General features: G+C 42.7%; 1 protein-coding gene across 1 annotated transcript; it reads right to left on the bottom strand.

The window, feature by feature from the left end:
• Positions 1-4048: 4048 nt before the first annotated feature.
• On the bottom strand, positions 4049-39135 carry LOC141051026 (uncharacterized). Its single transcript, XM_073547821.1, is given in 8 exon segments — positions 4049-5986; positions 37359-37449; positions 37644-37741; positions 37825-37948; positions 38032-38211; positions 38341-38490; positions 38583-38680; positions 38764-39135. Coding segments are annotated over 8 exon segments (2568 nt in total). The 5' UTR covers positions 38897-39135; the 3' UTR covers positions 4049-4292.
• Positions 39136-72089: the final 32954 nt, after the last annotated feature.

Genomic DNA, 72089 nt, shown 5'->3' on the forward strand with positions numbered 1-72089 from the left:
CCCTGGTCCAGACGGCTTTACCAATGACTACTATAAAATTTTGGTCCACTTTTAGCACCCCACCTCACAAAAATCTTTAATTCTGCCTCTGAATCAGGTAATTTCCCAAATGAAATGCTTGAAGTCACAATAATCCTCATACCCAAATCTAACTCAGACCATACCCAAATGAAAAATTTCCGTCCCATCTCCCTGATAAATACTGATGTTAAAATATTTTCTAAAATATTAGCAAACAGATTAAGTCAGTTTCTTCCAAAGCTCATAGCAAACGATCAAATAGGTTTTATTCTTAATAGGCAGTCAGTTGATGGCACGAGAAGATTAATAAATCTAATTAAATTAATAAATTCCAACAGGACTGGGGCCACTATAATATCTCTCGATGCTGAAAAGGCCTTTGACCGCCTCAATTGGAACTACTTGATCGCTACACTACAGAAATTCGGTTTTACTTCAAAAATTCTCTCAAGCATCTCGGCTCTATACTCTAATCCTACAGCAAAAGTCTACATTAATAATCATTTATCCTCTTCTTTCAAAATAACCAATGGCACGAGGCAGGGTTGCCCCCTTTCGCTTCTCCTCTTTGCTCTGGCAATGGAGCCTTTGGCCCAAATGATAAGAGTAGACCCGGACATCCAAGGTATTAAAGCCGGGCTTAGAAACTTCCGAATCAGCCTATTTGCTGATGATATTGTAATGAGTCTAGAATCCACTCACTTCAATTACTAAACTTCAACTTTTACTTATTTTCAAAGATCTCATACTTCAAGGTAAACAAATCTAAATCTAAAATATTGCCTTTAAACCTAACTAACGCTCAAATAGAGGAAATCCAGCATATTTCCCCATGGAGTTGGACATATAATCATATTACTTACCTAGGTTTAAAATTTTCTAACAATGTCAACTCAATAATACCCCTAAATATGTCCTCTCTCATTCAATCCATTTCCAAAGACATGGCATCATACAGCGATAGGGAACTCTCGTGGTGGGGTAGGATCTCCACCTTTAAATCATACATTTTACCCAAAATCCAATATGTTTTTCCCTCCCTTCCCCTACCAATATCCACATTATATCTTACAAGCTTACAAACCCGAGCCCATAACTTTATATGGGGAGATAAAAAAGCGAGGACATCATCAAATATTTTATCCAAACCTAAGCGTTTTGGCAGAGTCGGGCTACCTAACATTTCAGCTTACTATTACACTTTTCTGATCAAACAAAGTCTTGCTTGGTGGCCACAATCCAATCCTCCAGCCTGGTATGATCTGGAATACTTTTTTAATAAGAACATCCCACCCTTTCATTTAATCGTAAACTGTCTTCTTCTCAAGAAAGATCCCCCCCACTCGCATCCCATTTTTCATGCCACAATAGAGGCCTGGAAGATTTCATCTAGACCCAAAAGAGGACAGAAAGGATTTGACTTTAATAAAAATTTGTCTCTTCATACTATCTGCTCACTTTTTCACCAGGATATTGATCCTTTGTGGGCAGATTTAGGTATCACCAAACTGAAGGATCTTTATTCTGATTCAACTTGTATCCCCTTTAGACAAATTAGAGAAAAGTTCAAAATTCCCTTTTCATCATTCTGCCACTATACAATTTTAAAAGACCTAATTGATTGCATTTTACAGGCAAAACCCAGAATCTCTGAACCGGTGGCTAATCTTTTTAATAATCTTAATCATAGTATATTTTGCTCCTCTTATTATCTATATAATTGGCTGAATAAAAGTTTTGAATTTGTAAAAATGCACATTCTGAAATGGGAATCAGATTTTCGCATAAATCCAGACCCTGCTGAGTGGGAACATGCCTGTGAAATTTCTTACGCCTCCTCCATCTCAATGTCCTTGCAGGAGACTCATCACAAAATTTTGTCGAGATGGTACTATACTCCTGCTAGGCTCTCCAAGATCAATCCCGAATTCTCCCCGGATTGCTGGAGGGGTTGTGGTCACTATGGTACCATATCTCATATCTTTTGGTATTGCCCCCTTCTTCAGCCCCTATGGAAAGATATATCAAACCTTATTAATTCATTGCTCATCAAACCCATCTCCAGCACTCCCCCAACTAGCTCTCCTTTCTCTCAATTCAGACAATATAGATCATCCAACAATCCCCCTAATTATTTACATACTGCTAGTTACAAAAAACTCAATCGCTTTTCACTGGAAACGACCCGATCCACCCAAACTTCAGGATATCAAGGATATATTAACCCTCCATAGATCCTTTGAACATAAGATTGCTACGATCAAAAACAACCTCACTAAATTCACCAAAAAGTGGTCACGATGGACGGAGTTGTTTCCCTAGGGAGCACTCCATTCACTTTGCCTTTTATTGTAATTCTGGTGAAATGGGTATTCATTGTAGTTACTGTTCACATTGTTATATGTTACAAGTGTTTTATATGACTTGTTATCTTTTGTCTATTTTGACATTTGGGGCCACCTGGTCCTTTTCCCTGTTTCCTCCCTCCCCCCTCTCTCCTTTCCCTTCCTTTATATTGTTAAAACCCCAATAAAATGTTTGGAAAAGGAAGTTATAAGGGTTAAAAGTTGACCAGCGATCTCCTTTTTCATACTAAATTTACGAAACCATTTTTTTAGTGACTGTATCACATTTGAAGTGAGTTTGAGGGGCCTATATGACAGAAAATACCCAGAGTTACACTTTCTAAAAACTGCATCCCTCAAGGTGCTCAAAACCACATTCAAGAAATTTATTAACCCTTCAGGTCCTTCACAAGAATTGTGTTAGGAGAAAATCAACATTTAACTTTTTTCACAAAAGTTTTACTTTAAACTCAATTTTTTTATTTTCACAAAAAAATAAAAAAACAGGTAACAGGACAAAATGGACCCCAACATATGTTGTGCAATTTTCTCTTAAGTACCGTGATACCCCATATGTTGTGGAAAACTACTAGGCACAAAAGGGAAGGAGCTCAAAGGGGAAGGAGCACTATCTGACTTTTTAAATGAAAAATTTGCTAGAATTAGCTGACACCATGTCACATTTACAGAGTCCCTGATGTGCCTAAACAGTGGAAACCGTTCATAAGTGACCTCATTTTGGAAACTAGACCCCTCAGGGAACATATTTAGATGTCTGGTATGCACCATAAACCCCCAGGTGCTTCACAGAAGTTTATAACATTGAGCCGCGAAAATAAAAAAGTCAAATTTTTCACACAAAAAATGGCAACAGGAGAAATTGCACCATGCAATCTTTTGTACAATTTCTTCTGAGTACGCCGATGCTCCATATGTGGAGGGAAAATTTTGTTTTGGAGCATGACAGAGCTCAAAAAGGAAGGCATTCCATTTGACTTTTTGAATGTAAAATTTGCTGGAATCATTAGCGGTTGCTATGCCGCATTTGGAGAGTCTCTGATGTGCGCAAATAGTGGGAAACCCCCACAAGTGACACAATTTTAGAAACTAAACCCCTCCGGGAACTTATCTAGATGTGTGGTGAGCACCATGAACCCCCAGGTGCATCACAGAAGTCTATTATGTTGAGCCGTAAAAATTTTAAAATATCACATTCTTCCAAAAAAATGTTCTTTTAGCCCCAATTTTTTTATTTTCACAAAGCTAACAGGAGAAAATGCTCCAATTTGTTGTGCAATCTCTCCTGAGTACGCAGATACCCAATATGTGAAAACTACTGATTGGCAAGGCTCGGAAGGGAAGGAGTGCCATTTGACATTTTGGATGGAAAATTTGCTGGAATCATTAGCGGATGCCATGTCTAGTTTGGAAAGTCCCTCATGTGCCAAGAGTGGAACCTCCCCACAAGTTACCTATATTTTTGCATACAAGATCACTGACTTCTGAATTAGAATTAAAAGTAAACGGATTTATTTTCTGCCAATATTTGTGAGAAGACATCCAGCCTGCATGGGCCAATATTCCTGCATTTCAATTTTTTGTGACAAGAATTTGCAGCACTTAGAAAGGCCAGAGGATGTCCAATGTACTAATAGATGGGTGCCTCTAATAAGGTGCAGCAATCAGTTTATAGATGCTTTATTTCCATTGTTTGCTTGTTGATAACAGATGTTTATTGGTAATTGATTACATTTATTAGTCATCATTTAGTGCTTTAAATTGTTTTACATTTCTCTTGTATGATGACAAGTGAATTAACATTCACTGTCACTCATACAATTTGCAAAGTAAATTACGGTATTTAAAAAAAGTGTCTACCTGTCCGAGTGATTTCTGAGTAAAAAAAAAATAAACATGTAAAAATGGCTACTCCCTTGTGTGCTTTCTCAGTTGTCTAGTAGTTTTTTTCTGTTGAAAACATTTTCCACATGCTGAACATGAGAATAGTTTCTCCCCTGTGTGAATTATCTTATGTTTAGCAAGATCAGATTTTGAAGACCAGCATTTCCCACATTCTAAACATTAAAATGGCTTCTCCCCTGTGTGAATTTTCAGATGTCTAGCAAGATTTGTTTGTCTATTAAAACATTTTCCACATTCTGAACATAAAAATGGTTTCTCCCCTGTGTGACATCTGTGATGTCTAACAAGATGTGATTTATCTCTAAAGCATTTCTCACATTCTAAACATGAAAATGGCTTCTCCCCTGTGTGACATCTGTGATGTTTAAGAAGTTGTGATTTCTCTGTAAAACATTTCTCACATTCTAAACATGAAAATGGCTTCTCCCCTGTGTGATATCGTTGATGTATTACAAGATCTGATTTCCCTGTAAAACATTTCCCACATTCTGAACATGAAAATGGCTTCTCCCCTTTGTGAACTCTGTGGTGTCGAAGAAATTGTGATTTTTGTGCAAAACATTTACCGCACTCTGTACAAGAAAATGGCTTCTCCCCTGTGTGAATTCTCTGATGTTTAGATAGATCAGATTTTGTTATACAACATTTCCCACATTCTGAACAAGAAAATGGTTTCTCCCCTGTGTGAATTTTCTGATGTTGAGCAAGAGATGACTGGTCTGAAAAACTTTTTACACATTCTGAGCATGAAAATGGCTTCTCCCCTGTGTGAATTCTCTGATGTTTAGATAGATCAGATTTCGTTATACAACATTTCCCACATTCTGAACATGAAAATATCTTTTCCCCTGTGTGAATTTTCTGATGCTGAGCAAGAGATGATTTGTTTGAAAATCTTTTTTCACATTCTGAGCATGAAAATGGCTTTTTCCCTGTGTGAATTTTCAAATGTGCAGCAAGATATGACTTCTGATTAAAACATTTACCACAGTCTGAACATGAAAATGGCTTCTCCCTTGTGTGAATTTTCTGATGCCGAACAAAAGTTGATTTGTCTGAAAAACTTTTTTCACATTCTGAGCATGAAAATGGCTTCTCACCTGTGTGAATTCTCTGATGTTTAGTAAGATCACATTTCGTTATACAACATTTCCCACATTCGGAACATGAAAATATCTTTTCCCCTGTGTGAATTTTCTGATGCTGAGCAAGAGATGATTTGTTTGAAAAACTTTTTTCACATTCTGAACATGAAAATGGCTCCTCTCCTATGTGAATATTAAGATGTGTATCAAGATTTTTCTTTCGATTAAAACATTTACCACATTCTGAACATGAAAATGGCTTCTCCCCTGTGTGAATTTTCTGATGCTGAGCAAGAGATGATTTGTCAGAAAAACTTTTTTGACATTCCGAGCAAGAAAATGGCTTCTCTCCTGTGTGAATTCTCTGATGTTTAGCAAGTTCAGATTTTGATATACAACATTTTCCACATTCCGAACATGAAAATGGCTTCTTTCTTGTATGTGCTCTTGGATGTTCACCATCCCTTTTGTTATATTTATTTTTCTTAAGAAGGAGTAGAGGTACGTCTGGTGTAATGGGATGCTTTTCAAAAGTATCAGGTATGATATTAGGATCACTTGCATTAAAATCTGAAAATATCAGGTATTTCTCTGAGATCACGGTCCGGTTAGCTGACAAAAAAAGATAATAGTATATTTATTTTTTAATAGACATTGAATCATTGCTAAAAATTGATCTTGGGTTGCTCCTGAACTGCTTCCTGCCTCATCCAATGCTTATACATCCATCTATATCCCTTCTCTGCATGACCTAATTATTTTTTAACTTCTTAAACTGTATAATGCCAGTCAGCAACTAATTCCTGTTTCCTAGGGAGTCCTTGCATGTCTAACTACCAAGCATTCCGTGGATCCACTGTCTGTTTTGGACATCATCAGCTTTCCACAATTTACACAACCTTGCTGGTAAGCATGATCATGACAGAACAACTGACCAATACCATTGAAGGGGTTGTTGGCTTTCAAATAAAATATGTCCATCACTGCATTTGGCTTTAAAAAATACTATCTGAGGTGGACTTCCTTGGGTCCACTGGTGAGTCTCTGACTCTACTCCGCATGTCTGGCATTGGCTGCAGCGCTGACATTAGATTGACAGTGTGGCAACTAGTCAGCTTACTGATTGATTGCTGTACTGTTGACATGATGTCAGCCTGGCAGGCAATGCTAATCCTTGGGAGCAGTTGTGAAGACGTACCACAAAATGTCACACTTGCCACACTCATCAATATTAAAATTGTAACACTCAGAAGGAAAAGTTGTGGAATTATGGAAATCACAGGATGGAAAAACATGTTAGTAATTTGGAAACGATGAAAAATAGAAGCAAAATTTTCTAAATATCTTTATATTTTCAGTTGAAAAAATAACTTACATGCTTTGGTTGCTATCAGTGAGGTTATTAATGGTCGTATGAGGAATGTTCTGCTGCATTGAATGTACTTGGGCAAGAAAATCCTCAAGATCTGCTGCTGGCAGCTTAATTTGCAGTTGCCAACCAATGATGTCTCAGAAATGCTCAATGGCAGAGAAGTCAGGAGACGCTGCAGAACATGAGAGCACGTTTAGACCACGCAGGCAGCTCACAGTACCACAAACAATATGCAGCCTGGGGTTGTTGTGTGTGTAGAAAAACATCTCCTGAGATACTTTGGAGAATGGGCCAGATCACTGCAACGCCGAGCTATTAGTGTACCTGGAATAAATATTTGAGGGGTCCCCAACCACCGGTCCTCAGACCAGATTTGTGGCGGCTCAGAGCACACTGCAGATACCTGCCCTGGTTGTTCATTATCACCAGGGCGGGGTGCGCATAAGCACGCAACGTTCATCATCTGAACGCTGCTACGCACGTGTGACTGCAGCCGGAAAAGCTGTGGCACGGATATGTGTCAGCGCTGTCTGTGAACAGAGAGCATGCACTCTGCTCTGCCACCCGTGACTCTACTAACGCTGCAGCCACGACTCGATGAAACAGCAGGGAATGAAGAGTAAGGGAGGTGAGTATTTTTTTTGTTATATACATATATATCAATCAGTACTTTGTGAGCCCAGTATACTATATATGGGGAATTATATGTGTGGTGCCGTCATATTATATACAGGGAATTATACGTATGGTGACATCATACTGTAAATGGGGGATTATATGTGTGGGGCCATCATACTGTATATGGGGGATTATATGTGTGTGGCCACCATACTATATATGGGGAATTATTTGTGTGGGGTCATCATACTATATATGGGGAATTATATGTGTGGTGCCGTCATATTATATACAGGGAATTATACGTGTGGTGACATCATACTGTATATGGGGGATTATATGTGTGGGGCCATCATACTGTATATGGGGGATTATATGTGTGGGGCCATCATACTATATATGGGGAATTATTTGTGTGGGGTCATCATACTATATATGGAGAATTATATGTGTGGTGCCATCATACTGGATATGGGGGATTATATGTGTGGGGCCATCATACTGTATATGGGGAATTATATGTGTGGGGCCGTCATATTATATACAGGGAATTATACGTGTGGTGACATCATACTGTATATGGGGGATTATATGTGTGGGGCCATCATACTGTATATGGGGGATTATATGTGTGGGGCCATCATACTATATATGGGGAATTATTTGTGTGGGGTCATCATACTATATATGGAGAATTATATGTGTGGTGCCATCATACTCTATATGGGGAATTATATGTGTGGGGCCATCATACTGTATATGGGGAATTATATGTGTGAGGCCATCATACTATATATATGGGGAATTATATGTGTGAGGCCATCATACTGTATATGGGGAATTATATGTGTGGGGCCAGCAAACTGTATATGGGGAATTATATGTGTGGTGCCGTCATATTATATACAGGGAATTATACGTGTGGTGACATCATACTGTATATGGGGGATTATATGTGTGGGGCCATCATACTGTATATGGGGGATTATATGTGTGGGGCCATCATACTATATATGGGGAATTATTTGTGTGGGGTCATCATACTATATATGGAGAATTATATGTGTGGTGCCATCATACTGGATATGGGGGATTATATGTGTGGGGCCATCATACTGTATATGGGGAATTATATGTGTGGGGCCGTCATATTATATACAGGGAATTATACGTGTGGTGACATCATACTGTATATGGGGGATTATATGTGTGGGGCCATCATACTGTATATGGGGGATTATATGTGTGGGGCCATCATACTATATATGGGGAATTATTTGTGTGGGGTCATCATACTATATATGGAGAATTATATGTGTGGTGCCATCATACTCTATATGGGGAATTATATGTGTGGGGCCATCATACTGTATATGGGGAATTATATGTGTGAGGCCATCATACTATATATATGGGGAATTATATGTGTGAGGCCATCATACTGTATATGGGGAATTATATGTGTGGGGCCAGCATACTGTATATGGGGGATTATATGTGTGGGGCCATCATACTATATATAGAGAATTATACGTGTGGGGCCATCATACTATATATGAGGAATTATATGTGTGGGGCCATCATACTATATATGGGGAAATATATGTGTGGGGCCATCATACTATACATGGGGAATTATATGTGTGTGGCCAGCATACTGTATATGGGGAATTATATGTGTGTGGCCAGCATACTGTATATGGGGGATTATATGTGTGGGGCCATCATACTATACAGTATATGGAGAATTATACGTGTGGGGCCATCATACTATATATGAGGAATTATATGTGTAGGGCCAGCATACTGTATATGGGGAATTATATGTGTGGGGCTAGCATACTGTATATGGGGGATTATATGTGTGGGGCCATCATACTATATATGGGGGATTATATGTGTGGGGCCATCATACTATATATGAGGAATTATATGTGTGGGGCCAGCATACTGTATATGGGGAATTATATGTGTGGGGCCATCATACTATATATGGGGAATTATATGTGTGGGGACATCATACTGTATATGGGGAATTATATGTGTGGGGCCATCATACTATATATGAGGAATTATATGTGTGGGGCCAGCATACTGTATATGGGGAATTATATGTGTGGGGCCATCATACTATATATGGGGAATTATATGTGTGGGGCCATCATAATATATATGGGGAAATATCTTTGTGAGGCCATCATACTATATATGGGGGATTATATGTGTTGGGACATCATGCTGTATATGGGGGATTATATGTGTGGGGCCATCATACTGTATATGGGGAATTATATGTGTGGGGCCGTCATATTATATACAGGGAATTATATGTGTGGTGACATCATACTGTATATGGGGGATTATATGTGTGGGGCCATCGTACTGTATATGGGGGATTATATGTGTGGGGCCATCATACTATATATGGGGAATTATTTGTGTGGGGTCATCATACTATATATGGAGAATTATATGTGTGGTGCCATCATACTGTATATGGGGAATTATATGTGTGGGGCCATCATACTGTATATGGGGAATTATATGTGTGAGGCCATCATACTGTATATGGGGAATTATATGTGTGAGGCCATCATACTGTATATGGGGAATTATATGTGTGGGGCCAGCATACTGTATATGGGGGATTATATGTGTGGGGCCATCATACTATATATGGAGAATTATACGTGTGGGGCCATCATACTATATATGAGGAATTATATGTGTGGGGCCATCATACTATATATGGGGAAATATATGTGTGGGGCCATCATACTATACATGGGGAATTATATGTGTGTGGCCAGCATACTGTATATGGGGAATTATATGTGTGTGGCCAGCATACTGTATATGGGGAATTATATGTGTGGGGCTAGCATACTGTATATGGGGGATTATATGTGTGGGGCCATCATACTATATATTGGGGATTATATGTGTGGGGCCATCATACTATATATGAGGAATTATATGTGTGGGGCCAGCATACTGTATATGGGGAATTATATGTGTGGGGCCATCATACTATATATGGGGAATTATATGTGTGGGGACATCATACTGTATATGGGGAATTTTATGTGCGTGGCCATCATACTGTATATGGGAAATTATATGTGTGGTGCCATCATACTATATATGGGGAATTATATGTGTGGGGCCATCATAATATATATGGGGAAATATCTTTGTGAGGCCATCATACTATATATGGGAGGTTATATGTGTGGGGCCATCATACTATATATGGGGAATTATATGTGTGGGGCCATCATACTATATATGGGGAATTATATGTGTGGTGCCAGCATACTATATATGGGGAATTTTATGTGCGTGGCCATCATACTGTATATGGGAAATTATATGTGTGTGGCCGGCATACTGTATATGGGGAATTATATGTGTGGGGCCATCATACTATATATGGAGAATTATACGTGTGGGGCCATCATACTATAAATGGGGAATTATATGTGTGGGGCCATCATACTATATATGGAGAATTATACGTGTGGGGCCATCATACTATATATGGGGAATTATATGTGTGGGGCCAGCATACTATATATGGGGAATTATGTGTGGTGCCATCATACTATATATGGGGAATTATATGTGTGTGGCCGGCATACTGTATATGGGGGATTATATGTGTGGGGCCATCATACTGTATATGGAGAATTATACGTGTGGAGCCATCATACTATAAATGGGGAATTATATGTGTGTGGCCGGCATACTGTATATGGGGAATTATATGTGTGTGGCCAGCATACTGTAGATGGGGGATTATATGTGTGGGGCCAGCATACTATATAAGGGGGATTATATGTGTGGGGCCAGCATACTATATATGGGGGATTATATGTGTGGGGCCAGCATACTATATATGGGGGATTATATGTGTGGGGCCAGCATACTGTATATGGGGGATTATATGTGTGGGGACAGCATACTATATATGGGGGATTATATGTGTGGGAACAGCATACTGTATATGGGGGATTATATGTGTGGTGCCATCATATTATATACAGGGAATTATACGTGTGGGGCCATCATACTGTATATGGGGGATTATATGAGTGGGGACATCATACTGCATATGGGTGATTATATGTGTGGGGCCATCATACTATATATGAGGAATTATATGTGTGGGGCCAGCATACTGTATATGGGGAATTACATGTGTGGGGCCATCATACTATATATGGGGAATTATATGTGTGGGGACATCATAATATATATGGGGAAATATCTTTGTGAGGCCATCATACTATATATGGGGGATTATATGTGTTGGTACATCATGCTGTATATGGGGGATTATATGTGTGGGGCTATCATACTATATATGGGGAATTATATGTGTGGGGCCATCATACTATATATGGGGAATTTTATGTGCGTGGCCATCATACTGTATATGGGAAATTATATGTGTGTGGCCGGCATACTGTATATGGGGAATTATATGTGTGGGGCCATCATACTATATATGGAGAATTATACCTGTGGGGCCATCATACTATAAATGGGGAAATATATGTGTGGGGCCAGCATACTATATATGGGGAATTATGTGTGGTGCCATCATACTATATATGGGGAATTATATGTGTGGGGCCATCATACTATATATGGGGAATTATATGTGTGTGGCCGGCATACTCTATATGGGGGATTATATGTGTGGGGCCATCATACTGTATATGGAGAATTATACGTGTGGGGCCATCATACTATAAATGGGGAATTATATGTGTGTGGCCGGCATACTGTATATGGGGAATTATATGTGTGGGGCCAGCATACTGTATATAGGGGATTATATGTGTGGGGCCAGCATACTATATATGGGGGATTATATGTGTGGGGCCAGCATACTATATATGGGGGATTATATGTGTGGGGCCAGCATACTGTATATAGGGGATTATATGTGTGGGGTCATCATACTATATATGGGGGATTATATGTGTGGGGCCAGCATACTATATATGGGGGATTATATGTGTGGGGCCAGCATACTATATATGGGGGATTATATGTGTGGGGCCAGCATACTGTATATGGGGGATTATATGTGTGGGGCCAGCATACTATATATGGGGGATTATATGTGTGGGAACAGCATACTGTATATGGGGGATTATATGTGTGGTGCCATCATACTGTATATGGGGGATTATACGTGTGGGGTCATCATACTATATATGGGGAATTATACGTGTGGGGCCATCATACTATATATGGGGGATTAGATGTGTGGGAACAGCATACTGCATATGGGTGATTATATATGTGGGGCCAGCATACTGTATATGGGGAATTATATGTGTGGGACCAGCATACTATATATGGGGCATTATATGTGTGGGGCCATCATATTGTATATGGGGATTATAGTGCCATCATATTATATAGAGGGAATTATATGTGTGGCGCCATCATACTACATATGGAGAATTATATGTGTGGGGCCATCATACTATATATGGGGAATTATATGTGTGGGGCCATCATACTATATATGGGGGATTATATGTGTGGTGCCATCATACTGTATATGGGGGATTATACGTGTGGGGTCATCATACTATATATGGGGAATTATATGTGTGGGGCCATCATACTGTATATGGGGGATTATATGTGTGGGGCCAACATACTATATATGGGGAATTATATGTGTGGGGCCAGCATACTGTATATGGGGAATTATATGTGTGGAGCCAGCATACTGTATATGGGGAATTATATGTGTGAGGCCATCATACTATATATGGGGAATTATATGTGTGGGGCCATCATATTATATACAGGGAATTATATGTGTGGGGCTATCATACTGTATATGGGGGATTATATGTGTGGCACCATCATATTATATACAGGGAATTATATGTGTGGGGCCAGCATACTGTATATGGGGAATTATATGTGTGAGGCCATCATACTATATATGGGGAATTATATGAGTGGGGCCAGCATACTGTATATGGGGAATTATATGAGTGGGGCCAGCATACTGTATATGGGGGATTATATGTGAGGGGCCATCATATTATATACAGGGAATTATATGTGTGGGGCCATCATACTGTATATGGGGAATTATATGTGTGGGGCCAGCATACTGTATATGGGGAATTATGAGTGGGGCCAGCATACTGTATATGGGGGATTATATGTGTGAGGCCATCATATTATATACAGGCTATTATATGTGTGGGGCTATAATACTATATATGGGGGATTATATGTGTGGCGCCATCATATTATATACAGAGAATTATATGTGTGGGGCTATCATACTGTATATGGGGAATTATATGTGTGAGGCCATCATATTATATACAGGGAATTATGTGTGTGGGGCCAGCATACTGTATATGGGGAATTATATGTGTGAGGCCATCATACTATATATGGGGAATTATATGTGTGGGGCCATCATACTGTATATGGGGAATTATATGAGTGGGGCCATCATACTGTATATGGGGAATTATATGAGTGGGGCCATCATACTGTATATGGGGAATTATATGTGTGGCGCCATCATATTATATACAGGGAATTATATGTGTGGGGCTATCATACTGTATATGGGGAATTATATGTGTGGGGCCATCATACTATATATGGGGAATTATATGTGTGGGGCCATCATACTGCATATGGGGGATTATATGTGTGGGGCCAGCATACTATATATAGGGAATTATATGTGTGGGGCCATCATACTACATATGGGGAATTATATGTGTGGGGCCATCATACTATATATGGGGAATTATATGTGTGGGGCCATCATACTATATATGGGGAATTATATGTGTGGCGCCATCATACTATATATGGGGAATTATATGTGTGGGGCCATCATACTATATATGGGGAATTATATGTGTGTGGCCGGCATACTGTATATGGGGGATTATATGTGTGGCGCCATCATATTATATACAGGGAATTATATGTGTGGGGCTATCATACTGTATATGGGGAATTATATGTGTGGGGCCAGCATACTGTATATGGGGAATTATATGAGTGGGGCCATCATACTGTATATGGGGAATTATATGAGTGGGGCCATCATACTATATATGGGGAATTATATGTGTGGGGCCATCATACTGTATATGGGGGATTATATGTGTGGGGCAAGCATACTATATATGGGGAATTATAAGTGTGGGGCCAGCATACTGTATATGGGGAATTATATGTGTGGAGCCAGCATACTGTATATGAGGAATTATATGTGTGAGGCCATCATACTATATATGGGGAATTATATGTGTGGGGCCATCATATTATATACAGGGAATTATATGTGTGGGGCTATCATACTGTATATGGGGGATTATATGTGTGGCGCCATCATATTATATACAGGGAATTATATGTGTGGGGCCAGCATACTGTATATGTGGAATTATATGTGTGAGGCCATCATACTATATATGGGGAATTATATGTGTGGGACCAGCATACTGTATATGGGGAATTATATGAGTGGGGCCAGCATACTGTATATGGGGGATTATATGTGAGGGGCCATCATATTATATACAGGGAATTATATGTGTGGGGCCATCATACTGTATATGGGGAATTATGTGTGGGGCCAGCATACTGTATATGGGGAATTATATGAGTGGGGCAGCATACTGTATATGGGGGATTATATGTGTGAGGCCATCATATTATATACAGGGAATTATATGTGTGGGGCTATCATACTGTATATGGGGAATTATATGTGTGAGGCCATCATACTATATATGGGGAATTACACTCACTGGCCACTTTATTAGGTACACCATGCTAGTAAGGGGTTGGACCCCCTTTTGCCTTCAGAACTGCCTCAATTCTTCGTGGCAGAGATTCAACAAGGTGCTGGAAGCATTCCTCAGAGATTTTGGACCATATTGACATGATGGCATCACACAGTTGGCGCAGATTTGTCGGCTGCACATCCCTGATGCGAATCTCCCGTTCCACCACATCCCAAAGATGCTCTATTGGATTGAGATCTGGTGACTGAGGAGGCCATTTGAGTACAGTAAACTCATTGTCATGTTCAAGAAACCAATCTGAGATGATTCGAGCTTTATGACATGGCGCATTATCCTGCTGAAAGTAGCCATCAGATGTTGGGTACATTGTGGTCATAAAGGGATGGACATGGTCAGCAACAATACTCAGGTAGGCTGTGGCGTTGCAACGATGCTCAATTGGTACCAAGGGGCCCAAAGAGTGCCCAGAAAAAATTCCCCACACCATGACACCACCACCACCAGCCTGAACCGTTGATACAAGGCAGGATGGATCCATGCTTTCATGTTGTTTTCGCCAAATTCTGACCCTACCATCCCAATGTCGCAGCAGAAATCGAGACTCATCAGACCAGGCAACGTTTTTCCAATCTTCTACTGTCCAATTTCGATGAGCTTGTGCAAATTGTAGCCTCAGTTTCCTGTTCTTAGCTGAGAGGAGTGGTACCCAGTGTGGTCTTCTGCTGCTGTAGCCCATCTGCCTCAAAGTTCGACGCACTGTGCGTTCAGAGATGCTCTTCTGCCTACCTTGGTTGGAACGGGTGGCAATTTGAGTCACTGTTGCCTTTCTATCAGCTCGAACCAGTCTGCCCATTCTCCTCTGACCTCTGGCATCAACATGGCATTTCCGGCCACAGAACTGCCGCTCACTGGATTTTTTTTCTTTTTCGGACCATTCTCTGTAAACCCTAGAGATGGTTGTGCGTGAAAATCACCGTAGATCAGCAGTTTCTGAAATTCTCAGACCAGCCCTTCTGGCACCAACAATCATGCCACGTTCAAAGGCACTCAAATCACCTTTCTTCCCCATACTGATGCTCGGTTTGAACTGCAGGAGATTGTCTTGACCATGTCTACATGCCTAAATGCACTGAGTTGCCGCCATGTGATTGGCTGATTAGAAATTAAGTCTTAACACACAGTTGGACAGGTGTACCTAATAAAGTGGCCAGTGAGTGTATATGTGTGGGGCCAGCATACTGTATATGGGGAATTATATGAGTGGGGCCATCATATTATATACAGGGAATTATATGTGTGGGGCTATCATACTGTATATGGGGAATTATATGCGTGAGGCCATCATATTATATACAGGGAATTATATGTGTGGGGCCAGCATACTGTATATGGGGAATTATATGTGTGAGGCCATCATACTGTATATGGGGAATTATATGAGTGGGGCCATCATACTGTATATGGGGAATTATATGTGTGGCGCCATCATATTATATACAGGGAATTATATGTGTGGGGCTATCATACTGTATATGGGGAATTATATGTGTGGGGCCATTATAATGTATATGGGGGATTATATGTGTGAGGCCATCATACTATATATGGGGAATTATATGTGTGGGGCCATCATACTATATACGGGGAATTATATGTGTGGGGCCATCATACTATATATGGGGAATTATATGTGTGGGGCCATCATACTATATATGGGGAATTATATGTGTGGGGCCATCATACTATATATGGGGAATTATATGAGTGGGGCCATCATACTGTATATGGGGGATTATATGTGTGGGAACAGCATACTGTATATGGGGGATTATATGTGTGGTGCCATCATATTATATACAGGGAATTATACGTGTGGGGACGTCATACTGTATATGGGGGATTATATGTGTGGGGCCATCATACTCTATATGGGGGATTATATGAGTGGGGCCATCATACTGCATATGGGTGATTATATGTGTGGGGCCAGCATACTGTGTATGGGGAATTATATGTGTGGGGCCATCATATTGTATATGGGGATTATAGTGCCATCATATTATATACAGGGAATTATATGTGTGGGGCCATCATACTGTATATGGGGAATTATATGTGTGGGGCCAGCATACTGTATATGGGGATTTATATGAGTGGGGCAGCATACTGTATATGGGGGATTATATGTGTGAGGCCATCATATTATATACAGGGAATTATATGTGTGGGGCTATCATACTATATATGGGGGATTATATGTGTGGCGCCATCATATTATATACAGGGAATTATATGTGTGGGGCTATCATACTGTATATGGGGAATTATATGCGTGAGGCCATCATATTATATACAGGGAATTATACGTGTGGGGCCAGCATACTGTATATGGGGAATTATATGTGTGGGGCCAGCATACTGTATATGGGGAATTATATGAGTGGGGACATCATACTGTATATGGGGAATTATATGAGTGGGGCCATCATACTGTATATGGGGAATTATATGTGTGGCGCCATCATATTATATACAGGGAATTATATGTGTGGGGCTATCATACTGTATATGGGGAATTATATGTGTGGTGCCATCATATTATATACAGGGAATTATATGTGTGGGGCCATTATAATGTATATGGGGGATTATATGTGTGAGGCCATCATACTATATATGGGGAATTATATGTGTGGGGCCATCATACTATATATGGGGAATTATATGTGTGGGGCCATCATACTATATATGGGGAATTATATGTGTGGGGCCATCATACTATATATGGGGAATTATATGAGTGGGGCCATCATACTGTATATGGGGGATTATATGTGTGGTGCCATCATATTATATACAGGGAATTATACGTATGGGGACGTCATACTGTATATGGGGGATTATATGAGTGGGGCCATCATACTGCATATGGGTGATTATATGTGTGGGGCCAGCATACTGTATATGGGTAATTATATGTGTGGGACCAGCATACTATATATGGGGAATTATATGTGTGGGGCCATCATATTGTATATGGGGATTATAGTGCCATCATATTATATAGAGGGAATTATACATGTGGGGCCATCATACTGTATATGGAGGATTATATGTGTGGGGCCATCATACTATATATGGGGAATTATATGTGTGGGTCTGTCATACTGTATATGGGGGATTATATGTGTGGGGCCATCATACTACATATGGAGAATTATATGTGTGGGGCCATCATACTATATATGGGGAATTATATGTGTGGGGCTGTCATACTGTATATGGGGGATTATATGTGTGGGGCCATCATACTGTATACGGGGGATTATATGTGTGGTGCCATCATACTGTATATGGGGGATTATATGTGTGGGGCCATCATACTGTATATGGGGGATTATATGTGTGGGGCCATCATACTGTATATGGGGATTATACGTGTGGGGTCTTCATACTATATATGGGGAATTATATGTGTGGGGCCATCATACTATATATGGGGGATTATATGTGTGGGGCCAGCATACTATATATGGGGAATTATATGTGTGGGGCCAGCATACTGTATATGGGGAATTATATGTGTGGAGCCAGCACTGTATATGGGGAATTATATGTGTGAGGCCATCATACTATATATGGGGAATTATATGTGTGGGGCCATCATATTATATACAGGGAATTATATGTGTGGGGCTATCATACTGTATATGGGAGATTATATGTGTGGCGCCATCATATTATATACAGGGAATTATATGTGTGGGGCCATCATACTGTATATGGGGAATTATATGTGTGGAGCCAGCATACTGTATAAGGGGAATTATATGTGTGAGGCCATCATACTATATATGGGGAATTATATGTGTGGGGCCAGCATACTGTATATGGGGAATTATATGAGTGGGGCCAGCATACTGTATATGTGGGATTATATGTGAGGGGCCATCATATTATATACAGGCAATTATATGTGTGGGGCTATCATACTGTATATGGGAGATTATATGTGTGGCGCCATCATATTATATACAGGGAATTATATGTGTGGGGCCATCATACTGTATATGGGGAATTATATGTGTGGAGCCAGCATACTGTATATGGGGAATTATATGTGTGAGGCCATCATTCTATATATGGGGAATTATATGTGTGGGGCCAGCATACTGTATATGGGGAATTATATGTGTGGCGCCATCATATTATATACAGGGAATTATATGTGTGGGGCTATCATACTATATATTAGGGATTATATGTGTGGCGCCATCATATTATATACAGGGAATTATATGTGTGGGGCTATCACACTGTATATGGGGAATTATATGTGTGAGACCATCATACTATATATGGGGAATTATATGTGTGGGGCCAGCATACTATATATGGGGAATTATATATGTGGGGCCAGCATACTGTATATGGGGAATTATATGTGTGGGGCCATCATACTGTATATGGGGAATTATATGTGTGGCGCCATCATATTATATACAGGGAATTATATGTGTGGGGCTATCATACTGTATATGGGGAATTATATGTGTGGTGCCATCATATTATATACAGGGAATTATATGTGTGGGGCCATCATACTGTATATAGGAGATTATATGTGTGGGGCCATCATAATGTATATGGGGGATTATATGTGTGAGGCCATCATACTATATATGAGGAATTATATGTGTGGGGCCAGCATACTGTATATGGGGAATTATATGTGTGGGGCCATCATACTATATATGGGGAATTATATGTGTGGGGCCATCATACTATATATGGGGAATTATATGTGTGGGGCCATCATACTATATATGGGGAATTATATGTGTGGGGCCATCATACTATATATGGGGAATTATATGTGTGGGGCCATCATACTATATATGGGGAATTATATGTGTGAGGCCAGCATACTGTATAAGCTATGAGTAAGGACCCTCTAGTCCGAAACGCGTAAGCGTCTGTCACATTGGTGAACCATATGTTTTTTATGCATCTATCCTGTTTTTAGTCATTTTTTTGGAATAAAGTCTTTTGATTTTAACTATCCTTTGGTCAAAGTTGCTGGAACATCTCCTAAGTATTGTGCCTACAATATTTTCCGGAATCCAAGTTCCCTGCACCGCCCAGGATTGATTGCATTCCTCCAGACTTCGCATTTGCTACGGTTTGGTGAGCTGAGAAAAATTTTTTTTCCTTTGTATATGGGGAATTATAAGTGTGGGGACAGCATACTGTATATGGGGAATTATATGTGTGTGGCCAGCATACTATATATGGGGAATTATATGTGTGGGGCCATCATATTATATATTGGGAATTATAAGTGTAGGGCCATCATACTATATATGAGGAATTATATGTGTAGGGCCATCATACTATATATGGGGAATTATATGTGTGGTGCCATCATATTATATACAGGGAATTATACGTGGGGCCATCATACTGTATATGGGGAATTATATGTGTGGGGCCATCATATTATATACAGGGAATTATACGTGGGGCCATCATACTGTATATGGGGAATTATATGTGTGGCGCCATCATATTATATACAGGGAATTATATGTGTGGGGCTATCATACTGTATATGGGGAATTATATGTGTGGTGCCATCATATTATATACAGGGAATTATATGTGTGGGGCCATCATACTGTATATGGGAGATTATATGTGTGGGGCCATCATAATGTATATGGGGGATTATATGTGTGAGGCCATCAAACTATATATGGGGAATTATATGTGTGGGGCCATCATACTATATATGGGGAATTATATGTGTGGGGCCACCATACTATATATGGGGAATTATATGTGTGGGGCCATCATACTATATATGGGGAATTATATGTGTGGGGCCATCATACTATATATGGGGAATTATATGTTTGGGGCCATCATACTATATATGGGGAATTATATGTGTGTGGCCGGCATACTGTATATGGAGAATTATACGTGTGGGGCCATCATACTATAAATGGGGAATTATATGTGTGTGGCCGGCATACTGTATTTGGGGAATTATATGTGTGGGGCCAGCATACTATATATGGGGGATTATATGTGTGGGGCCAGTATACTATATATGGGGGATTATATGTGTGGGGCCAGCATACTATATATGGGGGATTATATGTGTGGGGCCAGCATACTGTATATGGGGGATTATATGTGTGGGGCCAGCATACTATATATGGGGGATTATATGTGTGGGAACAGCATACTGTATATGGGGGATTATATGTGTGGTGCCATCATATTATATACATGGAATTATACGTGTGGGGCCATCATACTGTATATGGGGGATTATATGTGTGGGGCCATCATACTGTATATGGGGGATTATATGAGTGGGGCCATCATACTGCATATGGGTGATTATATGTGTGGGGCCAGCATACTGTATATGGGGAATTATATGTGTGGGACCAGCATACTATATATGGGGAATTATATGTGTGGGGCCATCATATTCTATATGGGGATTATAGTGCCATCATATTATATAGAGGGAATTAAACGTGTGGGGCCATCATACTGTAAATGGAGGATTATATGTGTGTGGCTGGCATACTGTATGTGGGGGATTATATGTGTGGGGCCATCATACTACATATGGAGAATTATATGTGTGGGGCCATCATACTATATATGGGGAATTATATGTGTGGGGCTGTCATACTGTATATGGGGGATTATATGTGTGGGGCCATCATACTGTATACGGGGGATTATATGTGTGGTGCCATCATACTGTATATGGGGGATTATATGTGTGGGGCCATCATACTGTATATGGGGGATTATATGTGTGGGGCCATCATACTGCATATGGGGGATTATATGTGTGATGCCATCATACTATATACAGGGAATTATGTGTGGGGCCATCATACTATATATGGGGAATTATATGTGTGGGGCCATCATACTGTATATGGGGGATTATATGTGTGGGGCCATCATACTGTATATGGGGGATTATATGTGTGGGGCCATCATACTATATATGGGGAATTATATGTGTGGGGCCATCATACTATATATGGGGGATTATATGTGTGGTGCCATCATACTGTATATGGGGGATTATACGTGTGGGGTCATCATACTATATATGGGGAATTATATGTGTGGGGCCATCATACTATATATGGGGAATTATATGTGTGGGGGTCCAGCATACTGTATATGGGGAATTATATGTGTGGAGCCAGCATACTATATATGGGGAATTATGTGTGGTGCCAGTATACTGTATATGGGGAATTATATGTGTGAGGCCATCATACTTTATATGGGGAATTATATGTGTGGCGCCATCATATTATATACAGGGAATTATATGTGTGGGGCCATCATACTGTATATGGGGAATTATATGTGTGGAGCCAGCATACTGTATATGGGGAATTATATGTGTGAGGCCATCATACTATATATGGGGAATTATATGTGTGGGGCCAGCATACTGTATATGGGGGATTATATGTGAGGGGCCATCATATTATATACAGGGAATTATATGTGTGGGGCCATCATACTGTATATGGGGAATTATATGTGTGGGGCCAGTATACTGTATATGGGGAATTATATGAGTGGGGTCAGCATACTGTATATGGGGGATTATATGTGTGAGGCAATCATATTATATACAGGGAATTATATGTGTGGGGCTATCATACTATATATGGGGGATTATATGTGTGGGGCCAGCATACTGTATATGGGGAATTATATGAGTGGGGCCAGCATACTGTATATGGGGGATTATATGTGAGGGGCCATCATATTATATACAGGGAATTATATGTGTGGGGCCATCATACTGTATATGGGGAATTATATGTGTGGGGCCAGTATACTGTATATGGGGAATTATATGAGTGGGGTCAGCATACTGTATATGGGGGATTATATGTGTGAGGCAATCATATTATATACAGGGAATTATATGTGTGGGGCTATCATACTATATATGGGGGATTATATGTGTGGGGCCAGCATACTGTATATGGGGAATTATATGAGTGGGGCCATCATACTGTATATGGGGAATTATATGTGTGAGGCCATCATACTATATATGGGGAATTATATGTGTGGGGCCAGCATACTGTATATGGGGAATTATATGAGTGGGGCCAGCATACTGTATATGGGGGATTATATGTGAGGGGCCATCATATTATATACAGGGAATTATATGTGTGGGGCCATCATACTGCATATGGGGAATTATATGTGTGGGGCCAGTATACTGTATATGGGGAATTATATGAGTGGGGTCAGCATACTGTATATGGGGGATTATATGTGTGAGGCAATCATATTATATACAGGGAATTATATGTGTGGGGCTATCATACTATATATGGGGGATTATATGTGTGGGGCCAGCATACTGTATATGGGGAATTATATGTGTGGGGCCATCATACTATATATGGGGAATTATATGAGTGGGGCCATCATACTGTATATGGGGAATTATATGTGTGGCTCCATCATATTATATACAGGGAAATATATGTGTGGGGCTATCATACTGTATATGGGGAATTATATGTGTGGTGCCATCATATTATATACAGGGAATTATATGTGTGGGGCCATCATACTATATATGGGAGATTATATGTGTGGGGCCATCATAATGTATATGGGGGAATATATGTGTGAGGCCATCATACTATATATGGGGAATTATATGTGTGGGGCCATCATACTATATATGGGGAATTATATGTGTGGGGCCATCATACTATATATGGGGAATTATATGTGTGGGGCCATCATACTATATATGGGGAATTATATGTGTGGGGCCATCATACTATATATGGGGAATTATATGTGTGGGGCCATCATACTATATATGGGGAATTATATGTGTGAGGCCAGCATACTGTATAAGCTATGAGTAAGGACCCTCTAGTCCGAAACGCGTAAGCGTCTGTCACATTGGTGAACCATATGTTTTTTATGCATCTATCCTGTTTTTAATAATTTTTTTGGAATAAAGTCTTTTGATTTTAACTATCCTTTGGTCGAAGTTGCTGGAACATCTCCTAAGTATTGTGCCTACAATATTTTCCAGAATCCAAGTTCCCTGCACCGCCCAGGATTGATTGCATTCCTCCAGACTTCGCATTTGCTACGGTTTGGTGAGCTGACAAAAAATTTTTTTCCTTTGTATATGGGGAATTATAAGTGTGGGGACAGCATACTGTATATGGGGAATTATATGTGTGTGGCCAGCATACTATATATGGGGAATTATATATGTGGGGCCAGCATACTATATATGGGGAATTATATGTGTGGGGCCATCATACTATATATGGGGAATTATATGTGTAGGGCCATCATACTATATATGAGGAATTATATGTGTAGGGCCATCATACTATATATGGGGAATTATATGTGTGGGGCCATCATACTATATATGAGGAATTATATGTGTGGGGCCAGCATACTGTATATGGGGGATTATATGTGTGGGGCCAGCATAATGTATATGGGGGATTATATGTGTGAGGCTATCATACTATACATGGGGAATTATATGTGTGGGGCCAGCATACTATATATGGGTAATTATATGTGTGGTGCCATCATATTATATACAGGGAATTATACGTGGGGCCATCATACTGTATATGGGGAATTATATGTGTGAGGCCATCATACTATATATGGGGAATTATATGTGTGGGGCCATCATACTATATATGGGGAATTATATGAGTGGGGCCATCATACTATATATGGAGAATTATATGTGTGGGGCCATCATACTATATATGGGGAATTATATGTGTGGGGCTATCATACTATATATGGGGGATTATATGTGTGGGGCCAGCATACTGTATATGGGGGATTATATGTGTGGGGCCAGCATAATGTATATGGGGGATTATAAGTGTGAGGCCATCATACTATATATGGGAATTATATGTGTGGAGCCAGCATACTGTATATGGGGAATTTTATGTGTGGGGCCATCATACAACACATGGGGAATTATATGTGTGGGGCCAGCATACTATATTTGGGGGATTATATGTGTGGGGCCATCATACTATATATGGGGGATTATATGTGTGGGGCCATCAAACTGTATATGGGGGATTATATGTGTGGGGCCATCATACTGTATATGGGGAATTATATGTGTGGGGCTAGCATACTATTTATGGGGAATTATATGTGTGGGGCCATCATACTGTATATGGGGGATTATATGTGTGGGGCCATCATACTATACATGGGGAATTATATGTGTGGGGCCATCATACTATATATGGAGGATTATATGTGTGGGGCCATCATACTATATATGGGGGATTATATGTGTGGGGCCATCATACTGTTTATGGGGAATTATATGTGTGGGGCCAGCATACTGTATATGGGGAATTATATGTGTGAGGCCATCATACTATATATGGGGAATTATATGTGTGGGGCCAGCATACTGTATATGGGGGATTATATGTGAGGGGCCATCATATTATATACAGGGAATTATATGTGTGGGGCCATCATACTGTATATGGGGAATTATATGTGTGGGGCCAGTATACTGTATATGGGGAATTATATGAGTGGGGTCAGCATACTGTATATGGGGGATTATATGTGTGAGGCAATCATATTATATACAGGGAATTATATGTGTGGGGCTATCATACTATATATGGGGGATTATATGTGTGGGGCCAGCATACTGTATATGGGGAATTATATGAGTGGGGCCAGCATACTGTATATGGGGGATTATATGTGAGGGGCCATCATATTATATACAGGGAATTATATGTGTGGGGCCATCATACTGTATATGGGGAATTATATGTGTGGGGCCAGTATACTGTATATGGGGAATTATATGAGTGGGGTCAGCATACTGTATATGGGGGATTATATGTGTGAGGCAATCATATTATATACAGGGAATTATATGTGTGGGGCTATCATACTATATATGGGGGATTATATGTGTGGGGCCAGCATACTGTATATGGGGAATTATATGAGTGGGGCCATCATACTGTATATGGGGAATTATATGTGTGAGGCCATCATACTATATATGGGGAATTATATGTGTGGGGCCAGCATACTGTATATGGGGAATTATATGAGTGGGGCCAGCATACTGTATATGGGGGATTATATGTGAGGGGCCATCATATTATATACAGGGAATTATATGTGTGGGGCCATCATACTGCATATGGGGAATTATATGTGTGGGGCCAGTATACTGTATATGGGGAATTATATGAGTGGGGTCAGCATACTGTATATGGGGGATTATATGTGTGAGGCAATCATATTATATACAGGGAATTATATGTGTGGGGCTATCATACTATATATGGGGGATTATATGTGTGGGGCCAGCATACTGTATATGGGGAATTATATGTGTGGGGCCATCATACTATATATGGGGAATTATATGAGTGGGGCCATCATACTGTATATGGGGAATTATATGTGTGGCTCCATCATATTATATACAGGGAAATATATGTGTGGGGCTATCATACTGTATATGGGGAATTATATGTGTGGTGCCATCATATTATATACAGGGAATTATATGTGTGGGGCCATCATACTATATATGGGAGATTATATGTGTGGGGCCATCATAATGTATATGGGGGAATATATGTGTGAGGCCATCATACTATATATGGGGAATTATATGTGTGGGGCCATCATACTATATATGGGGAATTATATGTGTGGGGCCATCATACTATATATGGGGAATTATATGTGTGGGGCCATCATACTATATATGGGGAATTATATGTGTGGGGCCATCATACTATATATGGGGAATTATATGTGTGGGGCCATCATACTATATATGGGGAATTATATGTGTGAGGCCAGCATACTGTATAAGCTATGAGTAAGGACCCTCTAGTCCGAAACGCGTAAGCGTCTGTCACATTGGTGAACCATATGTTTTTTATGCATCTATCCTGTTTTTAATAATTTTTTTGGAATAAAGTCTTTTGATTTTAACTATCCTTTGGTCGAAGTTGCTGGAACATCTCCTAAGTATTGTGCCTACAATATTTTCCAGAATCCAAGTTCCCTGCACCGCCCAGGATTGATTGCATTCCTCCAGACTTCGCATTTGCTACGGTTTGGTGAGCTGACAAAAATTTTTTTTCCTTTGTATATGGGGAATTATAAGTGTGGGGACAGCATACTGTATATGGGGAATTATATGTGTGTGGCCAGCATACTATATATGGGGAATTATATATGTGGGGCCAGCATACTATATATGGGGAATTATATGTGTGGGGCCATCATACTATATATGGGGAATTATATGTGTAGGGCCATCATACTATATATGAGGAATTATATGTGTAGGGCCATCATACTATATATGGGGAATTATATGTGTGGGGCCATCATACTATATATGAGGAATTATATGTGTGGGGCCAGCATACTGTATATGGGGGATTATATGTGTGGGGCCAGCATAATGTATATGGGGGATTATATGTGTGAGGCTATCATACTATACATGGGGAATTATATGTGTGGGGCCAGCATACTATATATGGGTAATTATATGTGTGGTGCCATCATATTATATACAGGGAATTATACGTGGGGCCATCATACTGTATATGGGGAATTATATGTGTGAGGCCATCATACTATATATGGGGAATTATATGTGTGGGGCCATCATACTATATATGGGGAATTATATGAGTGGGGCCATCATACTATATATGGAGAATTATATGTGTGGGGCCATCATACTATATATGGGGAATTATATGTGTGGGGCTATCATACTATATATGGGGGATTATATGTGTGGGGCCAGCATACTGTATATGGGGGATTATATGTGTGGGGCCAGCATAATGTATATGGGGGATTATAAGTGTGAGGCCATCATACTATATATGGGAATTATATGTGTGGAGCCAGCATACTGTATATGGGGAATTTTATGTGTGGGGCCATCATACAACACATGGGGAATTATATGTGTGGGGCCAGCATACTATATTTGGGGGATTATATGTGTGGGGCCATCATACTATATATGGGGGATTATATGTGTGGGGCCATCAAACTGTATATGGGGGATTATATGTGTGGGGCCATCATACTGTATATGGGGAATTATATGTGTGGGGCTAGCATACTATTTATGGGGAATTATATGTGTGGGGCCATCATACTGTATATGGGGGATTATATGTGTGGGGCCATCATACTATACATGGGGAATTATATGTGTGGGGCCATCATACTATATATGGAGGATTATATGTGTGGGGCCATCATACTATATATGGGGGATTATATGTGTGGGGCCATCATACTGTTTATGGGGAATTATATGTGTGGGGCCAGCATACTGTATATGGGGGATTATATGTGTGGGGCCAGCATAATGTATATGGGGGATTATAAGTGTGAGGCCATCATACTATATATGGGAATTATATGTGTGGGGCCATCATACTATATATGGGGAATTATATGTGTGGAGCCAGCATACTGTATATGGGGAATTTTATGTGTGGGGCCATCATACAACACATGGGGAATTATATGTGTGGGGCCAGCATACTATACATGGGGAATTATATGTGTGGGGCCATCATACTATATATGGAGAATTATATGTGTGGGGCCATCATACTATATATGGGGGATTATATGTGTGGGGCCATCATACTGTTTATGGGGAATTATATGTGTGGGGCCAACATACTGTATATGGGGAATTATATGTGTGGGGCCATTATATTATATACAAGGAATTATGTGTGGGGCCATCATACTGTATATGGGGGATTATATGTGTGGGGCCATCATACAACATATGGGGAATTATATGTGTGGGGCCAGCATACTGTATATCGGGAATTTTATGTGTGGGGCCATCATACAACATATGGGGAATTATATATGTGGGGCCAGCATACTGTATATGGGGAATTATATGTGTGGGGCCATCATACTATATATGGAGAATTATATGTGTGGGGCCATCATACTATATATGGAATTATATGTGTGGGGCCATCATACTATATATGGAATTATATGTGTGGGGCCATCATACTATATATGGGGGATTATATGTGTGGGGCCAGCATACTATATATGGGGAATTATATGTGTGGTGCCATCATATTATATACAGGGAATTATATGTGTGGGGCCATCATACTGTATAGGGGAAATTATATGTGTGGGGCCATCATACTATATATGGGGGATTATATGTGTGGGGCCAGCATACTATATATGGGGAATTATATGTGTGGTGCCATCATATTATATACAGGGAATTATATGTGTGGGGCCATCATACCGTGTATGGGAAATTATATGTGTGGGGCCATCATACTATATATGGGGGATTATATGTGTGGGGCCAGCATAATGTATATGGGGAATTATATGTGTGGGGCCATCATACTATACATGGGGAATTATATGTGTGGGGCCATCATACTATATATGGGGGATTATATGTGTGGGGCCATCATACTGTATATGGGGAATTATATGTGTGGGGCCATCATACTGTTTATGGGGAATTATATGTGTGGGGCCATCATACTATATATGGGGAATTATATGTGTGGTGCCATCATATTATATACAGGGAATTATGTGTGGGGCCATCATACTGTATATGGGGGATTATATGTGTGGTGCCATCATATTATATACAGGGAATTATGTGTGGGGCCATCATACAACATATGGGGAATTATATGTGTGGGGCCAGCATACTGTATATGGGGAATTTTATGTGTGGGGCCATCATACAACATATGGGGAATTCTATATGTGGGGCCAGCATACTGTATATGGGGAATTATATGTGTGGGGCCATCATACTATATATGGAGAATTATATGTGTGGGGCCAGGATACTGTATATGGGGAATTATATGTGTGGTGCAATCATATTATATACAGGGAATTATATGTGTGGGGCCATCATACTGTATATGGGGAATTATATGTGTGGTGCCATCATATTATATACAGGGAATTATATGTGTGGGGCCATCATACTGTATATGGGAAATTATATGTGTGGGGCAATCATACTATAGATGGGGGATTATATGTGTGGGGCCAGCATACTGTATATGGGGGATTATATGTGTGGGGCCATCATATTATATACAGGGAATTATGTGTGGGGCCATCATACTGTATATGGGGAATTTTATGTGTGGGGCCATCATACAACATATGGGGAATTATATGAGTGGGGCCATCATACTATATATGAGGAATTATATGTGTGGGGCCATCATACTATATATAGGGAATTATATGTGTGGGGCCAGCATACTGTATATGGGGAATTTTATGTGTGGGGCCAACATACTGTATATGGGGGATTATATGTGGGGCCATCATACTATATATGGGGAATTATATGTGTGGGGCCATCATACAACATATGGGGAATTATATGTGTGGGGCCAGCATACTGTATATGGGGGATTATATGTGTGAGGCCATTATACTATATATGGGGAATTTTATGTGTGGGGCCATCATACAACATATGGGGAATTATATGTGTGCGTCCAGCATACTGTATATGTGGGATTATATGTGTGGGGCCACCATACTATATATGGGGGATTATATGTGTGGTGCCATCATACTATATATGGAGAATTATATGTGTGGGGCCAGCACGCTGTATATGGGGAATTATATGTGTGGGGCCAGCATACTTTATATGGGGGATTATATGTGTGATGCTATCATACTATACACTTGTGGCCAAAAGTATTGACACCCCTGCAATTCTGTCAGATAATTCTCAGTTTCTTCCTGAAAATGATTGCAAACACAAATTCTTTTTTATTATTATCTTTATTTAATTTGTCTTAAATGAAAAAACACAAAAAGAATTGTCCTAAAGCCAAATTGGATATAATTCCACACCAAACATAAAAAAAGAGGGTGGACAAAAGTATTGGCACTGTTCGAAAAATCATGTGATGCTTCTCTAATTTGTGTAATTAACAGCACCCGTAACTTACCTGTGGCACCTAACAGGTGTTGGCAATAACTAAATCACACTTGCAGCCAGTTGACATGGATTAAAGTTGACTCAACCTCTGTCCTGTGTCCTTGTGTGTACAACATTGAGCATGGAGTAAAGAAAGAAGACCAAAGAACTGTCTGAGGACTTGAGAAACCAAATTTTATGGAAGCATGAGCAATCTCAAGGTTACAAGTCCATCTCCAAAGACCTGAATGTTCCTGTGTCTACTGTGCGCAGTGTCATCAAGAAGTTTAAAGCTCATGGCACTGTGGCTAACCTCCCTAGATGTGGACGGAAAAGAACAATTGACAAGAGATTTCAAAGCAAGATTGTGCGGATGTTGGATAAAGAACCTCGACTAACATCCAAACAAGTTCAAGCTGCCGTGCAGTCCGAGGGTACAACAGTGTCAACCCGTACTATCCGTCGGCGTCTGAATGAAAAGGAACTGTATGGTACGAGACCCAGGAAGACCCCACTTCTTACCCTGAGACATAAAAAAGCCAGGCTGGAGTTTGCCAAAACTTACCTGAAAAAGCCTAAAACGTTTTGGAAGAATGTTCTCTGGTCAGATGAGACAAAAGTAGAGCTTTCTGGACAAAGGCAGCAACACAGAGTTTAAAGGAGAAAAAAAGAGGCATTCAAAGAAAAGAACACGGTCCCTACAGTCAAACATGGCGGAGGTTCCCTGATGTCTTGGGGTTGTTTTGCTGCCTCTGGCACTGGACTGCTTGACCGTGTGTATGGCATTATGAAGTCAGAAGACTACCAACAAATTTTGCAGCATAATGTAGGGCCCAGTGTGAGAAAGCTGGGTCTCCTTCAGAGGTCATGGGTCTTCCAGCAGGACAATGACCCAAAACACACTTCAAAAAGCACTAGAAAATGGTTTGAGAGAAAGCACTGGAGACTTCTAAGGTGGCCAGCAATGAGTCCAGACCTGAATCCCATAGAACACCTGTGGAGAGATCTAAAAATGGCAGTTTGGAGAAGGCACCCTTCAAATATCAGGGACCTGGAGCAGTTTGCCAAAGAAGAGTGGTCTAAAATTCCAGCAGAGCATTGTAAGAAACTGATGGTTACCGGAAGCGGTTGGTCGCAGTTATTTTGGCTAAAGGTTGTGTAATCAAGTATTAGGCTGAGGGTGCCAATACTTTTGTCTGGCCCATTTTTGGAGTTTTATGTGAAATGATCAATGTTTTGCTTTATTCTCTTTTGTGTTTTTTCATTTAAGACAAATTAAATGAAGATAATAATACCAAAGAATTTGTGTTTGCAATCATTTTCAGGAAGAAACTGAGTATTATCTGACAGAATTGCAGGGGTGTCAATACTTTTGGCCACAACTGTATGGAGGATTACATGTGTGAGGTCATCATACTACAGTATATATGTGGGATTATATGTTTGGGGCCATCATACTATATATGGGGGATTATATGTGTGGGGCCATCATACTATATATGAGGGATTATTCAGTATGTGTGAGGCCATCATACTGTATATGGAGGATTACATGTGTGAGGCGATCATACTGTATATGGGGGATTACATGTGTGGGGCCATCATATTATATATGGGGGATTACAGGTGGAACCATCATACTATATATGGGGAATTATATGTTTTGGGGCCGTTATACTGTATATGGGGGATTACATGTGTGGGGCCATCATACTATATATGGGGAATTATATGTTTTGGGGCCGTCATACTGTATATGGGGGATTACATGTGTGAGGCCATCATACTATATATGAGGGATTACAGGTGGAACTATCATACTATATAAATGTCATAATTAAATAATTATGCACTAAACTCTAACCCCTCCATAAACCTGCCCCCATATGACCAAAGCCTCGCCCTTGCTCCATCCCACCGGACCATGGAAGGATGGTGTTCCTTGAAGGTGGTCCCTGGTACACTGCCGTATATTATGCCACCCCACACCATAATCATGGGAGTAGGACCAGTGTAACATTCCCTCTTTGACACTTCCTCACTGCATGGTCATCATAGTCTCCAGACCAATCTCTGGCTATTGTTGCATTCAAGACAAAAACTGGAATCATCCCTGAAGAGGACAGACCTCTATTCCTGCCTCCATTGCCATCTTGTTTTGCACCTTGATAAGCCGGTGGTTTAGTGGCTTATAAAAATGCAAAAAGTTGTAAAAAACAAAAGTGGTTGTATTGTGAACTTTACAGATTAATCAATGCCATCCTGGGGATACCAAATATGCTAATTTTTAAAATTCCTTTATTTTTAAGAATAGGCGAGTGACTTGGAGTGGGTTTCTTATGCTCTTAAGAACCTTTTTAATTCCTTCATGACCTTGTGATTTTCCATTTTTTTGCATTTTTTCTTCCTTTCTTCCCAGAGACATATATTAGTTTTTCCGTCAATATAACTGTTTGAGAGCTTGTTTTTTGCCATACGAGTTGTAGTTTTGAATAAAACATGTGTTTTTAAAATGTTTTTAGAGTTTTTTGTGTTTTTAGAAATTTTTTTGGGGGGGGGATTTGGTGCCTGTGTGAGGGCTTATTTTCTGCTCCCTGAGTTGATGTTTTTATTGATACCATTTTGGGCTAGATACAGTGTTTTTATTGCCTGTTATTGCAATGTGGCAGTGGCCAAAAAACGTAATTCAGGCTTTCGATTTTTTTTCTCATTGCACCATTTATTGATCGGATTAATTTACTTTATATTTTGATAGAACGGACATTTCTGAAAGCAGCAATATCAAATGTTTATTTTTATGTTTTTGTTTTCATGCAATCTGCATCAAAACCGCGTGGAATTTCAGCTGTGTTTTCTGCCAAAAGAGGCAGAAACCGTGCAGAAATTTACGCAAGCAAATCTGCAACATGCGCACTTTCTATGTGGTGCTAGATTATTGCTGTACAAGTCCTGGTTCTACACGTTCTCTGAATCATTATCTTCAGGTCATAGACGTCCATCATATAAGGGGTTACTTACCTCTTCTGTACAGATACCACAAGTCCGTGGTGGGACTGATGCACAACACATGCCCTATACACATTGCTCCCAAGTCCATAGCCCTCAAGGTTTATATTTCATGAGAAATAATAATTACAGTATAATCTCGTGTATAAGCCGACCCGTGTATAAGCCGACAACCCGTAATTTTGCAAAAAAAAAAACCATGGGAAAATGTATTGACTCATGTATAAGCCTAGGGTGGAAAATGCAGCAGCTACTGGTAAATTTCAAAAATAAAAATAGATACCAATAAAAGTAAAATTAATTGAAACATCAGTAGGTTAAATGTTTTTGAATATCCATATTGAATCAGGAGCCCCACATGATGCTCCATACAGTTCATGATGGGCCCCATAAAATGCTCCATACAAAATACACCCCATATAATGCTGCACAAATGTTATTAATGGCCCCATAAGATGCTCCATAGAATAATATGCCCCATATAATGCTCCATAAAGGTTATGCCCCCATAAAATGCTCCATAGATTATGCCCCCATAAGATGCTCCATAGATTATGCCCCAATAAGATGCTCCATAGATTATGCCCCCATAAGATGCTTCATAGATTATGCCCCAATAAGATGCTCCATAGATTATGCCCTCATGCTGCTCCATAGAATATGCCCCCATATGCTGCTTTATAGTTTATGCCCCCATAAAATGCTAAATAGATTATGCCCCATATGCTGCTCCATAGATTATGCCCCCATAAGATGCTCCATAGATTATGCCCCAATAAGAGGCTCCATAGATTATGCCCCCATAAGATGCTCCATAGATTATGCCCCATATGATGCTCCATAGATTATGCCCTCATGCTGCTCCATAGAATATGCCCCCATATGCTGCTTTATAGATTATGCCCCCATAAAATGCTCCATAGATTATGCCCTATATGCTGCTCCATAGATTATGCCCCCATATGCAGCAGCAGAGAATATGCCCCAATATGCTGCTCCATAGAATATGCCCCATATGCTGCCCCATAGGATATGCCCCCATATGCTGCCCCATAGGATATGCCCCATATGCTTCCCCATAGGATATGCCCCCATATGCTGCCCCATAGGATATGCCCCCATATGCTGCTCCATAGAATATGCCCCATATGCTGCCCCATAGAATATGACCCCATATCCTGCTCCATAGAATATGCCCCCATATGCTGCCCCATAGGATATGCCCCCATATGCTGCCCCATAGGATATGCCCCCATATGCTGCCCCATAGGATATGCCCCCATATGCTGCCCCATAGGATATGCCCCCATATGCTGCCCCATAGGATATGCCTATAACGCGTCCGCTCTTCGCCAGTCCTTACATTGGCTGCCCATTCATTATAGGATCCAATTCAAAGTACTTGTTCTCACCCACAAAGCTCTCCACAGTGCGGCACCCCCTTACATCTCTTCTCTCATTTCTGTCTATCGGCCTAGCCGATCGCTGCGCTCTGCAAACGACTTTCGACTAACCTCTGCACTAATCTGTACCTCCCACTCCCGACTCCAAGACTTCTCCCGTGCTGCTCCTATCCTCTGGAATGCTCTACCCCAAGAAATCAGGACTATCCACAATTTGCATAGTTTTAGGCGCTCCCTCAAAACACACTTGTTCAGAGCGGCCTATCACGTTCACTAATCAAAGTCATTCTCTGTGTAAGTGTGCGTGTGTAGCCCATTCACTATCTCCATCCATCCTTCACTCCCTCAAGATGGCTGGACCCTCATTGTAAATATACAATAGTAAATACACACCTGTACTCTGTATCTCCCTCACCTCATTGTAGATTGTAAGCTCTCACGAGCAGGGTCGTCTTATTTTGCTTTAATTATTGTATTAAACAATGACTTGTGTTTTGAAACTGTTAAACTGTAAAGCGCTGTGGAATATGTTGGCGCTATATAAATAAAGATTATTATTATTATTATATGCCCCCATATGTGGCCCCCATATGCTGCTCCATAGAATATGCCCCCATATGCTGCTCCATAGAATATGCCTCCATATGCTGCTCCATAGAATATGCCCCCATATGGTGCTCCATAGAATATGCCCCCATATGCTGCCCCCATAAGATACTCCATATAATATGCCCCCATATGCTGCTGCTAAAAAAAAAATGCCATACTTACCTCTCCTGCTCAGGACCCCGCACCTGAGATATTCACTTGTCCGGGGTCCATCGCTGTTCACCGCTGTCTGCCATGTCGTCTGTCAGTGACTGTTCAGCCAGCAGAGGGCGCAGCATGCACTAACCACCTCATCGCGCCCTCTGCTACCTAAATGTCACAGACAGAGGACGCAGCAGACAGCAGCGAGCAGCGATGGACCCCGGACAGGTGAATATCGCTATACTTATCCCCTCCTGGCACGGTCTCTGCAGCCCTGCTTCTCCATGGTCTCCATTCCTGCCTTCAGCGGTCACATGGTACTGCTAATTACACTCATGAATATGCGCATATTCATGAGTTTAATGAGCGGTACCACGTGACCATTGAAAGCAGGAAGGGAGACCGTGGAGAAGCGGGGGGCTGCAGAGACCATGCCGGGGGGGTCAGTATAATCTCTGACACCCCCGCTCCTCCTCCCCCGCAGACCCACAGGTATATGACTCGTGTATAAGCCGAGAGGGGGACTTTCAGCCCCAAAAAATGGGCTGAAAATCTCGGCTTATACACAAGTATATACGGTACTAATAATCCCCTTCCACTGATGGCCAGGTGCCCCGCCAGTCTCCATGCCTCCTCTTTTGAATGAACTCCTGATTAATTTAGCCAATCACTATCCACAGCTGAGAGCAATCACATGGCCAAACGGTCAGAGCAGATTGTACAGAGATCGGCCCTATATTATTCTTAGTGAGAAAACTGTATTACTTTAGTTGTGGCCTGTGAAATTTCAGTAAAAATGAGCATCAAAAATTATTGAGAGAATAAGCCCTAAAAAATGAAACATAGAATTCTACAGGAAGGATAATCTGTGAATAATCTGCATTTAGTGGTTATTACCCACCTGGGCAGTTATCTGTTGGAATCTCCTCTTTACACCGCTCATCACCCCTCACATATGTCTCTGTAGTATTAATATGGGTCAGATATTCTCCCTGAAACAAATATTGTAAAAGTCACAGATGAAGAAGTCACATCTATGATCAGCTCTAATCCTGCCATCTCCACCGTTCTCATTACTCAAGTATAAAACAAATAATACTGACGGATAAAACAAGACTGAGCACAAGACTTTCACAGCCGTCTACACATCATAGGGGAGATCTCATGACACCTTCTCTCCATCTACCTGATGAGCTTGAGGAATTTTGGGATTTTCTTCTTTACAGTCCTGTTGAAAGAGAGGACGGAGACATCTCTCTGGTGCTGTCCTCCTACTGGATAGAACTGGAAGAAACATATACAGGGACTGAATTCACTCTTTACATACAGATAATTATAGGCCATGTGTATTTAATCCTGTCTATTACCTGGTGATGTGAGGGGCTGGGGAACCTCCATCATGGCATCCTTGTACAGATCTTTGTGTCCTTCTAAATACTCCCACTCCGCCATAGAGAAATAGACGGTGACGTCCTGACACCTTATAGGAACCTGACACATACAATGATACCATCATCCCCCCGATCCCTCCATAGCGTTACTACATAATGTCCCAGCATTCCCAGCAGTGTCACCTCTCCAGTCAGCAGCTCAATCATCTTGTAGATGAGTTCTAGGATCTTCTGTTCATTGATCTCCTTATATATCAGGGGGTGAGGATGAGGCACCGTGATTGGGCTCAGGGGTCTTACCCAACTCTCAGACACAGAGGCCTGACAGCGTTCACTAATGGCGTTCTCCACTACTGTGTAATCCTGGATGTAAAGAGACAAATTCATTAATCTCACTACAGACATTTCCAAAGTCCTCACCTCTCCAGTTCTGTCCATCTGTTATTCCAGTAGATAAAAATGATGTAATGTGACGTCATCAGAATCTCTCACCTCTCCTGTAAGTCGGAAGAGGATCTCTAGGGTGAGGTGTAATACCCTCTCCGCCATATTGTCACTACTCCTATCCATCCTTGACGGGTCAATCTGAAAAATTCTCCTACCTAGAAAATCTCCACTGACAGGATCCGGTATTGCAGGGACCTGAATGGGAAGAAGGTCAAGCATCAAAGAGAATCTATTCAAAATGTTAAGACAAAATCTTCACATCACATCTTCATGGTGGCAGCATCTACCTGATGATCCTGAGGAACATTAGGATTTTCTTTTTTACAGTCCCACTGAAGAAGAGGACGGGGACATCTCTCTGGTGTTGTCCTCTTACTGGATACAACTGAAGGAAAAACATACATAGAGTGAATTCATTCTTTCCATACAGATAATTATAGGCCGTGTGTATTTAGTCCTGTCTATTACCTGGTGATGTGAGGGGCTGGGGAACCTCCATCATGACGTCCTTGTACAGATCTTTGTGTCCTTCTAAATACTCCCACTCCTCCATGGAGAAATAGACGGTGACATCCTGACACCTTATGGGAACCTGACACATACAATGATATCGTCATCCCCCGATACCTTCATAGTGTTACTGTATAATGTCCCAGCATTCCCAGCAGTGTCACCTCTCCAGTCAGCAGCTCAATCATCTTGCAGTAATGGGGAATCTCCAGCACCTACCTCCACCTGCAGGGGGCGCTATCTCCGGGAATGGAGGGGTTACTGCCCCCTGTGCAGCCCAGTAATGGGGAATCTCCAGCACCTACCTCCACCTGCAGAGCCGCACTCCACATATATGGCTGCTCTGTGCGCACAGGACCTGGGATGAGGTCACAGGAGGGGAGGAGTCAGGGGTCACATGATCAGGGGCCTCAGTAGTGAAGGGCAGTCCAACTCGTTTTTTTAAATAGAAATCCGTTTTCCACAGTCCTCGCTTCGGTCTCTCCTGTACAGTGAGGCCTCATTCTACACCTGTAGAAGCATCTAGAGAAACAGTAAAGACTGTTATTTTAGCATTGCTCTTTCCTCAGATTGTGAGCTCTTGTGAACAGCATACCTCCCAACTTTTGAAGAAGGGAAAGAGGGACAAAGCCTGCGGCACGCGTAGCGCGCCGTGGCAATTTTAGGCACACCCATTTCAGTAGTCACTCCCATATCCACACCCCCAACCACACCCATTTAGCGCTGCTGATCACATGTGGACAGCTGTATATAGCTGGTACTCGTGTATACAGTGTGTGGATGGCTGTTGTCATGATCCATGCTGGATTGTGACAGATAAAAGCACATGTAACCTTTTTTTTTCTTTTCACGGTTGGTGATAATGTGATGGTCACGTGTAACTGGACACACCGCCTCCAGCAGAGCGAATTTAAATAATATAACATGCAGCGGGATGCACCGCCTCCAGCAGGGAGAATTTAAATAATAAAGGGAAACACCAGGGAAACCGATACAATGGAGGGCCCTGCGATAGGGAACGGGGACGTGGAGACCTCCTGCACTCCCCTGAGTCAGTGTCTCTACACTCCTGACAGTCCCTATGCAGGTTCCGCACCTGGCGCCGAGCAGGATACCTAAAAACCCTAGCTCTCCCTGTACCTAACCCTTTCTAGGGAAATGGACAGTGCAGAAACTAATCCCACCACTGCACTGAAACACACAAAAGGAAAGGTACAAACAGAGATAACACCCTTGTCAGAGCTGCAAGGAACTTCTCTCTCAGGCTCCTTCCACACAGGACTCTGACTGAGCTGCAAGGAACTCTCTCTAGCTCCTTCCTCTACCAAGGATGGTTGAAATGACCAATATCACCAACCGTGAGAGAACAAGACACTCCTATATAGTTAAGCCAGAGCAATCACACCTGTTAGTGATTCCCGTGTAATAACGCTAACCACCAGCGGGGGCAAACTAGAACAAAAGACACCACTGTGTAATGACCCTAATGGCCACCGGGGGCAAAACTAACTTTAAGCAACCAGCTTAAAGAAAAAAAAGGTTACAAGTGCTTTTTATCTGTCACAATCCAGCATGGATCATGACAGCTGTATATAGCCGGTACACATGAATACATTTTGTGGACGGTTGTATATAGCTGACACAGTGCGTGGACAGTTGTATATAGCTGGCACAGTGCGTAGACGGTCGTATATAGCTGGATAGTGTGTGGACGGTTCGTATATAGCTGGACAGTGTGTGGGCGGTTCGTATACAGCTGCCACAGTGCGTGGACGGTCGTATATAGCTGGCACAGTGCGTGGACGGTCGTATGTAGCTGGATAGTGTGTGGACGGTTCGTATATAGCTGGACAGTGTGTGGACGGTTCGTATACAGCTGGCACAGTGTGTGGACGGTTCGTATATAGCTGGACAGTGTGTGGACGGTTCGTATACAGCTGGCACAGCGCGTGGATGGTTCATATATAGCTGAACAGTGTGTGGACGGTTCGTATACAGCTGGCACAGTGTGTGGACGGTTCGTATATAGCTGGCACAGTGCGTGGACGGTCGTATATAGCTGGCACAGTGTGTGGACGGTCGCATATAGCTGGCACAGTGTGTGGATGGTCGCATATAGCTGGCACAGTGCGTAGACGGTCGTATATAGCTGGCACAGTGCGTGGACGGTTGTATATAGCTGGCACAGTGCGTGGACGGTCGTATATAGCTGGATAGTGTGTGGACGGTTCGTATACAGCTGGCACAGCGCGTGGACGGTTCGTATATAGCTGGCACAGTGCGTGGACGGTTGTATATAGCTGGCACAGTGCGTGGACGGTCGTATATAGCTGGACAGTGCGTGGACGGTTCGTATACAGTTGTCACAGTGTGTGGACGGTTCGTATATAGCTGGACAGTGTGTGGACGGTTCGTATACAGCTGGCACAGCGCGTGGACGGTTCGTATATAGCTGGCACAGTGTGTGGACGGTTCGTATATAGCTGGCACAGTGTGTGGATGGTCGTATATAGCTGGCACAGTGTGTGGACGGTCGTATATAGCTGGCACAGTGTGTGGACGGTCGTATATAGCTGGCACAGTGCGTGGCACAGTGCGTGGACGGTCGTATATAGCTGGCACAGTGCGTGGACGGTCGTATATAGCTGGCACAGTGTGTGGACGGTTCGTATATAGCTGGCACAGTGTGTGGACGGTCGTATATAGCTGGCACAGTGCGTGGCACAGTGCGTGGACGGTCGTATATAGCTGGCACAGTGTGTGGACGGTCGTATATAGCTGGCACAGTGTGTGGACGGTCGTATATAGCTGGCACAGTGTGTGGACGGTCGTATATAGCTGGCACAGTGCGTGGCACAGTGCGTGGACGGTCGTATATAGCTGGCACAGTGTGTGGATGGTCGTATATAGCTGGCACAGTGTGTGGACGGTCGCATATAGCTGGCACAGTGTGTGGACGGTCGCATATAGCTGGCACAGTGCGTAGACGGTCGTATATAGCTGGCACAGTGCGTGGATGGTCGTATATAGCTGGATAGTGTGTGGACGGTTCGTATATAGCTGGACAGTGTGTGGACGGTTCGTATACAGCTGGCACAGTGTGTGGACGGTTCGTATATAGCTGGACAGTGTGTGGACGGTTCGTATACAGCTGGCACAGCGTGTGGACGGTTCGTATATAGCTGGCACAGTGTGTGGACGGTTCGTATATAGCTGGCACAGTGTGTGGACGGTCGTATATAGCTGGCACAGTGTGTGGACGGTCGTATATAGCTGGCACAGTGTGTGGACGGTCGTATATATATCTGGCACAGTGCATGGCACAGTGCGTGGACGGTCGTATATAGCTGGCACAGTGCGTGGACGGTCGTATATAGCTGGCACAGTGTGTGGACGGTTCGTATATAGCTGGCACAGTGTGTGGACGGTCATATATAGCTGGCACAGTGCGTGGCACAGTGCGTGGACGGTCGTATATAGCTGGCACAGTGTGTGGACGGTCGTATATAGCTTGCACAGTGTGTGTTTACGGTCGTATATAGCTGGCACAGTGTGTGGACGGTCGTATATAGCTGGCACAGTGCGTGGCACAGTGCGTGGACGGTCGTATATAGCTGGCACAGTGTGTGGACGGTCGTATATAGCTGGCACAGTGTGTGGACGGTCACATATAGCTGGCACAGTGTGTGGACGGTCGCATATAGCTGGCACAGTGCGTAGACGGTCGTATATAGCTGGCACAGTGTGTGGACGGTCGTATATAGCTGGCACAGTGCGTGGCACAGTGCCTGGATGGTCGTATATAGCTGGCACAGTGTGTGGACGGTCGTATATAGCTGGCACAGTGTGTGGACGGTCGTATATAGCTGGCACAGTGTGTGGACGGTCGTATATAGCTGGCACAGTGTGTGGATGGTCGTATATAGTTGGCACAGTGTGTGGACGGTCGCATATAGCTGGCACAGCCCCGCCCTGCCCCAAGCTTTATTTAATTGTGCACCTGTGTCTGGACCAACATCGCCCTTCATCTATGTTTGCTGGTCAGGCAATGTGTGGAGGCCATTCCTGATATGTCTGTGTTCAGACCTGGTTGGCCTTCATCTGCACTTGCTCCATCTGGCTTCATGGGAGCGATCCAGTAATGTTCAGGTACAGATTGCACTTGATGTGGTCATGCTCTAAATGTATTTAGGAGGCCGTAATGGCACAGCATTTATTAAAAATATATAGAGTAGGACCCCCCATATGAGATTGCCTTGGCGCGGCGGGGTGGCTCAATTGAATTGATCAATTTTTTTGCTAAATATCTCATTTTTGAATACAGCTAGACATTATGTGCATATGCACTCCAATTTATGCGTCCTAACCTTAAGCAGTGCTGGCTTCCCCCCCTATTTTCTTGTTGTTGGTTTGTGGCTCACCACCACTGTTGCCGTGCACGCTTGGTTATGTCCGCCATAATTTTTCTGTGTTCATTGTGATGGATTAGGCTGCTGTGCACACACACGGCAGCCCCGCCCTGCCCCAAGCTTTATTTAATTGTGCACCTGTGTCTGGACCAACATCGCCCTTCATCTATGTTTGCTGGTCAGGCAATGTGTGGAGGCCATTCCTGATATGTCTGTGTTCAGACCTGGTTGGCCTTCATCTGCACTTGCTCCATCTGGCTTCATGGGAGCGATCCAGTAATGCTCAGGTACAGATTGCACTTGATGTGGTCATGCTCTAAATGTATTTAGGAGGCCGTAATGGCACAGCATTTATTAAAAATATATAGAGTAGGACCCCCCATATGAAATTGCCTTGGCGCGGCGGGGTGGCTCAATTGAATTGATCAATTTTTTTGCTAAATATCTCATTTTTGAATACAGCTAGACATTATGTGCATATGCACTCCAATTTATGCGTCCTAACCTTAAGCAGTGCTGGCTTCCCCCCCTATTTTCACAGTGTGTGGATGGTCGCATATAGCTGGCACAGTGCGTAGACGGTCGTATATAGCTGGCACAGTGCGTGGACGGTCGTATATAGCTGGATAGTGTGTGGACGGTTCGTATATAGCTGGACAGTGTGTGGACGGTTCGTATACAGCTGGCACAGTGTGTGGACGGTTCGTATATAGCTGGACAGTGTGTGGACGGTTCGTATACAGCTGGCACAGCGCGTGGACGGTTCGTATATAGCTGGCACAGTGTGTGGACGGTTCGTATATAGCTGGCACAGTGTGTGGACGGTTCGTATATAGCTGGCACAGTGTGTGGACGGTCGTATATAGCTGGCACAGTGTGTGGACGGTCGTATATAGCTGGCACAGTGCATGGCACAGTGCGTGGACGGTCGTATATAGCTGGCACAGTGTGTGGACGGTTCGTATACAGCTGGCACAGTGTGTGGACGGTTTGTATATAGCTGGACAGTGTGTGGACGGTTCGTATACAGCTGGCACAGCGCGTGGATGGTTCGTATATAGCTGGCACAGTGTGTGGACGGTTCGTATATAGCTGGCACAGTGTGTGGACGGTCGTATATAGCTTGCACAGTGTGTGGACGGTCGTATATAGCTGGCACAGTGTGTGGACGGTCATATATAGCTGGCACAGTGCGTGGCACAGTGCATGGACGGTCGTATATAGCTGGCACAGTGTGTGGACGGTCGTATATAGCTGGCACAGTGTGTGGACGGTCGTATATAGCTGGCACAGTGTGTGGACGGTCATATATAGCTGGCACAGTGCGTGGCACAGTGCGTGGACGGTCGTATATAGCTGGCACAGTGTGTGGACGGTCGTATATAGCTGGCACAGTGTGTGGACGGTCGCATATAGCTGGCACAGTGTGTGGACGGTCGCATATAGCTGGCACAGTGCGTAGACGGTCGTATATAGCTGGCACAGTGCGTGGACGGTCGTATATAGCTGGATAGTGTGTGGATGGTTCGTATATAGCTGGACAGTGTGTGGACGGTTCGTATACAGCTGGCACAGTGTGTGGACGGTTCGTATATAGCTGGACAGTGTGTGGACGGTTCATATACAGCTGGCACAGCGCGTGGACGGTTCGTATATAGCTGGCACAGTGTGTGGATGGTTCGTATATAGCTGGCACAGTGTGTGGACGGTCGTATATAGCTGGCACAGTGTGTGGACGGTCGTATATAGCTGGCACAGTGTGTGGACGGTCGTATATAGCTGGCACAGTGCGTGGCACAGTGCGTGGACGGTCGTATATAGCTGGCACAGTGTGTGGACGGTTCGTATACAGCTGGCACAGTGTGTGGACGGTTCGTATATAGCTGGACAGTGTGTGGACGGTTCGTATACAGCTGGCACAGCGCGTGGACGGTTCGTATATAGCTGGCACAGTGTGTGGACGGTTCGTATATAGCTGGCACAGTGTGTGGACGGTCGTATATAGCTGGCACAGTGTGTGGACGGTCGTATATAGCTGGCACAGTGTGTGGACGGTCATATATAGCTGGCACAGTGCGTGGCACAGTGTGTGGACGGTTCGTATACAGCTGGCACAGTGTGTGGACGGTTCGTATATAGCTGGACAGTGTGTGGACGGTTCGTATACAGCTGGCACAGCGCGTGGACGGTTCGTATATAGCTGGCACAGTGTGTGGACGGTTCGTATACAGCTGGCACAGCGCGTGGACGGTTCGTATATAGCTGGCACAGTGTGTGGACGGTTCGTATATAGCTGGCACAGTGTGTGGACGGTCGTATATAGCTGGCACAGTGTGTGGACGGTCGTATATAGCTGGCACAGTGCGTGGACGGTCGTATATAGCTGGCACAGCGCATGGACGGTCGTATATAGCTGGCACATTGTGTGGACAGTTAGTTTTTAGCTGGCACAGGACAGTTTCCTGTCAGTTCTTGGCCTTTCCAGTCTCTGTGAGTAAAAGTAACAAAAGGGTTAAACCTGACAGAGCAGGGGCAGGAGGAGAGAGGGAGTCATGCGTCATCATGGACACCAGCTCATACATTTCTGGCAGTCTATGAGTCAACAACAATCCCTCCCCAGTGAGCGCTCCATACAGCACCCGGCTCTCACTCTACTCCATATGATCCCAGATCCTGCCTGTCTCGCTCTCACATGCTGCCGCTCCATGCGCCGCGCATCGAGCGCCGCGGCAGCGTGTGACAGAGAGAGACAGGCAGGATCTGGGCTCATATGGAGTAGAGTGAGAGCCGGGTGGTACTGGAGCGCTGATGCGCTGCCGCCGGTTCTGTCCTCCCGGAGTCCCGAACGATTACCTCCTCCTGACGTGCTGTAAGCTGACCGCCGGAAATGAGGTCAGCAGTCATTTCCGGCGGTCAGCTTACAGCCCGTCCATTGGACCGTGATGTGCGACTCAGAGTCAGACTGTTTGTATTTTGCGGTCATCTGACCGCAATCGCGGGAAAGAAAGCGTCCCGGCCGGGACGGCGGGATACGGATCCGAAATCGGGACTGTCCCGCGGGAATCAGGACACTCGGGAGCTATGGAACAGGCCCCTGCTCCTCGGTTGTAGACTTAACATGTGTTACTTTCTTATATGTGGCGTTTTTTGTCCTTTCTGAATCAGTAAGTGCTGTGATATGTGTTGGCACTGCATGGGAACACAAAACACATTTGGACTATAAAACAATTAAAATAACTAAGAAAGAACGACTCAGACACAATAGTTGTGGATTAACATTGGCCGCGATGTTTATTTAGGGTGACATAAGAAGGTTCATAATAAATACCAATAAATTAAATAAAAATACCATGTACCAATAAATATGAACCACCAAACCACCAGTCCACCCAGACATCTGGGTGACTATCCCCTCAAATAAAACATCGCGACAGGAAAAATAAAGAGGGAGGGAGGGAGGGAAATTTCTTTCTTCCTCACAGAGTGAGGAAAAACAGGCAACAGCTGTTTATTTATATGGAGATTTTTCCTGTCAAATTCCAATCCTCCAATCAGCTGGGTGGAAAAAGGCGCCAAGAGAACTATAAACAAACAGATGACAGACAGCTCGTGCCCCCACAGCTTAACCTGAGACCTTAACCCTTTACTACTCAGAACACCATAAAAAGAATATAATGAACTTTAATGCATATAAAAAGCAAGACCTGACAGTGTTTGTGTACCCATGTGACCCCCCCTACATATGATTCGGGGGAGGGCAATCATGGGAACACAAAACACATTTGGACTATAAAACAATTAAAATAACTAAGAAAGAACGACTCAGACACAATAGTTGTGGATTAACATTGGCCGCGATGTTTATTTAGGGTGACATAAGAAGGTTCATAATAAATACCAATAAATTAAATAAAAATACCATGTACCAATAAATATGAACCAGGTATTTGGAAGTCGCCTTGCTACACTTGTAAGGAGAGCTTTAAACTAGAACAACATGGGAAGGGAAGCAAAAGACCAGAAAAAGCCATACACCTGACAAATGCTACTGAGAACTCTGCTATTAGAAGTGGAAAGGAAGAACAAAGACGAAAGAATCTAATTAAAAAAAATATTGGAGAAAGAGAAACCAATCACAAACTAAAATGTTTCTATACTAATGCACAAAGCATGGGCAACAAACAAGGAGAATTGGAACTACTAACACAGGAAAAGAAATATGATGTCATTGGAATCACTGAAACTTGGTGGGACAATACACATGATTGGAATACAAGACTAGAAGGATACAACTTATTTGCAAGAAACAGACTTGATAAACGAGGAGGGGGTGTCGCATTGTATGTTAGAAATGCGTATATCTGCACAGAGATTGAAGCTTCAGAGACTGGGAGTTCTGTGGAAACTGTTTGGGTAAGAATACAAGGACAGAACAATGGAAAGGACACCATTGTAGGCATTTACTACAGGCCGCCTGTGCAAGCTGAAGATATGGATGAACTCTTTATGCATCAAATGGCCAAGTTCTCCAAAAAATATGACATAGTTGTCATGGGAGATTTCAACTATCCAGACATTTGTTGGGAATCTCTCTCAGGCAAAACTAACAGGTCAAGGAAATTCTTATCCTCTCTTGCTGACAACTTTATCTTCCAAAAGGTAAAGGAGAAAACAAGGGGAACTGCTACCTTGGATCTAATCCTTATAAACAGGGAAGAAATGGTTGAGGAGGTAAAAGTGGCTGGGACCCTAGGAGGTAGCGACCATGCTATTTTAGAATTTTGGATAACTAGAGGCGGAAGACCTGTGAAGACTCAGACGTCAAGGTTAGATTTCAGAAAGGCAGATTTTAAGGGATTCAGAAAGAGAATTGGAGGGATCCAATGGCTGGATATCCTTAAAGACAAAAATGTCCAGGAAGGATGGGAAATCTTGAAAAATGAAATTCTCAAAGCACAGTTGTTAACAATTCCGAAAAGAGGGAAGAATAGGAAGCATTTAAGGAAACCAGGATGGATGAACACAGAACTTAAGCACATGCTAAAAAGGAAGCAAAAAATGTTTATAAAATGGAAAGAAGGAGGCATATCTAAAGAAGAGTATAATGCTGTCTGCAGAACCTGCAAGGCACAAATCAGATTATCTAAAGCTGAAAATGAATTGAGGCTTGCAAGAGATGTCAAAAGCAATAATAAAGGATTTTGGGGATATGTCAAAAGTAAAAGAAAAGTCAAAGATGCTATAGGATTTTTACAGGATGAAAATGATGAAATGGTAAGACAGGATGTTGAGAAGGCTGAACTTTTAAATTCCTATTTTGCATCTGTTTTCTCTCAGAAAGGAAATGTAACATCAACTGTTATTCACTGTCCTATTAAGGGAATAGAAGAATCCAGGATATCTATAAACAGAAAGATAGTGAGGAAACACTTAGCTAACCTAAATGTATTCAAGTCTCCAGGTCCAGATGAATTACACCCCAGAGTACTGAAGGAGATAGCAGAAGAAATTTTTGAACCCCTCTCCATAATCTTTGAAAATTCTTGGAGAACAGGAGAAGTGCCAGAAGACTGGAGAAGAGCAAATGTTGTTCCTATCTTCAAAAAGGGGAAGAAGGTGGACCCAGGCAACTATAGGCCGGTGAGTCTGACTTCTATACCAGGAAAGATCTTTGAACAAATTATTAAACAACATGTATGTCAATACCTGGATAAGAATGAAGTGATTAAACAGAGTCAGCATGGGTTTGTAACTAATAAGTCATGTCAGACTAATTTAATTTCCTTCTATGATGGTATTACTGATTGGGTGGATCAAGGAAATGCTGTAGATATAGTATATCTTGACTTCAGCAAAGCATTTGACAAAGTCTCTCATACAATCCTTATTGAAAAAATGACTAAGTATGGAATGGACAAGGCAACTGTTAGGTGGATTCATAACTGGCTTAGTGATCGGACCCAAAGAGTGGTCGTAAATGGCTGCACATCCAGTTGGAAGAATGTCTCAAGTGGGGTACCACAGGGCTCTGTCCTGGGCCCTGTATTGTTCAACATCTTTATCAACGATTTAGATGAAGGAATTGAGGGTAAACTGATTAAATTTGCTGATGACACAAAGCTAGGAGGGATAGCTAATACTAGAGAAGAGAGAGAGAGGATTCAAAAAGATTTAAATAAACTGGAGAAGTGGGCAGCAACTAACAGAATGGTTTTTAACAGGGAGAAATGCAAAGTACTACATCTGGGCAATAAAAATGAAAAAAGCATATATAGAATGGGAGGAATAGGGCTAAGTGACAGCACATGTGAAAAAGACTTGGGTATACTAATAGATCACAGACTGAATATGAGTCAACAGTGTGATGCAGCAGCAAAAAAGGCAAATGCAATTCTAGGATGTATTAACAGAAGCATACAGTCTAGATCACGTGAAGTAATTATTTCCCTCTACTCCTCTTTGGTCAGACCTCATCTGGAATATTGTGTCCAATTTTGGGCACCACATTTTAAAAAAGACATCAACAAACTGGAGCAAGTTCAGAAAAGAGCAACCAGAATGGTGACCGGTCTGCAAACCCTGTCTTATGAGGAAAGGTTGCAGGATTTGGGAATGTTTAGTTTGCAAAAGAGAAGACTGAGAGGAGACTTAATAGCTGTCTACAAATATCTAAAGGGCTGTCACATTGTAGAAGGATCAACTTTATTCTCATTTGCACAAGGAAAGACTAGAAGCAATGGGATGAAGCTGAATGGGAGGAGACACAGATCAGATATTAGAAAAAACTTTTTGACAGTTAGAGTGATCAATGAGTGGAACAGGCTGCCACGAGAAGTGGTGAGTTCTCCTTCAATGGAAGTCTTCAAACAGAGGCTGGACAGACATCTAACTGGGATGATTTAGCGAATCCTGCTTTGAGCAGGGGGTTGGACCAGATGGCCCAGGAGGTCCCTTCCAACTCTACGATTCTATGATTCTATGAACCACCAAACCACCAGTCCACCCAGACATCTGGGTGACTTTCCCCAAACGCCGTGCCTCTTAAGGCATGGCCCCCCCAAAACAAAGCAGCCAATGCTCAACCATTGTTTGTAAATCTAAGTTGAAGATATCTAAACCGATATCAGAAAGGTGAACTGAGTCATTTCTATATATCCCAGGGGTAAAACCCTCCAAATCCACATGTCTGAAAGAAAAGCTGTTTACTAATTGCATAAAATGTTCCATTTTTTTATTGACCTCTTTCTAATTTTTTCTAATAAAACTAGCCTAGGGCTAGACCATAAAAATCTGGGGATGATCTCAGAAAAGGCAAAAGAAGTATTTGCAAATTTAAGTCGTAAAATTGAGATATCATTCCTCATCTCGGCCATAAGGTCAAGAGATTTGCATTTCCCAAGATCATTTCCCCCAAGATGAATTATCACAAAGTCAGGGTGAGGTAAACTTAATGAAAGATTCAATACTTCAGAGACTAAATTCTTCCATCTCATTCCTCTGATACTGTGCCAAAATATTCTGACTTGCGAAGTGCTAAATGACAAATTCTCGGAATAAGACCTCTGGCTGGCTCTCTTCCTAGCCCAGTGAATGAATGAGTGTCCAACTATCCAAACAATATATGGCTCTGAAAGAAAATATGATAGTTTAACACTGGTACAGATTTTGACGAACATACAATTTAAAGCGATTCGATTCCCATCTGCCCAAACGCTTGATCTTCTCATCACTAAAACCGGATCTAGCTGCTTCCGTTGCAGCACCGATTCTAAACGAATGTGAAGATATTTTCAGATGACTCAAACCCAATTTACTTAAGCATTTTTTTAGAACGGAGTTAAATTGAAAGATGGTGACAGGTTCTCTATTAAAATGAATAAACAGAGGGCCGGAATAAGCCGGCCTTAATTGTAACCAATTCAAAACATTGAAAAACGGGCAGATGGAAGTATTGGAAATAGAATTAAGGCGTATTGCAGAGCCTCTCCCAAGCTGGTCCGTTTTGGATTTACCTATAAAAACAATTATATGAGAGTCCTCAATAACGACATCAGAGCACATTAAGCCAGAAGGTTCCGACTTTTAGCCGAAACCACTTCACTCACCCTTAGCGCTGCAAAAAATGCCAAGGAAAATGCTGTAGTAAAAAGACAAGATTCAAAATGATTAAGACAAACAGAATCCAAAACATTACATAAATCGTTAAGCAGTTGAAAGGAGATAGGTCTCCTTTCGTCGCTTTTAAACGTACCCTTTTTTAAACCTTTCAAAAATTGTCTAAGCGGAAAATAACTGGATAATGGATTCCCTCCATATAATTTCAGAAAAAATGACACACCTGAAATATGTTTAGAAAGAGCTGAATAAGAAAAACCTTTCTTGAACAAATAATCAGCAAACTTAATAGCTGACTCAGAGGAAGTAGTAATAGATGAAAAACCAAAGGTGGTACAAAAGGAAACCCAAAGCTGCCATGCGGCTATGTATTTAGCCCATGTTCTATCTGCTAGCGACTGCCTGACAGCCCTGAATATAATCCCAGAGATAAGGAGGGTAATACGTCGGTTCCAACTCCACTTCTGGGGCCAATTGTCGGAAGCGAGACTACTGTCGAAGACAGATAGAATTGCAAATTGTCACTGACTCCTAACCTTGCCTTGAGCCAAATATTATCATTTAGACAATGTAAGACCAAATATCTGAGGATTCTAGCACAAAACCTATTTTTGGAGGAAAGTGTATTAACAGCAAATAGAAAACCCTGGCAATCCGACAGAATTAATAGCCTTTTATTTTTTAAAAGGTGTCCCCACAACACAATGCATGAAAGTAAAGAGAAAAGATCCAAAAATAGTTTGTCATCAGTTAGTTTGTTAGAAACCCAAGTAACAGGCCAAGACTGGAATACCCAATGTGAACAACAGATGGCGCTAAAACCGCGATTTACATCTGTGTAAAAAAGAAGTGGAACAGAATCAGATAATTGAAACGGAGATTGAAAATAAGATCTTCCGTTAAATTTAGAAAGAAATTCCAACCAAATTTTGATATCATCTTTCATTTCAGCAGTAACCCTCACGTGAGAGAAGGGAGATTTCAAGCCTTTTGTAGCATCATAAAGCCTACGAGAAAAAACCCTTCCCATAGGCAAAACCCTCAGGGCAAAATTCAAAGATCCCAACAAAGATTGAAGATCCCTCAAAATAACTTTCTTTTTGTGGAGCATAAGAACCATAGAATTTTGAAGATTTAAGATTTTTTCCATAGGCAATCTGCACTCCATAGAAGAAGAATCTAGGGTGATACCTAAGAAATCAAGACAATTAGTGGGAGAGACTGTCTTCTCCAGAGCTATTGGAATACCAAATTCACTACACACTGAGCTAAACGTATCAAGAAGACTTTGACATGTGTCTGAATTAGGAGGACCGATAAAAAGGAAGTCATCTAAGTAATGACTTTAGTAAATTTGGATTGGACGACCCACTGTAAAAAGGAAGAGAAAGACTCAAAATAAAAAACAAGAGAGAGACAATCCCATTGGGAGGCATTTGTCAAAGAAAAATTTGTCATTGAAGAAAAAACCCAAAGAATTAAAGCCGGAAGGGTTTACAGGTAATAAGCGAAAAGCTGATTGAATATCAGATTTGGATAAAAGGGAATCTTTTCCAAATAGTCTCAATAAATCCAGTAATTGGAGCTGCCGTGTCCCGGGCCGCCCCTGCGCTTTTACGGCTGAGGCGGTTCGCAGCTGAGCCGGCATGACCATCAGCTGCAGGAGGTGCTGGCCTGTGACGTCGCCTGGAATCCCGCGATGTACTGCGGGAAACACGAGTAGACGACATCTTCTCGCGGGCCTCCCGCGCTCGGCTTCCAGGCAGATCTGACGTGGAAGGTGGTGAATAAGGTATCCTGGGGTGGCGCTTCCTCCTGGACCCAGAACGGCCAGACGGCTCCGCTGAGATAAGGACTGCCGGCAGGTTCGGGAGCGAAGGGACGGGAGCCAGAGTAGAAACTTCGCCCGCTGCTAGTGCAGGTTCAAGAGCTAAACAGCTCTCCATCCACTCTGCTCCGTCTTCTTCGCCGGCCCGCTTAATCAGTCTTTGAATAAGGCTGTCCATTGTTACACGGAGTTGTAAATTTCTTTCTTCCTCACAGAGTGAGGAAAAACAGGCAACAGCTGTTTATTTATATGGAGATTTTTCCTGTCAAATTCCAATCCTCCAATCAGCTGGGTGGAAAAAGGCGCCAAGAGAACTATAAACAAACAGATGACAGACAGCTCGTGGCCCCACAGCTTAACCTGAGACCTTAACCCTTTACTACTCAGAACACCATAAAAAGAATATAATGAACTTTAATGCATATAAAAAGCAAGACCTGACAGTGTTTGTGTACCCATGTGACCCCCCCTACATATGATTCGGAGGAGGGCAATCATAAGATTAGAATTCGAAAAAACAAAAGCATGTAGTAAGCACTGTACACACACACTGTACACACACACACTGTACACACTCACTGTACACACGCACACTGTACACACGCACACTGTACACACACTGTACACACGCACACTGTACGTACACACACACTGTACACACACACTGTACACACACTGTACACACGCACACTGTACGTACACACATACACTACACACACTGTAGACACACTGTACACACACTACACACACTGTAGACACACTGTACACACGCACACTGTACGTACACACATACACTGTACACGCACACTCTGTACACACACACTGTACACACACACCATACACACACACACTGTACACACATACACTCTACACACACTGTATGCACACATGTACACAAACTCACTGTACACAAACTATACACACACTGTACGCACACACTGGTTAGGGGACACTGACACTGTGTGGGCACAGTAGTACACTTTATGATGGCACTGGTTATGGGACACTGGCACTGTCTGTCACACAGTACAGTTTATGGGGACATTCTGACACTTTGGTAGTGGTTTTTAGGATTCTAGCACTGTGAATGGGCACATTGGTACAGTTTAAGGGGAGACTGGCACTGTTTATATGGACACCGAAGCGCCATTTACCAGTTTATGAGACACCTGGTCACTGTTTCTGAGGACTCTAGCACTGTGTCTGGGCACATTAGTACAGTGTACGTGTACTCACTGACACTGTTTATAGGACACACTGACACTTTTATGGAGACATCCTGGCACTGTTTGGGTACTGTTAATGGAACACTGCCACTTTTATAGGGAGACCGTGGCAATGTTTATGGTTCATTCTGGCACTGTGTATGGGTAGGTTGGTACAGCTTATGGGGACAATGGTACTGTTCATGGGGGCCGCTGGCACTATTAGTTCATGTGTACCCTCTGGAACTGTTAATGTGTACTGTCTGCCACTGTTTGTGTGCTCTTTGGCATTGTTTATGGGGACAAATGACACTCTTTATGGGGGCATGCTGGCACTGCTTATGTGTACTGTCTGACACTGCTTATGGGGCACTCTGGTACTGTACTGTCTGACAATGTTTGGGGACAATATGGCACTGTTTATAGGAGCACTCTGGCACTTATGTGTACTCTCTAGGACTGCTTATGTGTACTGTCTGGCGCTGTTTATCGGGGCACTCTGGTACTGTTATATGTACTCTTTGGCATTGTTTGTGTGCTCCATGACTGCTTATGGGGGTGCTCTGGTGTTATGTGTACTCCCTGACTGCTTATGGGGGGCTCTGGTATTGTTATGTGTACTTATAGTTCTTAGTAAGGCCTGTTTCACACTTCCGTTTTTGACCATCAGTCAAAATCCGCAGTTTTTGCAAAAAAACGGATCCGTAATTTTTTTTGGAGGATCCGTTTTTTTCCCCATTGACTTGCATTACCAGCGGATCTTGACAGATGGCCATCCGTTGGATCCGTTTTTTTACGGATCCATCAATTTTTTTGCGTCCGCCGAGATGCCTGGACGGACCATGTAACGTTTTTTCTACTGCAGAATCCGCATTTTTATAGAGCGCATGCCCGGCGGAATGAAGTCAGGAGGAAATTTAACCCTCAAGTCATTCCTGGCGGACAGAGAAAAAAAAAATTCTCTCTCTCTGATACTACGAGTGCGTATAGGGATCTAGTTATAGAGTCAGCACCAGTCAGTGGCAAGTTACTGGCCACACGGCACATCCTCCACAGTGCTAGCGTCCGACAGTGCTCCCCTATTGGGCACTGTCGCATTGCGGCTGGCTCAGTCGCCGCGCTGCTGTAGCAGCACTAGTTGGCATCCGTGGTAGCGACGCCGCATGAACGGTAGGTCTAGACGGACATCACCCTGAGTCTTGGGTTAGTCCTGTGACCACATACCATGCGTGCACTCCGCTGAGTCCTGTGAGGTCAACAGGCTCGGCATTTATGTTCATGCCTTTAGCAACTCTGTGAATCAACAGAGTACGCCCAGCGCACATCGTGTGACGTTATAACCCGCGTGTGCTATACCGCCATATAGCGTGTCTGCCATTGTCTAGTAGCGGTGTAGACACCTACTGCACGGTGGACCCCGAGCGGCGAACGCACTTTCTATTATTTAATATTTAATGTGTTCCGCCGTCCCTAACATCTCCATTATCCTTATGGCCACTTCGGCGCTCAGCTACATGACCCTGGTCACATATTACCACAGGGCCAAGATTATCCACCACAACAGGGTGATAGTGAAGCTTGGAACCCCCCCCCCACAAAGAGATGAAGGCTTCCCGCCCTCACCTCCACCAACATACCAGCAATTATCAACAAAAATTGTGCTTTTTTTGCCCTTAGCAAATGAAGGTATATTTTTATATATTTTGTTGTACAAATTATGTATAATACTTAAGGGCCCACATTTTATGGGCAATATATGCCATATGACAAAAATATGGTAAGCACTGTCCCAAGTTTACTTGAGCATTTCTTAAAAACTTGAAAAATCAAAGTTTGGGCTCTTGCCTCATTATTTACTAAAAATGACCTCTTTACACATCTTTAGGCCAAATTAACAGAACACAAAAATATTAAAGGGACAAAGCAAGTTTCTATATCTACACATAAGAACATCACAACAAAGATACAGCCTGATCTTGCCAGGTAGTAGCACCCTGAGGTGATACAAAATACTGGGTGAACACATCACGGACTTTGAGTCCTGAGAGTGGACGCCGTAAAGGGTGCAAATGTGGTCTAGGCCTATCCCCATTGTCCACCACATCAGATGAGGAGCAATCATGCAGTCTAGTGAAGTTATGGAGGACCACGCAAGCTTTGATGACTTCATTGACATTGGCTTCACTCAGCGGAATGGCAGACTGGAGGACACGCCATTTGGCACAAAGAATGCCGAAGGCGCACTCCACCAGTCTTCGGGCACGTGATAGGCGCAAGTTAAATATCCTGCGCCGGTGGTCAAGGTTTCTGTGCGGGTATGGCCTCATTACATGCCTGGTCAATTGGAAGGCTTCATCCACCACTAGGACATAAGGCACCGCTTCTTGATGTGAGCCTGGCAGCTGACGTGGTGGTAGGTCCAACTGGTTATTGCACAGTCACCGACCCATAATGGAAGAATTGAAGACTCTATAGTTTCCAGTTCTTCCATAAGCCCCAATGTCTACAATTATAATCCTGTAGTTACTGTCAACCAGAGCCAACAAAACTACAGAAAAATATTGTTTATAATTATAGAATTGGGACCCTGAGTTCGGTGGCTTACGCACACGGATGTGCTTCCCATCCAGGGCTCCAATACAATTGGGGAATTGGCAGTGCGCCTCAAATCCCCTGGCAATCTTCAACCAGTCTCCCATCTTGGGCTCTGGCATGACCACTTGAAGTCTGGTTCAGATTTGTGAACATGTAGCTCGGACTATGTCAGATATTGTTGATTGCCCAATCAAAAACTCCAGATGGAGTGCTGCATAAGAAAGGCCAGTTGTGAGGAACCTACAATTAAACAAATGGAGAAAATATATACATTTCTACATGCAAAAGGATGCACATATTACATATAGATCACCAGAACAGTGTGTAACTAAGAAGCTAGGCATACACTACATATACACACGTAACACGACTATGTAATGTGTAATAAAACATCATAGTATTGTTACTTAGGCAATAGATTTGGGAAATATTAAGAATGTCACTCAGCAAAAAAGGAGCCACTGAGTAAGATAATTCTTTAGAAAACGAATCATCTACATACATTCTGAAGCTGAGGAATACATACCGTAACGTAAGGAGAAGGCGCTCCTCAGCAGAGATACATTTGCGCATCCGGGTGTCCCGGAAGGTGATCCCTGGGCGTACTGTCTCCAACAAACATCAAATGGTAGAAATGGTCATCCAACTATACAGGAAAAACTTGTCGGGATGTGTCCTCAGAGATGCATAAAGCCTGTGAAAATGGTCTTTATTGAGGCGCTGTCTCAAATGCGGATGCACCCACATTCGTCTCCTCCTCGGATCCTCAATCACTGGGTATGGCTGGCCAAAGCGGCGGGACAAAACCCAGTTGTACAGAACACGGTCAGTTGGGGTGAACTGAAGTGTGTCTGACATGTTTGCAAGACACCAACACAAGCACAGCACCAAACTGGGCAGATTGGAGGCTGCCACCTGATGAGGCAATAAATAGGGTTGGTGCTGATGATTTAAATTATGTGCAGGCCTCAAAACCGTTAAATGTCCATTTTGCAAGGTTGCGAAAAAAAAAAGCTTTACGGATGATATACGGATTACTTACGGATGCTTACATGAGAAAAATATGTGGCCACACCCTGACAACGGAGGACATACGGATCACTATTTAGGGACCATTTATGCGTATTACGGCCATAAAATACGGACCGTATTTTTATACGTTGTGTGTGACTCCAGCCTTATTGTGAGTTTTTTTCAGACCCTCATTCATGAATATTCTTTCTTGTGGTGGCAATGTTTCAGCTCACAGACCCTTCCTCAGGCTTAATATAGACCGAAAACCAGTATAATATGAGAAAGTACATTAATAGCGTGAGGTAAGGGGGAGCCAGAATCTACAGGAAAAGCAGCTGTGGTTTATATAAGGAACACCCAGCATGGAAATACAGCTTGATATTAACATAGTAACATAGTTTTGAAGGCTGAAGGAAGACCTTATGTCCATCTAGTTCAGCCTATTTTTAGTGCAGCTGTTCTGCATTGTTGATCCTGGGGAAGGCAAAAAACCCACAGAGTAGAAGCCAATCTTCTCCATAGGGAAAAAAATTCCTTCCCCTCAGCTGGGTCAACCATCTACCTATAATATTATGTTATTCGTAACCTTCTATACTGTTACTCACAAGAAAAGCATCCATTCCTTTCTTAAATTCATTCAGTGAGTTGGCCATCACCACTTCCTCAGGAAGAGAATTCCAGAGCCTCACTGCTCTTACTGTGAAGAACCCTCTTCTATGCTGGTGCAGAAATTGTCTTTCCTCCAAATGAAGAGAATGCCCCCTTGTTCTTGTCACAGTCCTTGGTACAAACAGTTCATTGGAGAGATCTCTGTATTGCCCTCTGATATACTTGCACATATATATTAAGTCTCCCCTAAGTCTTCTCTTTTCTAGAGTAAATAGACCTAATTTTGATAACCTTTCTGGGTATTGTAGTGAACCAACTCCATTTATCATTTTAGTAGCCCGCCTTTGAACCCTTTCAAGTTCAGTAATGTCTTTCTTGAGCACCGGCGTCCAAAATTGCACACAATACTCCAAGTGTGGTCTGACGAGTGATTTGTACAGAGGGAGAATTATGTTTTCATCTCGTGTCCCCAGACCTCTTCTAATGCATCCCATGACCCTATTTGCTTTGGTGGCAGCTGCCTGACACTGGGCACTCCAATTTAGCTTCTTATTGACTAAGATGCCTAAGTCTTTTTCCATGTCTGATTTCCCCAGCAGTTTCCCATTTAGTAAGTAATTGTAGCATCTGTTTCTCCTTCCCATGTGCATAACCTTACACTTATCTGTGTTAAACCTCATTTGCCATTTTTCAGCCCAATTCTCCAATTTACTCAAATCTGTCTGTAGTTGCAAACTGTCCTCCTTTGTGTTAACTACCTTACATAGTTTTGTATCATCTGCAAATACTGATATTTTACTGTGTAAGCCATCCATTAGATCATTAATAAATATATTAAATAGTAGGGGGCCCAATACAGAACCCTGTGGTACCCCACTAGTAACCCTGGCCCAATCTGAGTATGCCCCATTAATAACCACTCTTTGTTTTCTATCACTAAGCCAGCTACCTACCCATCTACACACATTTTCCCCTAGCCCAAGCTTTCTCATCTTACTTACCAATCTTTTATGTGGGACAGTATCAAATGCTTTAGAGAAGTCGAGATAAATGACATCCAATGATTCTCCTTGGTCCATTTGAGAGCTTACATCCTCATGGAAGCTGATCAGGTTAGTTTGACAGGAGCGATCCTTCAAAAATCCATGTAGATATGGAGTTAAACATTTATTAACATTGAGATATTCCATAATGGTATCCCTTAGAAACCCTTCAAAAATTTTACCCACAACAGATGTTAAGCTTACTGGTCTATAGTTTCCAGGTTCCCTTTTACACCCCTTTTTGAATATTGGTACCACATTTGCTTGCCGCCAATCAAAAGGAACAGACCCTGTTTCTATAGAGTCTTTAAATAAAAGGAATAGAGGCCTGTCTATCACATTACTTAACTCCCTTAATACCCGAGGGTGAATGCCATCAGGGCCTGGTGATTTGTCAATTTTAATCTTACTAAGGCGGTTCTGCACTTCTTCCAGGGTTAGGCAGGTAATACTTAATGCGGAGTTTACATTATCACTCAGCGATCTGTCACTGGACAGTGATGTCCCACCTGGGACAATGTAATAAAGTTAAAAAAAAAAAAGTGTAAAAATAATTTTTTAAAAATCGCTAAATAAATTAGTAAAAAAGAAAAAATATTCCCCAATAAATTCATTTTTTGAAAATAAAAAAAAAAAACAATAAAAGTACACATATTTGGTATCGCCACGTCCGTAACAACCCGCCCTATAAAACTGTCCCATTAGTTAACCCCTTTAATGAACCCCTTTAAAAATAAAAATAAAAAACGAAGCAAAAAAATAATGATTTATTATCATACCACCGAACAAAAAGTGCAATAACGCGCGATCAAAAAGATGCTTATAAATATCCATGGTACCACTGGAAACGTCATCTTGTCCCGCAAAAAACGAGCTGCCATACAGCATCATCCGCAAAAAAATAAAAAAGTTATAGCTTGCAGAATAAAGTGATGCAAAAATAATTATTTTTTATATAAAATAGTTTTCATTGCATAAAACCGACAAAACATAAAAAAACGACCTAAATGAGGTATCGCTGTAACCGCACTGACACGAAGAATAAAACCGCTTTATCAATTTTATCTCACGCGGAACAGTGTAAACACACCCCCCAAAAGAAATTCATGAAACGCTGGTTTTTGTTCATTCTGCGTCCCAAAAATCAGAATAAAAAGCGATCAAAAAATGTCACTGTCATGGTATGCCTAGGTTACTTTAGGCAAAAACCCCGGGACCCCTGCGATGTCCCTCAGACTAGGGGAACCCTGTCTGTCCCTCTACCCAGGGTTTACACTGAAGGTGTGCCTGCCTGAGCCTCCACCCTGTCCCTGTCTCCTGTCCAGCCCTAAGCTGAACCCACCACCCTCCACCCAGTGAGGGGACCAGACACCAGACCCCACAAATACGTATGGACAGGGGTAAAAGAAACACCACACAGTTAATACACAAGGGAATACAATAATGTGCAAGGGCAACCAAATATATATATAACAGATTGGAGAAAGAACCACTGAGAGATATACTGCACCAGATATCAGACGCTCCAACACCACCACTGCTGACCGGTATTGCTAGCACTAGGCTAAAGCTATAGTCAGCGACGCCCATAGTCAGGACGAACTATTTAAAGACCAAGGGCGTGGCCCAGCCCTCAGCCAGCATGACAACCTGGTTAACCCTATCCCGACTGGAACAGAATACCCAACAGGGTATTACCGCTGTCTGCCGGACACCCTGGTGTGAACAGTGTCCGACATGACAGTACCCCGCCTTCTACGAGGGACCTCCGGAACCTCACCATGTCGAGGCTCTGGCTTGTCCGGATGGCGACGATGGAACATAGTAACCAGTCGATCAGCATGAATGTCAGAGGCCGGCACCCATGTCCTCTCCTCAGGACCATAGCCACGCCAGTGGACCAGGTACTGTAGAGTGCGACGCACAACCCTAGAGTCCACCACTTTGGACACCTCAAATTCCAACGCGCCATCCACCAAGACGGGAGGTGGTGGCCCGGGGGAACCATCCACCAAACCCACGACCTTCTTTAGCAATGCTTTGTGAAATACATTATGAATCTTATACATAGCCGGCAACTCCAAACGAAATGCCACGGGGTTGATCACTGCGGAGATTCTAAATGGGCCAACGAACCTGGGACCCAACTTAAGTGATGGTATCTTGAGCTTAATGTTCCTAGTAGATAACCACACCCAATCACCCACACACAGGTCCGGACCTGGCACACGTCTGCAGTCAGCCACCCGTTTGTACCTGGAACCCACCTTCAACAAGCGCTGCTTGACTCTCCTCCAAACAGACGACAATTGAGCTCCCAACTGGTCCTCCTCAGGGACGCCAACTGAGCACCCCTGACGCAAGGTGCAAAATTGAGGATGTTGACCATACACACAAAAAAAAAAGGAGATTCCCCAGACGATTCCTGGCAATGGTTGTTTATTGCGAATTCTGCCAGAGGAAGAAACGCTGACCACTCTTCCTGATTGTCGGAAATAAAGCAGCGCAAGTATTGCTCCAGGTTTTGGTTCATCCGCTCAGTCTGTCCATTCGACTGAGGGTGGAAAGCTGATGAATGAGATAATTTGATTCCAAGGCGAGAACAAAAAGCTCTCCAAAACTTTGCCACAAACTGCGTACCTCGATCAGACACAATGTCAGACGGGACACCATGAAGTCTGACCACCTCGCGAATAAATATCTGAGCAAGAGTCTTAGCATTGGGCAAAGACGGTAAAGCAACGAAATGTGACATTTTGGAGAACCTATCAACAATTACCAAAATGACCGAGTTCCCTGCCGAGGCGGGCAAGTCAGTAATAAAATCCATGGAAATCTCAGTCCATGACTTACTGGGCACCCCGAGAGGCTGCAAGCTACCAGCGGGACGGGAACGAGGAGTCTTGGCCCGTGCGCACGTGGTACAGGCAGCCACATATGAGGCCACATCCTGCCGGATTTTAGGCCACCAAAAACGACGCGATACCAGTTCCAGAGTGCTCTTAACCCCTGGATGACCTGCCAGTACCGTGTCGTGATGTTCGCCCAACACTCTAGAGCGTAGATGTAGCGGCACAAAAGATTTATTAGCAGGCAACCCCGGCGGTACCACCTCCTGAGCCTCCGCAATCTCTGCCTCAATCTCTGTCGTGATGGCAGATACCACCACACCCCTTTGGAGAATAGGCACCGGCTCTTCACATAACTCTCCACCAGGAAAACACCTGGATAAAGCGTCTGCCTTAATATTCTTCGAACCAGGTCGATAGGTAACAATGAAGTTGAACCGGGTGAAGAATAATGCCCAGCGAGCCTGTCTGGAGGACAGGCGCTTAGCAGATTCTAAATAAAGCAAATTCTTATGGTCGGTTATCACAGTAATCTGATGAACAGCCCCCTCCAAGAAGTGTCGCCACTCCTCAAATGCCAATTTGATGGCCAATAGTTCCCTGTTGCCAATATCATAATTACGCTCCGCAGGCGACAGCTTCTTGGAGAAGAAGGCACACGGATGCAACTTGGCCCAAGAAGGGCCCTGAGACAGTACAGCCCCCACTCCAACCTCCGACGCATCCACCTCCACGACAAACGGTAAGGAGACATCGGGCTGCACCAGAATGGGCGCTGAGGCAAAACTATTCTTGAGGAATTCAAACGCCTGTACCGCAGGCTCAGACCAGTCAGAAAAGTCGGTACCCTTCTTAGTCATGTCAGTCAGTGGTTTGGCAATCATAGAGAAGTTCTTAATAAATTTCCTATAGTAATTGGAGAAGCCAAGAAATCGCTGAAGCGCCTTAAGATTATCAGGCCGATCCCAATGTAGTACCGCCTGCACCTTTGCGGTGTCCATCTTAAAACCTGAGGCGGAGATTATATAACCCAAGAACGGTAGCTCCTGTACGAGAAACACACATTTTTCAAGCTTGACATAGAGCCTGTTCTCTCTGAGCAACTGCAGAACCTGTCTAACATGCTCTATATGTGTATCATGGTCGCGAGAGAAAATGAGGATGTCGTCAAGATAAATTATAACGAACCTCCCCAACAACTGAGAGAAGACATCATTAATGAAGTGTTGAAAGACCGCCGGTGCCATAGTCAACCCAAACGGCATTACCAAACTCTCAAAGTGACCCTCAGGGGTATTGAACGCTGTCTTCCACTCATCCCCCTGACAGACTCTTATAAGATTGTACGCCCCCCTGAGGTCCAGTTTGGAGAACCACCTGGCACCAACCACTTGGTTGAATAAATCGGGTATAAGTGGCATAGGGTAAGGATCACGGACCGTAATCTGGTTGAGTTCTCTGAAATCCAGACACGGGCGTAAACCGCCATCCTTCTTTTTAACAAAGAAGAAGCCAGCAGCCAGAGGAGAAGAAGAAGGTCTAATATGACCCTTGCTCAGGCTATCCGCAATGTATTCCTTGAGAGCTAGTCTCTCGGGACCTGAGATATTAAACATTCTAGCTTTGGGTAACTTGGCCCCTGGTTTCAACCTAATAGCACAGTCATAGGGGCGATGCGGTGGTAGTTCCGAACAACCCTTCTCAGAAAATACATCCGCATAATCCAGCAACGGCTCCGGGATACTGGGGGTCAAAGCGGAAATACATGTAGCCAGGCACCTCTCCTGACACTCCCTGATCCACTGAATTATGTCCTGGGTCTTCCAATCAATAACAGGATTATGCATTGACAACCATGGAAAGCCCAGAACCATCTGAGCCGGTAAGTTACTAAGCACCTTACAAGTTACCCGCTCTGAGTGTAATACTCCGATGTGGAGTTGTATATCCAACACACACTCTGTGATCTCCCCTTGAGACAACGGGGAAGCATTGATGGTAACCACCCGGATGGGGTTCGGCAATTTCTCCACCGGAAATCCCGCTGTATGCGCGAACCTCTCATCAATGAGATTGGCAGCTGAGCCACTATCAATAAATACTGTAATAGAGAGCATTTGCCCCCCAAGTACCACCCTAGCAGGGAGCATACACTGGGAAACCATGACGGAGGACACACAAAGGCTCAGACTAGACTCCTCCAAACCCTCTGAGCCTATCAGTTTTCCGCCGGCGCGCCCTTCTTAGGTACCAGGGGGCAAGCGTTAATAAAATGTCCTCCTTTGCCACAAAAAAAACAGAGCCCCTGCCTTCTGTGCCAAGGACGTTTAGGCTTGTTACTCGGTGACTGTGCTATACCAGCGATCTGCATGGGTTCCACGGATTCACCCGCGGCAACCTCACCGACCACTCCCCCACCCCCCGGAGGCAACGAAACCAGCGCCCCCTGACGGAGACGTCGGGCTATGCGTACTACAAGTGCCATCGCAGCCTCCAGAGAGGTGGGAGTCTCGTACATTAGGAGAGTCTGTTTAACCCTTCTAGAAACCCCATGCAAAAATTGACTTCTAAGCGCAGGGTCATTCCACTGCGTGTCCACCGCCCAGCGCCGGAATTCCGTGCAGTAATCCTCAGCTGGTCGATCACCCTGTAGCAGTGAGCGTATCTTAGACTCTGCTAAGTTTAATCTATCCGGATCGTCATAGATCAAACCCAGAGCAGAGAAAAAAAAATCTACAGATTCAAATGCCGGTGAGTCTGAAGGGAGTGAAAAGGCCCAGGCCTGTGGGTCACCACTCAGCAAAGAAATCACCAAGCCCACGCGTTGAGCCTCATTACCTGAGGAATGTGGACGCATACGGAAATACAATTTGCATGATTCACGAAACACCGTGAACTTACCACGATCACCAGCAAATCGTTCAGGAAGGGGAAACTTGGGCTCAGCTGCCCTGGCTGCAGCCTCAGCAGGTACTGCAGGAGCTGACAGGCCTTGTTGCTGGACCGCCCCCCTGAGTTCAGTGACCTGTATGGATAGAGCCTCCAGCTGCTTGGTTAGGGAAAGTATAGGATCCATAGTAAGTAACCCCTATATTCCCTAGCTATACCTTTTTTTTTTTTTTTTCACTTTATTATTTGGGCCGACTATAATGTAATGGTATGCCTAGGTTACTTTAGGCAAAAACCCCGGGACCCCTGCGATGTCCCTCAGACTAGGGGAACCCTGTCTGTCCCTCTACCCAGGGTTTACACTGAAGGTGTGCCTGCCTGAGCCTCCACCCTGTCCCTGTCTCCTGTCCAGCCCTAAGCTGAACCCACCACCCTCCACCCAGTGAGGGGACCAGACACCAGACCCCACAAATACGTATGGACAGGGGTAAAAGAAACACCACACAGTTAATACACAAGGGAATACAATAATGTGCAAGGGCAACCAAATATATATATAACAGATTGGAGAAAGAACCACTGAGGGATATACTGCACCAGATATCAGACACTCCAACACCACCACTGCTGACCGGTATTGCTAGCACTAGGCTAAAGCTATAGTCGGCGACGCCCATAGTCAGGACGAACTATTTAAAGACCAAGGGCGTGGCCCAGCCCTCAGCCAGCATGACAACCTGGTTAACCCTATCCCGACTGGAACAGAATACCCAACAGGGTATTACCGCTGTCTGCCGGACACCCTGGTGTGAACAGTGTCCGACATGACAGTCACGTGCCCGAAAATGATACCAATAAAAGCATCAACTCGTCCCGCAAAGAATAAGACCTCACATGACTCGGTGGGTCAAAATACGGAAAAATTATAGCTCTCAATATGTGGTGAAGCAAAAACTATTTTTACAATAAAAAGCGTCTTTTAGCGTGTGACAGCTGCCAAACATAAAAACCGCCATAAATAGTAAATCAAACCCCCCGTTATCACCCCCTTAGTTAGGGAAAAATAATAAGATAAAAAAAATGCATTTATTTCCATTTTCCCATTAGGGTTAGGGCTGAGATTAGGGTTAGGGGTGTGTCGGGGTTAGGGTTGGAGTTAGAATTGGGGGGTTTCCACTGTTTGGGCACATCAGGTGCTCTCCAAATGCAACATGGCGTCTGATCTCAATTCCAGCCAATTCTGCGTTGAAAAAGTCAAATGGTGCTCCTTCCCTTCCAAGCTCTGCCATGTGCCCAAACAGTGTTTTACCCCCACATATAGGGTATCTGTGTACTCAGGACAAATTGCAAAACAACTTTTGGGGTCCAATTTCTCCTGTTACCCTTAGGAAAATAAAAAATTGGGGGCAAAAATATCATTTTTGTGGAAAAAAATGATTTTTATATTTTCACGCCCAGGCGTTAAAAACTTCTGTGAAGCACTTGTGGGGTATCAGCACACTCAGGACAAATTGCACAATATCTTTTAGGGTCCTGTTACCCTTGGAAAAATACAAAGCTTAGAACAAGGATGAATGCTCATCGTCACACAATAAGAGAAAAAAGAATGGATCTACCTGTGGCAAAACATTTCTGTATCCCTGATCACAGCAGCGTGGATATGAAATTACTGGTATTGAAAGGTAACTTCAATTCTCAGAGAGAGAGACGAGTTTGGGAGTACAAATTTATGACGACCTTTGACACTCTAAGTGCTGGAATGAATGTGTTGCATGGATTTATGTCTTTTTACATCAATTAAGGAATTTCCTTTTAAAACCGTGTGGGGGCATCACAACACAGAACTAGACCCCAATCAGAGGACCATAAAACATCCGGACTCCTTATCTATGAACTGGTCCAATGTTTATATTTATGTTTCTCCCTCTCCCATATTGATAGTTCTGCTTCACGTCACTTGTCTTATCTATTGCATTTTTTCTAGGCTGTATTGTGCATAAATATGTGACTTCAGATTTTGTATTAGTCTAGCCTGATGAAGAGACCTGAGTAGTCTCGAAAGCTTGCAATGTGTTACCATCTTTTCAGTTAGCCATTAAAAGGTATCAACTACTGAGGACTCTCAATCCTGAATATTTTCCTTGGAAAAATAAGAATTGAGGGTGAAAAGATCATTTTTGTGGAAAAAATAAGATTTTTTAATTGTATGGCTGTATGTTATAAACTTCTGTGAAGCCCTTGGGGGTTCAAAGCTCTCACCACACATCTAGATAAGTTCCTTAGGGGGTCTGTTTCCAAAATGGTGTCATTTGTGGGGGGTTTCCACTGTTTTGGTACATCAGGGGTTTTCCAATCTCGACATGGTGTCCGATCTCAATTCCAGCCAAAAACGTCAAATGGCGCTTCTTCCCTTCTGAGCTCTGCCATGCACCCAAATAGTCATTTACACCCACATATGGGGTATCAGCGTACTCAGGACAAATTGCACAATAACTTTTAGGGTCCTGTTACCCTTGGAAAAATAAAAATTGGGGGTGAAAAGATCATTTTTGTGGAAAAAATATGATTTTTTAATTGTACCGCTGTACGTTATAAACTTCTGTGAAGCCCTTGTGGGTTAAAGTTCTCACCACATATCTAGATAAGTTCCTTGGGGGGTCTAGTTTCCAAAATGGGGTCAATTGTGGGGGGTTTCCACTGTTTAGGTACATCAGGGGCTCTCCAAACGCGACATGGCGTCCGATCTGAATTCCAGCCAATTTTGCATTGAAAAAGTCAAACGACGCTCCTTCCCTTCTGAGGTCTGCCATGTGCCGAAACAGTGGTTCCCCCCCACATATCAGGTATCAGCGTACTCAGGACAAATTGCACAATAACTTTTGCAGTCCAATTTCTCCTGTTACCCTTGGTAAAATAAAAAAAATTGAACCTGAATTATTTTTTTTGTGAAAAAAAGTTAAATGTTCATTTTTTTTTTAAATATTCAAAAAATTCCTGTGACACACCTAAAGGGTTAATAAACTTCTTGAAAGTGGTATTGAGCACCATAAGGGGTGCAGCTTTTAGAATGGTGTCACTTTTGGGTATTTTCTATCATATAGACCCCTCAAAGTGGCTTCAAATGTGATGTGGTCCGTAAAAATAAAATGGCGTTGCAAAAATGAGAAATTGCTGGTCAATTTTTAACCCTTATAACTTCCTAACAAAAAAAAATTTTGGTTCCAAAATTGTGCTGATGTAAAGTAAACATGTGGGAAATGTTATTAATTACGTTTTTTGTGCGCCGTATCTCTGTGATTTAAGGGCATAAAAATTCAAATTTTGGAAAATTGCAAAATTTTCAAAATTTTCACCAAATTTCTGTTTTTTTCACAAATAAACGCAAGTTATATGAATGAAATTTTACCACTAACATGAAGTACAATATGTCACGAGAAAACAATGTCAGAATCACCAGGATCCATGGAAGCATTTCAGAGTTATAACCTTATAAAGGGACAGTGGCCCGGTCATGAACGTGCAAACCACCATTGGGGCTTAAGGGGTTAAAGGGCCGACACCATCAATTTTAATCATTTTACTGTTTATATAATTAAAGAATAGTTTGGAGTTTGTTTTACTTTCCTTAGCAATGAGTCTCTCAGTTTCCACTTTTGCTAAATGTATTTGTTTTTTTCACGTTTTATTTTTTTCTCTATAACTTTTTAATGCTTCTTCATTGCCTTCTTGTTTTAGCTTCTTAAATGCCTTGTTCTTGTTATTTATTGCCCTTTTTACATCCTTATTTAGCCACATTGGTGTTCTCCTGTTCTTAGCCCTTTTATTTCTGTACGGTATGGCTAGCTCGCAGTGGGTGTGTAAAACTGATTTAAATATTTCCCATTTATTTTCTGTACTCCTATTTTTGAGGACATTGTCCCAATCAATTCAGCGAAGGTCCTCTCTAAGCTGATCAAACTTTGCTTTCCTGAAATTCAGCGTTTTCGTAACCCCCTTCCAGGGCACCTTACTGAAGGACAAGTGGAATTGTATTATATTGTGGTCACTGTTCCCTAGGTGCCCATCGACTCGTACTTCTGTTATTCTATCTGGCCTGTTGCTTAAAATTAAGTCCAGAAGGGCTGTCCCTCTAGTTGGGCCCTGCACAAGTTGTGACAGATAATTATCATTGGTCACTGACAGAAATTGGTTTCCTTTCTGAGATACGCAGGTTTCAGTTTCCCAGTCCATGTCGGGGTAGTTGAAGTCCCCCATATTAATCACCTCATTGTGATTGGCTGCTTTGTCTATTTGTTTCAATAATACATTTTCAGTGGTTTCTGTTATGGCTATAACAAACCCCTATGAGGATTTTATTACTTTTCCCTCCTTGTATCTCCACCCATAGAGACTCCACCTCTTCATTTCCCTCTTGTATATTTTCTCTTAGTGTGGGCTTTAAAGTGGACTTTATATATAGACAGACTCCACCCCCTTTCCTTTTTTAGCGATCCCTCCTAAACAAATCATATCCTTGCAAGTTAGCCGCCCAGTCATAGCTGTCGTCTAACCATGTCTCAGTTATTCCTACTATATCGTATTTTTCTTCATACATTCCCAACTCCAGATCTTCAATCCTATTGGTCAGGCTTCTTGCATTGGTCATCATGCAGGAAAGAAGTTTTGCTTCCTTTTTCTTAGCTTCCTTCTGAGTACCCTATCTTGGGTCCTCTTTACCACATCTAGTATCCTTGATTAGTTTGTCCTTCTGCTGCATATTCTTGTCTGCTGCATTTCCTCCCATCCCCTCTTCTAGTTTAAAGCCCTCCTGATGAGTGTGGCAAGTCTTCTGGCGAATGTGTGTTTCCCAGGTTTTGTGAGGTGTATCCCATCTCTTGCGAGAAGTCAATCGTAGAGGTAATTCACGCCATGGTCCAAGAATCCAAATCCTTGCTGCCTACACCACCGTCGTAGCCAGTTGTTCACCTCTAGTATCCTATTCCATCTTCTGATGCCATGACCATCGACTGGGAGGATTGATGAGAAAACAACCTGTACGTTCCGTTCCTTTATTTTCTTCCCCAGAATTTCAAAGTCTTCACAGATAGTTGGTAGGTCATTTCTTGCCGTCTCGTTTGTATCAGTAGGAAAGGGTAGTCGTCCTTGGATTTGAGGATAGTTGGTATCCTGTTGGCCACATCCTTGATTTTTGCTCCTGGGAGGCAGCATACTTCACGTGCGGTTATGTCCGGCCTGCAGATAGTTGCCTCCTCTTTTCTTTCTGGACGCACTGCTTGTTGCTCGTGTTTTTGAGTGTCATTTGTTTCCGCTTTTGTTGACAGAGTAACTTCTTTTGTTGATAGTGTGTCTTTTCTTGTAGCTACGGTATCATCCTGAGCTGTGCCATTTTCGTTCTCCAGCATGAGGGCTTCATATTGGTTGCTAAGCTGTGTGGGTGGTGATGACCACTTGATCCGTTTGCTTCTTTTCGTCACATGGCTCCACTTTTCAGCCTTTGTATGTGCTCTGAAGCTTTTTTCACTTTCCGTATCCTGAATGGTTGCTTCTGCTTCATCCAAGAAGTCCTCATGTTCTTTAATTACCTTCAATGTTGCTATTCTTTCTTCCAGTCCCTGCACCAGTGGCTACCATCAATAGTAGCAGATCATGCAGCTGCTATGGGGCCCGGGGTGAGGGGGCCAGGATGGGTGAGGGAGCCTGCGACGGCCGCAGCGGTTTGGCAGCTGTGCTGTGCTGACACAGTATTATCTCCTTTAATTAAATGTAAGCGATGGCCGCCGTATACCCCCGGGCCCCTTGAAGCACCCCTTTCCTTGTTTCCTGGTCAGCAGCTGGCTGAAGTCTCTGGCTGGATTTGCATAAGAACGCCACGCCTCCTAGCAGCCAGAGAGGGTGCAGCACACGTGCATTGCAGGAAGCAGAAGGGTCTCTGGTGCTGATGGTCTACATGTACAAGGTGATGTGTTATAATAAAGGGTCCTGTCTGCACGTGTAGGCTGTCTGCCAGTGGTGGGCTGTGCTTGGTCAGGATATAGCAGAGCGCTGTGTGTTCCCCTGCAGAACATGAGCTCACAAGAAGGAGTTAAGATGTTGCTCCTTGGGAGGAGGGAGGAGACCCAGCCATCTGTCAGGAGGTGGATGAGGTGTGTGAAGGACTTTGGTTTCCTCCCTGTGTATTGTGACATACCGTGTTTCCCCGAATATAAGACAGTGTCTTACATTCTTTTGACCCCCAAAAGTCCCACTATGTCTTACTTTCGGGGTATGTCTTACTTTCGGGGTATGTCTTATATTAGAAAAAAAAAAATGACGATTTTTGTTTTAACCAAAAAATAACATTTATTAACAAGCTGAACAGTGTGGTGTTCACCACAAAACAGTTTTATTAAACCAAGTGCCCAAGAAAGTGCCAAGAATGTCTTGTTACAACCGTATCATGATGGTATTTCCATGTATAACATGTAAAACATTTAAAACAATGAAAAACGGTAACAATGAACAGTCTGAATAAGTTATACTGGAAGATAAAACAAGATTTATTCGATGACAACCATGTCATCATCTTCAGGAACATCATCGTAAACATCCACACTCTGAGGTTCCTGTGGATTTTCTTGGGACTCTCGGGAATCCATTTCCGCCTGAATCATTGGCCCATATCTCTCATGGGTAGCAATGGCACTGTCCTGAAATGAGCAGGCCTTGTCCAGGTAGCCAGCTCGCAGTGC

Source organism: Dendrobates tinctorius, unplaced genomic scaffold, assembly GCF_039654945.1.
Source record: "Dendrobates tinctorius isolate UK_male_01 unplaced genomic scaffold, ASM3965494v1 ptg000155l, whole genome shotgun sequence".
Classification (NCBI taxonomy): domain Eukaryota; kingdom Metazoa; phylum Chordata; class Amphibia; order Anura; family Dendrobatidae; genus Dendrobates; species Dendrobates tinctorius.